This window comes from Peromyscus leucopus, chromosome 15, assembly GCF_004664715.2.
Source record: "Peromyscus leucopus breed LL Stock chromosome 15, UCI_PerLeu_2.1, whole genome shotgun sequence".
Classification (NCBI taxonomy): Eukaryota; Metazoa; Chordata; class Mammalia; order Rodentia; family Cricetidae; genus Peromyscus; species Peromyscus leucopus.
Genome location: NC_051076.1, coordinates 74,303,870 through 74,375,958, shown reverse-complemented (window position 1 = coordinate 74,375,958; position 72,089 = coordinate 74,303,870).

The following is a 72,089-nucleotide window of genomic DNA, read 5'->3' as shown; positions in this document are numbered from 1 at the left end:
AGGACTTATATCATCTTCATATAGTTGTTTTTAAGATCTTTTTCTCGTGCTTCAGCTATGTTGGAATGTTCAGGAGATGCTGTGGCAGGATAGTTGGGCTCAAGTGGAGACATATTGCGTTGGCTGTTATTGATTGTATTTTCATATTGGCATCTAGGTATCTGGGTTTGGGATGATTATAGGTCTAAGTGCTGATTCCTGGATTTGTCTTTATTGAGTATGTGTTTTGTTCCTTAGTTTATGTTTCCTCTCTGGGTATTTATAGAGTGTGATGGCTCTATGTTGCCTATTTTCCAGGCCTGCTCAGCTAGTGTGTTCACAGGGAATGCCTGCTGGGTTGGAGGGTGGGATACCGGGATGAATTTGGAGAAGAAAGGTTGAAAGAGAAAATATTTGTGATCCCTTAAAAATGAGGTCAGAGAGATAAAGGAGTCCACACAGGTTAGCTATCACATAGTTGGGGATGAACCTGTGGGGTGGGGGGTAGATCTCAGGGTTACTAGTAGAGGTGTGGGTCTGCCTAAATTCCATTTGTTGCCTGATAGCAGAGTTCCTTTGGTTAGCAGGAGCTTCCTGCTGGGGTTGGCATCTGGAAGAATGTAGCAAGTGCAACTGGGAAGATTCAAAGTGGAAGAAGAACTGTCAGGTGGAAGTGGGGGCAGGGGCTGGAAAGATAGCCAAGTGTGTTCTGCTACAGAGCTGGGGTAAAACTGGGGGGTTGGAACTGAGGGAACAGAGAGAACAGGAGGTCTGCAGGCAGCCTATCTGGTTTCCTGGCAGACATGGCCTTTGGATAGCAGAGAGTTGGTTATTTTAAACCCACCTTCCTTGTGAGGTGTAGCAGAGAAAGGAAAAGAACTGGTCAGCCTGAGGTCACTGCAGATAGTTTTGTGAAGAAGGACAGGATCAAAACAAAATACTTCCCTGCAATGAAGATGGACCAGTATTTTTCTTTCTCTTCTGCATCTTACAACTACCCACCTTTGTCTTCCAAATTCAAAGAAAGAAATTCACAGACCACAGAGGGTCAGTTTTAGAGAGAAATTGATTACAGATTCAGAGGAGGGAACTTGGGAAAAAACAAAACTCATCAAACCTCTAGTGTTGACTTTGCAAAGGGCTATGGCAGAACTGGGGTAAGCCGTGGGAGGGGGATGAGCTCCTTAGTCAAATTGGCCAATTAGTGCAGGTGCTTCCTCTCACCATCAGTCACAGTCACCTGAACCTTCAGCAGAGGAGCTCCTTTAGGACACAACAAAAAACAAAGATCAGAACCCTCCCCTGGCCCTTCTGTCCTCCGGGGAGTCCCTGTCCTACTTGACTTGTCTCTATCTCCTGCTATTATCACAAAGGGATGCTTCCTTTCTTCTGTTTAGAAAACAAAATAGTATGTGTGTGTGATGTGTGTCCATGTGCACATGCATGTTCATATGTGTGTGTACATGTGTGCATCCACAACACACATGTAGAGGTGCCAGGAGAATCTTGGTGTTTGCACTTTCCTTCTACCTCCTTTGAGGTGGGTCTATAGTTTACTACTGTGTATAACAGGCTAGCAGGCTGCAGGCCTCTGGGGATTCTCCTGTCTATGTCTCTCCTCATAATGTAGAGCCACTGGATTATAGATGTTGGCTGCCATGCCTGGCTTTTTGTTTGCTTTTTAAAACAAATATTATTAATGATATTTCATGTGGGTAGGTGTTTTGCCTGCATGTATATACACCATGTCCATGCACTCAGTACTTGTGGAGACCAGGAGAGGGTGGGCATCAAATCTCTTAGAAATGGACTTAGTGATAGTTGAGAACTGCCATGTGGGTGCTAAGAATTCAACCTGAGTCCTCTGGAAGAGCAACCAGTGCTTTGAACCTCTGAGCCATCTCTCCAGTTCCTATACCATGAATTCTATGGATTCAAGTTCAGGTTCTCAGGCTTGCACAGCAAGCATTTTGCCCACTGAGCCATCTCCCCAACTCTTTCTTTCTCTTTTCATCTGCACTGTCCTCTGTCTATTCTCTGGCCCTGATGTACTTTTACTTGTTCATTTGTTTGTTTGTGGTGCATACCTGTCTTTATGTCAGGTGGGTCCTGGGAACTGACCTCAAGTTCTCAGGCTGAGTGGCAAGCTCTCTTACTTACTGAGCTGTCTAGGAGGCTCCAAGTGTTCTTTTATGTTAGGTCAAGATCATGCTTTGCCACTTTGGAAAACCATCAATGCAGAATCAATGAAAATTCCCCAGCCCCTCCACATGGCAGTTCCTATTTTTCATTGTACATTCATTGTGGTACTTACTAATCCAACAGAAACTCCTCTGGGATACCATTCTCAAGTCAACATTAAGAAACTTCTGAAACATCTCTAGCTCTACACTAGTAAATAGGACTAGTTTTCTTACTGTAATCATTAGAGAAATGAAAGACATCAGCTGTTTTGGTTATTTCTATGAAGGAAAATGTTTCTAGTTGCTAGCTATATATTCTCAGAGGTCATCAGTTTTTTTTTTCCTTTTGTCTAATTCATGGTCATGCCGTTCTCTTGCTCTGTTTACTAATGTTTGTCTTGCCCCTATCCCACCATTCTCTAGCAAACTACTATAAATCACAGCTTTAGTCAAAAGCCTGTTCAGGAGCTTAGAGAAATGGTTCAGTGTGTAAAGATGCTTGGTAGGCAAGAACAAGGTTCTAAATTTTTATCTCAACACCAATGGAAAAATCTGAATATAGGCCTTATGCAAAACTAGACCCTTGGGACATGGAGACTGGAGGATTGCTTGGATTTACTGTCCACCAGCCTAGCTTCAGGTACAGAGAAAGACCTTGTATCACATGAATAAAGCAAAGAGTGATAGAGCAAGACACTGGATATTCTCTGGTCTCTAAGCATGCAAAATATTACTATACCATACATGCATAAAGGACACACACACACACACACACACACACACACACACACGATTCTTACAAAAATAAGTAAGTAAATAAACAAATGAATAGATACCTAACCAGGTAAAGAACTAACTTTTTACATCAGAAAGAAAGAATGGTAAGGAGGCAAGAAAGAAACTCTGTTACTGGTTCTATCATTCTGAAGAATTCTTCAGTACATTATCAGTAGCATTTAATTGTCATTATCTGGAAGAATTCCTTCATTTAAATATCTCCCTTATTTAAAATAAACACATCAATGCTCACATTCCTGCCCAGGACATTTTTAGCAGAAACTGCTGGTTGTCAATGGCAACCATCATATTTAATTGTTCATTCTGACATGCTCCAGCACTCTATTAGACACAGATTACTCTAGATTGAATAAATGAATAGCAAAGAAGCCGGCCAGGAGTTGTGAACTCAGTGGTGGAAAATCATGCATGACACCATCCTCTTGGGAAAATGCAGGAAGGGGCATTGCAGGTCAAGAGCCCGTTACAGTGTCAGGTCATCTGTTCTTTCATAAACCTTCAAGAAGTAAGTGTAATTGTGGATTACAGCTGAGAGAAGAGAGGATAAAGGACAAATTTCTTGATTTGATGCTATTTGACTACTTTTCTGTATTTCAAAGCTGCAATTTAGGACAGGAATGAAATATGTCTTGTTCTTAGGTGAATTTTTAAAAGATACCCACCCATTTTATCTTATTCAGTGATTTTTTTTAAGCTCAATTACCCTTTCACTTCAGTGTTATTTGTGTCAGAGATGGTACTGAGTAACACCCTTTCATCAGTTACCAGAGCATGGCTGTGCTAGAAATAGAACTGAACCACCTTAAGAAGTACATAATGCCCTTTCCATTCATGTACAGTTTAATAAAGATATCTTTCCTGAAAATTCTAGACAGAACTAACTATTGTGATCAGTGTCAGTCATTGGTAGGTGGTAGTATGACTAGTTTTCTTTTAAGTGTTAAAGATGAAATTTTTGAATCATTTAATTAAAAATGTCACTTAGCTCGGGGTGTCCTTTGGAGTAAAAAGCAGTTTCTACTAATGTGGTACAGATATATGTTCTAGCATTAGGTTAAGCACTAATTGAAAAGTCATCATACAAAATTGTTACTAGTATTTTGCAACAAATGTCAACATTGGCAACACATTATTAATAGAAAATCCATTGTCTTCGGAACATGTCTTAAATATGTTCTCCTTAAATAATAAGCATTTAAAAACTGCCTTCATTTATTATAGGTCATAGTCAATGACACTCTCTTATCAGTTTTATGATATTATTTCATGTGCTATTGCCTTTTGTAGATGTGATGGTGAATTTTATTTGTCAACTTGACCAAATCTAGACTCAATGGTAAGTAAATCTTCATAAGGAATTGTCTAGACAAAATTAGTTTGTGGACATATCTATGTATAATATTACTGATTGCCTGATTTCCTATGGAAAGACCTACCTAAAAGTGAGTGGCATCATGTCCTGCTTTGATATTCTAGACTGTATAAGAGTAGAAAATGCAAGTTGAGCACCAGGCATGTGTACATCCACTTCTCTGTACTCTTGTCTATGAACGAGACATATAACCCATTATTTCAAACCCCTGCATCTGTGAACTGTGACCTGGAATTCTAAGCTAAAATAAAACCTTTCTCCTTATATTGCTTTTTGTCAGGATATTTGTTCACAGCAACAGAAGCAAAGCTAGAGAATAGATCTATTACATTGCAATGGTTTGATAAACATGACAGTGTCTCTAGGCATCAGGAAAACAGGAAATGGATGTCTTAAAACTTTGAGAGAGATTTCCAATGCCCTTCAGAAATGTTGTAACAATATATGTGATCTAGTTATAGACAAGGATATTTTCTTCTTATGAGGAACTTATGATATTTCTGCGACCTTTCTAAGGAATAGCAATATGATAGTTGTCCTCTGTTTCATATTGCCAACCTGTCCTGACCCTTCTCATCCTGTCCCTATTAAAGATGTCATTTTAATAAACATTAAACAGTTAGCTTTAAGTGATTCTTTCTAGTGCTCTATGTAGAACATAATAAAATGTACTTACCTAGTCCCCTGTTATTAGACATTTGAAAATATTTCTAAATTTATACATTATACCATGTTACCATAAACATCAATACCTTTTTTGGGGGGGTTTTCGAGACAGGGTTTTTCTGTGTAGCTTTGTGCCTTTCCTTGAACTCTCTCTGTAGACCAGGCTGACCTCAAACTCACAGAGATCTGCCTGCCTCTGCCTCCTGAGTGCTGGGATTAAAGGCATACACCACCACCGCCCAGTCAAACATCAATATGTTTATATATGTACAAAGTCATCCTTTAGAATTCATATCTAGAAGTGAAAATTTTGAGCTGCAGTGTATGTGAACATTACTACATCTCATTCTTGTTCTCTATCTTTAAATTTCTCATTACTGACCCTACATAAAACACTCACTTAAACATAATTGATTTTGTTGATGTGCTTTCTTGCCACCATTTGATTATTTGAAGTGTATAATCCTACAAACTGCATGGAATATAAGAACAGAACTATTTTAGAGATGAAGAAAACAAAGTTGGAGTAGACAAAAACACATTTCTTTAATCACAGCAAGCAATTTTAACATACCATATTGGAATTCAAAAGCCTAGATTACTTTCAAGTATATTTTTTCTTATTTTGACAATGCTAGGTCTCACCTCAGGAATTTATGCATATCAAGTAAGTGTCCTACTACTGAACTACACCCCCCAATAGCTTAACTGAACCCACAGCTGCAATAAAAAGGTGAATCTAGAAGCAAGCTGTTAGAGAATATGGCATGTGTCTGTCTATGTTTACTTTTGTGTAAATATCACAAGGATCTCAGTTTCCCTCCCCCTTCACTCCATGGTATCAGTGATATGCATCAAAGGAATTCAGATTAGACAAAATTTAGTGAACTGTTGGGTTCATCCTCAATAAATGGAGTAGCCAATAGTCAGAGAAACCATTTTGTGAATGACCCTCTCAAGGAAAGAGAAGAAAATGGCCAAAAAGACTGTTTTCATAAAAGACACTCTCACACAGTAATAATATACAAAATGGTGAGGGAAACAATTGTCTGGGAAGAGACCGAAAATGATAAGAGTGAATAAGGACTGAAGGAACCACATACTGATTGATCCTTTAAGAAGGATTTACGGTATAGTCCCTAGACCAAACAGCTTTTCTTGAGGCATGCTTTTATAAGTGATAGACAGGTCCATACAGATGGTCTCTACAAGAAGGGGCTATGTTTGCTCTTGCTCTTTACCATAATTTTCATACTTTTACTAGGTGAAAATCTTACAAAATTTAGATAACTATATATTACTTACACCTTCTGGGTAATTTTGGATATTATTTAGATCCCACTCCTTTGGCCAGTGATCAAATTACTGTCGCTTGAATTCTTCATTTTATAAGCTGCTGATTCTGAGGGGAATGGTCTATCCTCAGTGACCTGCAAGATTGCTAATATCTATTTACTTAATACTCTTCCTTTTATAGTTGAAACTCTAAAATCATTTAAGAGATGGTCATTTGATCAGTCTGAATATTTCCTGCTGAAGTAAGTTATAGAAGGGTGCAAGGAATTCAGTCTTGCTGACTTAGAACCGTCAAAGGATGATCAGGGGGACCCGAATATATGGAGTTAGATATCTTCAGGGGCCATCTGAAGATGGATTAACTATAAGTGGAGACAAAATTAATACAAAAGTTCAAGGGTTCAAGGTCCAAATGTTTCTGGCCATGGTGTTTTATCATAGCAATAGAGAAATAAATAATAGATAAGGATAGTAACTTAGACTCTGATCTCTTCACCCTTAAGTCTTTAGGACAGTAAGCTGTCTAGGGCTTTGGCTTGCCAAAAGGAGAACAAAGATTCTAAGGAGAATTCCCAATATTTGGGCAATTTATCTTTCAGTGTCCTGTCTGCTGACAGACAGCATTTACTTATCAGTTCATTTCCTCTAGGAGAAGATTCAATGGGAGAGATTTTAAACTACCCCCTAAGGCTGATTAGTTCTCTCCATCTCCTCTTCCTTTGCCTCCTTTTCTTCCTCCTCCTCTTCCTTTTGCTTGTCTTTCTCCTCTTTCTTACCCTCCCAGTAGTGTCTCTTCTCTAGATCCCATTTACTAAAAAATGGAGCTTGCTCTATTTAGCGTCTCATCAATAGGCATCTTGTGTCCCAATGGGAAACTTTGTAATCCTTTTTGATATCAAGAGCAGATTGAACAAGAAATTTATTCCACAGTAGAATTTCACATTCAAAGGAAGAGGGATTAGCTAGAGTATATTTTTGCATAGACTCTTTAAACCTCTTTAGAAAGGCAGTGTCTAGTGCCATATCTCAGCTAGTAAGGCATTTGTTTTGAATGTCAATTTGATACCTAAAACCCATATAAAAGTATAAAGAGAGAGAAGGAACTACATAAAGTTGTCCTCTGGCTTACATATGTGTGCCATGGCATGTGCAAACCCACACAAACACACCACCCCAACACTAATAATTACAATGGTAAAATAAGTTTTCATTTATAAAAAACATTAGGATTTTTATTCGGTTTCTTGTTAATAGCTGTTGGTCATATCTTCCCCAAAAAACTTACTTAAGTTTTCTGAGAATAGTGTTTACATAAATATAGTTCTCTCACTTTACAATTTGTGAAAAAAGATAAATAAAGTCAGCCTCTCAAGCTGTTAACCTCTTTCTTTTTAAGAGTTGGGGGATCAAGAATTTGTCTCTCTTTTAAAAGATACATTTAAGAAATAAATCAATAAGAATTGAAGGAGAGTTATACTTCTGAAGAGACAGACTACAAAGAGCACATGGAGAAGTCGTCTCTTCTACTTGAGCCTTAACAATAGCAACAGTGAACAATCAAAGTATTCCCCTTTTGCTAAGTACTCCAATAAAAGGGTACAGAATGCTTTTCCTGGCCTCACAGTGACCTTGTGATGTGTGAACATTTTCTGGGAGAGAAAGATACAAACAAATGTCTGCTCCATGAGATAGGGCACCAAGGATGACTAAAGCACAATTTCACCAAATTTCAACTGGGTGAGCCAGTGAGTTTTTCAATGGATAACACCCCACCACTGCACAGATAAAGTCCATCAGTTAAAGTGCCATACTTTATGTGCCTTACCACCTTCCAGGACCATAAGACCATATACCCATTGGGCATACACACATACACTCACCAGCTATATGACTGCTTCAAACCTCTCCTTCTATGAAAGAATGGGAATAGTCAATAATTTCAACACTGAAAATCTCTTGCAAATAGTCAGAGTTATTCTGATGAAGATGGCAGTGGTCACTATGCTCACAAGACAGCACCCCATAAAACACCTTGGCTAGAAAGAACCAGGTTCCACAAGAGAGTGGTCCTTGCTAGCATGGGTCACATCCTACAACTACAGCTTAGGAATCATGTAGCATGCCTATCCAATTCCAGAGTTATTGGCAAGTAAAGGCCAAGTTCCTAATTTACCTGAAAATCAGGTTTGGAATATGTTCATTCATATTTTTTGTTTCTTTGATTAAAACCATGGCCAAAAGCAACTTGTGAGGGAAAGATTATTTTTTGTCTATTTGTTTAGCTTATATATCCAGGTCATAGGTAATCACTGAAGAAAATCAGAATAGGAGCTCAAGCTGGAACTTATGCAGAGACCACAGGAGAATGCTTGTTACTGACTTGTTCCCTCTGACTTAGTCAACTAGCTTTCACATAGAGCCCAGAACCACATGCTGAAGAATAGTTTCTCTCATATTAGGTTAGATTCTCCCACATCAATCATCAATCAAGACAATTTCCCAAAGACTTGTCTTCAGGCTAATCTGATGGAACAAATTCTTGAATTTAGATTCCCTCTTCCCAGATGACTCTAGTTTATTTCAAGTTGACAATAAAAAAAAAAAAAGAGGTAACCAGCCCAACAGCCATATTTGATTCCACACTTGCTTTGCCTGGCAGGAGTCAACCTGTTTCTATCTTTGGCACATGGGAGAAGAATGATTACCCTTCTAAGATGCAGCATGTGTTTCCTCCCTGTAAGGATATAGAAAGACCTGGAAAGACTGAGCTATTTGTCTTAGTCACAATATATTAGAAGCTAACGGACACAGGGAAATCTCTTAAGTCACTTTAGGAAAAAGTACATTATGCAAAATAAGTTCCTGCCAAATAGAGATAACCATGATTCCAGGGCTGAAATTGCCTCCTTGATCTTATATTAGAATTGCAGTATATTATCACAAAGCAATAGGATATCCAGAATGCATTACCTGAGCAGCGACAACTATTTTAGATAAAGGTTCGTGAGTTATGTTAGCATGGTTGTAGAAAGAAACCGAAGTACATGTGCAGTGAATGTTGGTGACCTATGGTAAAATAGGAAAGAAGAACAGATCCCAAAGTCAGGTGTAGAAGTGCATACACCAAGGAAATTGCAAGTACAATGATCTGGATATTCAATGGTTACAGCCCAACAGATGAGAGTCCAATCCTTGCCACAACAAAGATGGAGAAAATCCAACCACAACTCTATAGGGACCAAAAACAATGTTAGTAAAATCTCCTTCTAGACTTCCATCAGCTTTCAAGTCCTGTGATATTCTTTCAAATAATTCAGATGAGACACAAAGTATAACATAGAAAAAATGGGTAGATTTCACTATGGAATAAAGTACAAGTCTCTCAAATTTAAGGGTGGACAATGGCCCAAAGACCATTGTATAGGAAACTTACGGGGTGAAACGGACAATGACCAAAGGGATCATTGTGTAGGGCATACTCCCAATGGTGAAAGCAGACAATGGTCAAAGACATGACTGTCCAAAGACACCCTGTCAAGGGTGAAAAATGGTTAGTGGCCAAAGGAACCATTCATTGTGTGTTGCAGAGTTCTGAGAGATGAAAGCAGACAGTGAACAAAGGTCCATTGTCACAAAACTTTCACTCCAGGGATGAGAGTGGAGAATTCCAAAGGCACAATCATGCAAAACAATATTTTAAATAGGTTTTACACTATTTTAAAAGCATCTAGAAGTCATTTCTTGGGAGATATTTTTTCTGTCCAGGTGATTGATGGGCCCATTTGGACTGACTCTCAGAGCAGAGGACAATGATACGTTTTTATTCATTACCAGAATCCTATAAAATCCATATATACAGTAACCTTCTAGGCACTTGAGAATGCCATGTCTCCATCCAGAGTAAGTGATAGGATGTAGTCTGTCCTTTTGTTTTTCTCCATAATCAAAGTCCTGTTGTTTCAGGTTTTAGTTTTGTGAGCTGTTTATTCTGTGGGAGGGGTCCATCTGCAGTGACCTCTAAGCCTGCTAATACTTGAGTAGACACCAAGCATAAATACTGTGTTGCCCAATACACAAGCAAGTCAGCTTTAGATGCACTACATATATATGTACATATATTTAAATACACACACACACACAAGGCTGGGCAGTGGTGGCACACGCCTATAATCCCAGCACTCGGGAGGCAGAGGCCGGCAGATCTCTGTGAGTTCGAGGTCAGCCTGGTCTACAAAGCAAGTTCCAGGAAAGGCACAAAGCTACACAGAGAAACCCTGTCTCAAAAACCAAAAATAAAATAAAATAAAATAAAATATAGCTAGAGTTTTCCTGCCTTGCCCACAGTCAGGACAAATCTTTGTCATCTGCCAGTCCCACAGCCGTTCAGACCCAAACAAGTAAACACAGAAATTTATATTGCTTACAAACTGTATGGCCGTGGCAGGCTTTTTGCTAACTTTTATAGCTTAAATTAATCCATTTCTACAAATCTATACCTTGCCACGTGGCTCGTGGCTTAACGGTACTTTACATCTTCCTTGTCCTGGCGGCGGCTCCAGGCAGTCTCCTGCCTTCCTGTTCTTTTATTTCTCCTCTCTGTTAGTCCTGCCTATACTTCCTGCCTAGCCATGGACCAATCAGTGTTTTAATTATTGACCAATCAGAGCAACTTGACATATAGACCATCCCCCAGCACACAAAATACCCCACACATAATAAAAATATTTACAAACTGTTTACCAGGTGCATCTACCTTTGACATTGTAACATAACATGATCAGTTTCAAAGTTCATTCTCCAGAATCCTGAAATCAAAATTTTTTAAATGCAAAAATATTTCATCACATTTTAAGTAAGTTAATGTTCTATGTTTTATAGCTATCCCTGGCCATGGGATGGACATTGCAGTGAGGTTATTGTAAGTATTGTATTTAATAGCACACTCCTGGAGGCTTAAATTTGAAGAAAGTCTCCAGTCAGAAATAATTTGAAGGATGCAAATGCAAAATCTTTCTTTCAAAGTATTTCCTTTGCACACTTCCATAGTATCTGATGCTGGCACTGGTAGTCTCTGACATTCGTTTTCACATGTTGGACTCTCCAAAAAGCCTACCTTTAAAATATTATGGAAACAGTATATAGGATATTTAAAAGGCATCTATACCCACTTCTGAATAGGTGATGATGTGTATAACATGCCCTGAAGTTGAAACGTTTCAAGAGATAGTAAAGCAGTATAGGAAGCAGGGCATGAGGCACGGTCTAGAAGGGTACAGCAAGGGAATATGAGTCTATAGAGAGGGACAGTGCACCTGGAAATGAAGGCAGGAAAATGTCACTGGTCGTCTAGAATTTCTCTTCTTTTGGACCCAGTGTGGGGCACAAAGTTTGTCTACAGTCTGTGTTGTCCACTAGTAGTACACACAGGGATTTCCAAGACATTAGACAGATCCCTTCCCTAGGAGGTCATTGCTATGGAAACAAGATAAATGACTGATTATATTTCTAGTAGTTACCTTGAACTTGTTGCATCCTTTGAACTCATGTGGAAAATAAAAAAAGAACAGTGGCCTCTCTAACTGAGTTCAAGTGTGTTCTAGATCTCTGCAGTACTCAACAATGAGGGGATTTCCCAGCAGTACATCCAGAACATGCCATCCTTAGCAGTCATATACACTTACTGGATGTACACATTGGGTATTGTATTGTATTAGTTAGAGTTTCTATTGCTGTGAAGAGACAGCATGACCATGGCAACTCTTATAAGGAAACTTTCAATTGGGAAGGGGGTCTTCACTTACAGTTTCAGAGGTTCAGTCCATTATCATCATGGAAGGGAACATGGTGGCATGCAGGCAGATGTGGTTCTAGAGAAGTAGCTGCGTTCCTACACCAGGAAATAGTTTCAGACACTAGATGATATCTTGGGCATCAGAAACCCCAAAGTCCACCCCCACAGCGACACACTTTTTCCAACAAGGCCGTACCTTCTCCAACAAAGCCACACCTCCTAATAATACCATTCCCTTTGGGGGACATTGTTTTTTTGTTGTTGTTGTTGTTTTTTTTTTTCAAAGAGCCACAGGTATTATTAGTGCTTCCTCATCTGTGAAAATAACAACCAGAAGATGTCTCTTAAGATTGACAAGTGGTGCCTAGTGGACAGAATGAAGAATCTTATTCTCCTTGTTTCATTCTCTACATCAGAACCCTAGGAACTATGTTTGAAGATGTCAGAGATGAGATGGAAAAATTATGTAATTATGACTCGAAAGCTCAGAAGGGTTCTTATAAAGTATATGAGACCTGTCAACATACGTGGCATAGGATACTTAACTTGATTCTATTATTCTAGACACATATATCCAGGTATCATATTTCCCCTCATAAAATACAACCATCATCAATTGAATTTTTATTTCAAAAACATTCCACAAAGAGATGACTTTTAGCAATTTAGGGAAAGAAAGACTTTAAGAAGTTGCATGGAATAGTTTGATATCCCTGAGCTCTATATAAGTATTATTTCATGAAAAATTTGTATTATTTTAATTTTAAATTTATTTCATAAATTTCAAAAGTATAATTTTTTTATTTTTAATTTTTATTGCTCATTTCAATGATATTCAAGAATCTAAGATCCATTAAGTTTAGCATTTGAATTCTGCTCTTATCTTCTCATTCTCTGGAAGCCTTGGCTAGTATCAATACTGAATTTATGTCTTGATGTCTCCAATTAGCATCTTCAGCATGTTTCTGAGCTTCATTATAAACTTAATAGCTATTCCACATGTCCTCTTACATGTCTATCAGGCATCTCTCCACATCTATTAGCAAACTCTGAGAGCACTAACCCTGGCATGCATTCTACATATGTCTATTTAAACCCAGGTACACAATGGATGGCCACTCAGAGCTTCAGAGATCATTATATATGCCCCCACCACAAGAACTGGTTGCAACATGAGCTCTCATTTTTATAATCAGTCTTGTGTTCTACAGTTAAACATTAGTTACCAATGGTGCCCTATGGCTGGTTACTAAAAGAATTGATCTTTGAGGTATCTGGTACCTCAAAGCTGTTTACCACTGAATTGTGGCCACAGTGTTACTTCCAAAAAGTACTGAGCTTAACTTAACCTTGTAAAAACTCCAAATCCTTGTAGGCAGATGCCCATGGGCATGATATTATTGGAGACTACTTGCTCATAAAGATTTGCCAACTGGAATGATGTAGGAAATCTGGAGGAAAGAGGTGTCATAATATGAATGGCTCACATTCCTTCACAATTTTTCCTACTCTACATACACAAATGTAAAACTAATGACATGTCCACTTTGTCTTTGTGACATTACTTTTGGATAGTAGAGTAGAAAGGACTGGTATGTTTAAGGTCCCAGTCTAGCAAAAACTTCCAATGTTAGATGACTCAGCAGTTAAGAGCACATACTGTTCTTACGGAGGGCCAGAGTGAGGTCCTAGCACCCATAATGGTTGGCTCACAACAGCCTGTAATTCTACCTTCAGGGAATCCCAATGCACCATTCTTGTCTCTGTAGGTATTCATAAGCATGGATGTATACCAATGGACATGAATATAAATAAATAAATATTTTAGAAATTATAAATATGAAAAGTATATATCTCATTTTTTGGAAATTTATGTTTGAAATGAAAGCCATAGAAAAATTATTTAATGAAAAATAATAAACATCACACAAAGGAGTAAATTTTATAACAAAAGAGGGAGGTTTCAATAGGATATAGAATCATCACAAATCATCAAAATTTGACACGTCACCAGGTCTTAGAAAAGAACTTGAGTCTAGACCCCTAGATAACAATCCACTAAGATAGCATAATATTTACACATTTGACACATCCTCTACCCCCTGGTCTAGTCTTCAGAGTCTTGGTATACATCTCAGGGTTTCCTTGAACTTATAAGTGCCTTGCCTCAGACTCTCAAGTTCTAGAACCACAAGTCCACAGCACCATGCTGGACAGTCTTTTGACTTGATTCAGCTGTGATTTACATGTTGGCTTTGCTGTGCTCTCACCTTGTTTTAATTTCTTCTGGCTCAATGGGTTGAGATACAAAGCTTGCTGCAAATAATTCTTTCCAATAACAGATTGACTGGCATTTAGTCACCCTGCCTAATTCCTAGGAAGCTCAATGTGTTCCATTAAAATGCATATGTTATAACCATGCAATGTTCTCAGCCCAGTCCTAGTAAGGCAATGAGACTTGTTGCACAGATACCTTAAAAAGCATCTAAATGCTAAGTGAATTACAAGTGTACTGGAGTTGTTAGAACAAGAGTCTGGATCAAACCAGAATTAACCGCCTAGGCTCAGTCATCTGACTTCAACAAGCCAATTAAACAAACAAGTAATAACAAAAATAGAAAGCAAGGTGACTTATTTAATGTGACCATACTAGGAAAAGAAAAAATAGTGATGTTCAGTGAGCCCCTACTGGTCAGCATGGTCTGGTACTAAGAAGCTTAGATTTAAATAGAAGGCAAAGGCTATTCTTAGCTAAGCAGTCCTGACCAAGGTGTTGCCCTGCCCATTACCAACCTGTTATTATCCCAGCTCTGGTTTCTCTTTCAGGATTTGATAATGTATATGAAATCTCTTCTTGGGTGATGAGATCTTCCTCTGGCTGGCATCAGGTCTCACTGATTTTCTTGCAACATGATATTCCTGGGGGAGGGGGTTCCAGTTTCTTGGGGTCTGTTGTTTCTTTAATCTGATAGCCAAAAAGAGAATCTTAACAGTCTCTTTAGAACGCTTCCATCTCTGCCAGCAGGGTGATATTCCCCAGTATTCATTACACTTCAGTCTTGAAGAAGAATATGGGTGTGACTGAGACAAATATTTAAATAGATACAAGGAAGAGTCCAAGTTAGAATGGTTTCTCATGATGTTAAGTAGCCATGCATAAGAACCATTTCTCTATTACCTATTGGCTTCAGTTATTTCTCAATAGGCTGCCACAACTGACTCCATTTTTTACTGTTCACTTTGAAATGGAAGCCTCAACCTTACCTTGTAATCCTCCATCAGCTTCCCAACCCTGTCATTTCAGGAGGATACTATGCTCAGTGTGACTCAGTGTAACACACACACACACACACACACACACACACACACACTCATACACAAATGCACACACATGTGCACATACAAACATACAGCACAGACACTTACATACATGCCCACATACACATGCCCCCTCTTGTTTTGGGACATTATTCTCTGAGAACACCATTGATTAACAATCTAGTGATTTTTTTTTATTATCCCCTCATACTGGAATGATCTCTGTCTCAGATAATCTGATCTGATCCCACATTGAGGTGTGTATGTGACAAATGTCAAGCAGTTAGTGCCAATAACATCCCTCAAAGACAATCTAAAGCAACTGGGATATATAGAAAGTGTCTCTTACATCATCTTTATCCAGAGTCCATCTTGTAGTTTACTTCTGTTTGTCCTATGGATGGTGTCCTAAAAACTATTTTGGAATTCTGTTGTTAGGGCTTATAATTTTTTTCAGAATATTCACAAACAGCAGTTAGTTACAAAGTTTTACAAAATACAGCAACCAAGAGAAAATGCTTTTTATTGAATGTTAGCAATATTTAAACTCTACAAAAAATTACAAGCAACAGGGACAAACATTTACAGAAAAACTAGTTTGGAAATTAAGTCTTTGTTTACAGATGTGCATGGAGTACACTGTGTTAAGGCATATCAAATATCTTTTCTCAATGTAATAGTCATGATTCAGTTAGGAAAACACTTCTTTGCTTGTTTTCCTTGCTCAAACCTGGAAAAAGTTAGCAACCACAAACTTTTCTGGTTTGGAGGACACCAGTTTGGGAAAGTGTCTTCCTAAACCTTGCTTTCTTGAAAGCTTATACAATGCAAGAGGCTGAATGCATATTAAAGAGAGCAATAATTAGCATTGTTATCAATAAAACTATATAGAAGTCATTTATATATTAATTTTATTAATTATATTTATTAATATTCTAATTTTGAATAAAACCTTAAAGAATTAAGCTCAGTAAGATAATACACATAAAGCACTGGAAAAAACAAAGTTTTGGGCTTTTTGCAAATGTAGGGACTTGTGCTACTGCCCACAAGGCATCTTTTCACATATTCGTTGTCTATTTCCATATCTTCATTAGAGAAATGTCCTTTTAAGTCTTTGCATATGGTAAAATCCGGTTATTGTTCTTGTACAGTGTTGAATTGTGGGCTGGGGAGGTGGCTTAGTCAGAAAAGTGAGTGCTGCACAGCATGAGGATATGGGCCGAGCTCTTCAGCACCACTGAGAAGTCAGATGTCGGGGGGGGGGGGGGGGGGGGGGGGGGGGGGGGGGGGGGGGGGGGGGGGGGGGGGGGGGGGGGGGGGCAGGTGGCTGCGACTCCAGCATTAGCAGCAGAGGGCAGCAGAATGGCAGACCCAAGTGCTCGCTGATCCCCAGCTCCAAGTCTAGTGAGAGACTCTGTCTCAAAAAATAAGGTGGGAAGAGCCAGAGGAAGATACACATTGACTACTTTTCTTATCACACACACACACACATTCATACACAAATGCACACACATGTGCACATACAAACATACAGCACAGACACTTACATACATGCCCACATACACAATGATAAGTTGTAGGGACGCCATAATATTTTTGAGATTTGTTCCCTTAATTGTTTGCCTTTTCACTCTGCAGACTGCTTCCTCTGCTCTGGAGAGCTTAGCTGATGTTTAAGGCCGTTCCACTTGTTTGGTTGTGCCCTACACACTGTGTCTGAGGTGCTGCCCTCATCATTGTATCAGCCATGGTAATGGCCAAAACTCTTGCCATTTTCCTTCTTCATTATCCACTGGAGCCTTGCAGTTTCAAGTCTTATATTTATGTCTGTTTGATTTCTATGTACGATATGAGATGTGTTAACTATCCTTCTTTTACATGTAAATATAGTTTTCCTATCATTGCTTATTTATTTATATGATAACAACTACTTTTCTCTTTATTTAGGTATGGAGATAAAATGCAGAAACTAAAAGGCAAAGATTGAAAAAATAATTCATTAGACCATTCATTAAAAGTCAAATGCAGTTTAAGAGTTTTCATCTACAAAATAATTTTAATTTATGTGTCTAATGTAATAATAATATTTTACACATCAGGGCTGGCCAGATGGCTCAGTGGGTAAAGACACTTGCTGTCAAGCCCAGTGACCTGAGTTTGATGCCTAGACCCCACATGTTGTAAGAAGAGAACATACTCAAGCAAGTTGTCCTCTGATTCCACATTTGTGCCTTAGAAGACATGCATCCCCATACACAACACACAATAAAATAAATAAATGTAATAAAAATTATTTTACAAATCAGGCATTACAGTACGTGAGTATATGTATGTATTTTTGTATGCGTGTGTAGATATGCTTACCTTAGTGGGCCTATGTGCAGAAAAGAGGTCAAAGTTGGGTGTCTTCTTATATTGGTCTCAGTCTATATATTTTTTGAGACAGTTATCTCAGTGAATGTAGTGCTTACCAGTTTATTCTAGACAGGGGATCAGCAAGCACTGTGGATCTGCTTATCTTTATCTGCCTCAGCACTGGGGTTACAGGAATACACTGCATGCTGAACTTTCACATGATTGCTGGGGACCTAAACACAGGTCTTCATGTTTGCAAAGGAAGTGCTATGTCCACTGAGCCAACTGTAGCTCACAGACATTTGACATTGACAGCTATTTATAAAATCTTAAATGCATTATGGGCAAATAAATACCAGTGTCACTTCATTTCACTTATTCAAGGCTTTTATAAAAGTCCCATCAAGCACTGAAAATTACTTGCAGCTTTTTAAATTAATATATTTTAGTTGAAATAGAGTTACATCACTTCCCCCTGCTTTATTCCCTCCAGTCTCTCCCAAGTTTCTGCAATCTCAAGTTGATAGCCTCTTTTTAATATTATTATTATCCATAGCACTTCTAAACAAATGAAATAAAATTGAAATTGAAATGATACATCTTACAGAGCAATCTGAAAACAAAAAATAAGGAAAAGAGTTATATTAATAAAAATAAATTATAAGTATCAATTGTTACTTTTTATTGTAATCATTCCATTGAAAATTATGCATTTTAAAAGTAAAGATGAAAATCATTCAGTGCTACTGGAAACTCTTTATTATCATTGTGTGTGTATGTGTGGGGGGGTCATATCTGTGCACTCATGCAGAGACCAGGTGTCCTGCTTTATCACTTTCTCATTTAACATAGGATTTGTTACTGAACTTGAAACTGTACTGGCTGCCATCAGACACTAGGTTCCTCCTGTATTCTCCCTCCACAGCTCTGGGACTATATGATTATGTCTGAATTTTTTAGTGGGTGTTGGGGAGTTGAACTTAGGTCTGTTTGCTTGTGCAGCAAGCTATCTGAATCCATACATCCTTTACAATCTTTTTATTAGTACTCTTGAAAAGCAAAACATGACTTTTTACTGAAATGATTACAGCCATATGTTAAAGGTACAATCTTACCAAGTTTTTTTTTTAATCTGTCACCTTTATAAAAGTTAATCATGTGGATTTTTTTGTGTGTTCTTTACCTTAGTCTGCCATTCTAAGTGACTGCCATAGAGCTGGAGAGATGGAGGTTACCAGTACTGGCTGATTTTTCAGAGAACTTCGGTTCAGTTCCCAATACCTACTTAGTATCTTATAGCTCTCCATAATTGCAGTTGTAGGGGATCTGGCTCTCTGTTTTGACCTCCACATATACCAAGCAAGCACATGGTGTACTTGCGTACATAGAGGCACTCACACATACACATATATGTTTTTCATAAACGTCAATGACTGTCATTATACAATTTGACCACTTGCCTTTGTAGTATGTTTTGAATTTAGTGTGGGAGGCCTACCCATTTTTCTGTGGGAGGACTGCTCCCAGTTTTTCTCTATGGTACTCTTAAAGAGGGAGGAGGGAGAAATATTTAGATAGAAAGATAGGGGAGAGAAACAGATGGAAACACAGGTTAGTCTCTGGAGGGCCTGGATCAATATCTACTGGCCCCTCTGTCTCTTTAAAAGATCTTTTTATAGAAATTCCAATGGGAGGCGCAAAAGATCTCCCCCAGTACAGCCAAGTGTAGACCTTTCCAAACATCTGGTAACTACACATGTGGTCAAGCAATCCTCTAATGCAGCCCTGCTGGGTAAAGTAAGCTCAAATCTCATTAGGAAACCTCTGAGGGCCTCCACAATTCCCCTTCTTGATATAATAAAGGGTCCCACAGGCCCCTCTGAAATACTGTGCCTGTAATAGGTCATCCTTATTGATTAATTTTACATACAAACATTCAGAGAGCTGTCAAGAAGAAAGTTGTCCATCTTTGACTGTCAGCCTCTGGCAAGAGGGAGTACAGAGCTTAACTCAACTCTGACTCAGGTCCCTACTAAAAGTTTGCAAATAGTTGGAATATCAACAGCAATCTGTAAGCTGCCATACCTCCCAATAAAGGAGTAAAGGATAATAAAGATGGAATATTCTATTGAAATGGATCTAAGATGACTACAGCAATCTTAGCTACACCAAGCCCTTTTATAATCCAAAACTCCCTCCTAACAGATATTCCTCACAAAGGCAAGATTTTCTACATGATTATATTCATTAAGAAATTGAGTACAATAAAATCAGAATTAACCATCATTAGTTTAAGAATTAGAGCAATTAAGTTTTTCATTGTCAATACACAAAGAACCTAAGAGGATAATTATTAGTATCAATAAAATTTTCAAGAGACTGTTTTGATTCCCAGGAAAAAGCACTCATTTTAAAACACTTCAAAGTATCCACTCAAGTAAACAAACACCCATGCTAATTATAAAGACATTCATTTTTTGTTTAAGTAGCTCATATATATATATATATATATATATATGTGTGTGTGTGTGTGTGTGTGTGTGTGTGTGTGTGTGTGTGTGTGTGTGTTCCTACCAGAGCAGTAGAAATTCTGTGCAAACTAACTAATTGTGGGAGGCCTACCCATTTCTGAACAAAAACAGAGAAGGATAAAAACTTCTAGGAAGAAGACAGAAAAGCTCCCCTAATTATGATTTCTAGAGGCCAATGAGATGATAAAATTATATTTTGGGCTATCATAAAAAGTGTTCAAAAATATCTGAAGTTAAAGGGAACAAAAGCTTCAGATGTAATTGATTTGGTTTATAAATCATGTTCCTTTAAAATTTAATGTTACCTAATTTTTCCAGACTAGACAAATAATGATGGAGTAATAAAAACAATTCTAATATGAACATTAGTATGCATATTTACAACTAACATGAATATCACTATACATATTTACACTTTTTACAAACTTATACTCAAAAGGAAACTCTATACAACTATTTTACTAATTTTAGCAGTGCTCTAGAAAAGATTTCTTAACAGAACTATTATCATGATACATATTTACACTTTTTACAAACTTACATTTAAAAGCAAACTCTATAGGACTACTTTACAAACTTTAACAAACATCTAAAATAGACCTCTTAACTGAACTATTTACATTATCTTCCAACAAGACAGAGAGTTTGCAAATCATGAGTAATTACCATACTGAAATGCTGTAAAGCTCTCAGAAAAAAAATTTCCTGTGCAGCTATTAGGCCTCTGTTGGAGTGTCATTGGAGCTGACATTCCTCTGTTCCACACTTCTCACAGAATTCAGACAGTCAACAAGTTTCTGAGGGTACAATTTCTCCCTTCTTAATTTTTTAAAGCTGTGTCTTAAGATTGACATGAGCTCTTTTAACGATGACAATGTTTCTGTCTTGCATTTCAAGCCCAACCCAAGTTGTTTATTTGCCCATAAGTTTTTTCCATACCCAAAGCAATTTTCTGGTGTTTTTCACTGCTTTCTATAGGGTTTCAAAGTGGCTTGTTGACAGATGACTTAGCATTTTAATTGTCTCTTGACAAGTAGGTTTTGTTCACCTGTTTCTCATTCCCGGGAGGTAAGCTAAGCTTTCAAACAGCACTTGGGAAAAAACAGTGTTTTTAAGTGAAAAGGCAGAGTTTGGGGGCAGTGCAGTACCGATAATATTTCCATTGGACATCTTGCTAATATATCTGAGCTTCCCTCTGTGCCTGCTTATACCACCATGCTGTTAAGAACTACATTTCCCAAGCTGCCTTTTGGTTCCAGAAGAAAACTCAGCCACAACCTATGATGGCTGCACACTCCTGGTTCCATTTACATGGTCTGTGTTCATACTGAAATCAAAATCAAGCTTTTTGCCATGGGAGGTTTCTCTTCTCCCTGAACTGATATTGACATGTGTACTTTCTTCACCTGACATTGTCCTTGTAGCAGGCTGCACCTGACTGCATATGCTTATTGATTCGCACTTGGCTTACCCCTTACCAGATCAATGAAAGTACTTGAAATAAAAGCTTTTTTTTAGAAAGATTTCTTCCCTGATAGATCTCCTTTTTGCTTGTTTGTCATTTCCCCCAAAATGCAGAGTCCCTGATGCTGCTGCCGTGGCTGAGGACCTACACTAAGAGTGCAATGCTCTTCTTTTACATGTAGGCCCAACAAAGCATCCCACAACATCTGTGCCTCCTCTGCCCTTCTGTGAATGCTCTGCCCCTAGCTGCTTTTTTAATACTGGCTTGAAGAGGAGACAGGACTAGCAGAGAGAGTTTTCAATGTTCCAAGAGGTGGTTATTCTAGGGCAATTACAGGTGACTTCTCCATTCTGATAGATTTTCTTCCCAGGTGAATCCAATTTTGTCCTTGCAGAAAGAAAAGATCTGAGAAGGAAAGACCTGAAAAGCTTTCTGATTTTGAAAGAGAGATTACTAGGTTTTCCCCAAGACTTCTGTTCCCTAACCTTGGCTTTTGCCAAGAAGAAACTGACTCTGATGGTACGATGTTATCAGCAAGCATTTTATCCAGCAGCACTAGAGAGGAAAGTTTTGTTTCATCCTTGTCTACCTCAGGGAAAATTCTTTCTTGATACCCAGGGCTTAAATATAAGCTATCCAAAGGATAAAAGTTTCCACAGGAATCTTTTTCTGGTCATTTTCCTCATTGTGTTTTTTTTCATGACTCTGATTCTTTGCCAGGAGTCTGCATTCATAGTCCCAAGAACACAGCTCCTCTGTCTTGCTGTTTTTCTATCTTACCCTGAGTTTTTTCTTCACTATATTCCTATATTCTACCTTATCTTAATTTTTTTTCTTTACTATATTCCTATCTTACAGTTTTTCCTAGTTTTTACAGATAGAGATTAAGAGAAAGAGAAAAGAAAGAAACCAAGATAGGGAGACATATTTACTGCAGCCTCACTTTTCACTTTGGCATTCCTTTCAGCCACTTTACTTTCACTCCAGAACATAGAATACCACTGCCTTAATTTTACTACAAAACCAGACATGCCGAACTTCTACCTTGGGACTCCCAACCGCCCTTTAACCAAGCCCCTGTCCCTGTTAAGGTGCCATCTGTGGGAGGCCTACCCATTTCTCTGCCGAAGACCCACTCCCACTTTTTCCCCAGGGTACTCTTGAGGAGGGAGGAGTAGGAAATATTTAGATAGATAGAGGGGAGAAAAACAGAAATACAGGACATCCTCAGGAGGGCTTGGATCAGTATTCACTGGCCCCTCCTGTGTCTTCTACAGGAACACCAAGGGAGGAGCAAAAGACATAGCCCTAGCATAACTAAGTGCAGACTCTTCCAATCACCTGGTAACCACACATGTGGTCAAGTCATCTTCTAATGCAGCCCTGCTGGGTAAAGCAAGCTCAGATCTCACTAGGAAACCTCTGGGGGGCTCCACAATATATAAAGTAGGAGACATACAACTTGGATTGTGTTTCCTCAGATTAACTTGGCTATCTGTAGTTTTTGTTGTTGCATTTCATTTTAAAATTCATTTTTTTAAATTATAATCTGTAAAATTTACCAATGGTATATTAACAGAGTGACATGCAGTAAGGATAACACTCTTAGAGTACAGGCAAAGCTTAGCACTGGACCCTGTTAGTTAACATGATCATGTCTTTTCATTTGCATGTGTCTTGTTTTCTTCCTTTCATCAGTATTTTATTATAATTTTGTATTCACAACTTTCAGCCTTTTTTTTTTAAGACAGAGTCCTACTTTGTTCCTCAGGCTAGCATAAAACTCACTGTGTAGCCCAGGGTGGCTTTGAACTCACAGTCTTTCTCCTGTGTCAGCCTCCTAAGAGCTAGGATTCTACATGTACACTACCATTCCCAGCTTATTGTTTATTTGTTTCTTAAATAATAACTTGGCTTAATTCGGTTTATTTCATATGTGTGTGAATACAATAAAACATGATCATAGCTACCCTTATTTCTTCCTTCTCACAAGTCCTCTCAACATGGTCTTTTCCAAAATTCATGTGCTCTCTCTCTTTTTTTTCTTTTTTGATACACGGCCCAACTACTATAGCCTAAGTTCTTTTGTAGATAGTTCTACAGTATCTAGACTGCAGATATAACATTTGTTTTTATTGATTTTATATCTTGAAAAATCACCATATTATTTTATTTATTGGGTAGCACCTTTGAGCTCTTAGCATTTCCTGTCCATAAGATCCATGACATTTACAAACAAGGGGAGTTCTTCTCTTTCTACTTGGATACATTTTTTCTCTCCCTAATTGCTCTGGGTAGGACTTCTACTACTTGGTTGAATAGAAGTAGCAAGAATGGGTTTTAGAGGACAAGCTTCCTGCTTTCACCATTGAGTATGGTGTTACACTAGCCATGTCACTATGTTTTGCTTCCTTCCTTCTAGGTTCAGGCTGATGAAAATTATGCCAAGGAAGGATATTGCACAATGTCAAAAACTTTTAACTTAATTATTTACATTTTTCATTGTACCTATTGAGAGTACTGTGTAAACTGTATACATTGTACTAATGTGGTGTGTTATGTATTACATTAGTTAATTTCACAACTTGTGTATCATCCTTGTGTCCCAGTGATGAACACCCCAGTAGGATATATGCTGTTGTAGTTGTACTATTAGATTTGCTTGTTAGAATTTTGTTTAGTACATTTATATGTCCATTCATCAGACTCATTTTTAGTTGCCAAAACTTTTTTTAATTTGTAATTTTAACTAATAGTTTTTAGTCTTTACCTATATATAATGTTCCTTGATCATATCCACTGCCTACTTCTCCTAATTTCTATCTAGCCTCCCCTGTACATATCTACTTCCCATATGTGCATGGAAGTGGAACCATCCACTAGAGATATGTGCCACCTATTATGAGTCATATCCCCAAATAAAAGTGTCTCTCCCTCACAGAGCAGCCAACAACTTCCAATAGCCACTCAGCTAGTGATGGTCTAAGATGATTCTCTTCCATCCCTCCTCAAATTTTAAGTAGTTTGAATTGATATATTTCTCACTTTTTTTTAGCCTACCATGCTTCTGTTATGTTGAAACTGAGTTCAGGGCATTTGATTAAATGTGACGAGTCAATTTTCTCACACTCCTTTCATAATTGTGGTGGTTTGAATAGGAATGGCCCCCATAGGTTCATATATTTGAATGTTTGATTGTTAGGGAGTGACACTACTTTAAGAGTTCTAGATTTAGAGACATGGACATAGAAAGGGGTTATGGAATCTCTTCACAGCTAAGGAAAGTCATAGGACAGACTTGTATTAGGGTCTTATGCATGGTGGTTCAGAGAAACTTTCACATGAAGCTGTGAAGGTGAACCCTGGATTGTTTTGGAGACAGACCTCAAAATGTCAGATCCATGGGATACCTGACAAGGAAAGCTTCAGACTGAGTAGGGAACTAGCCCAAGAGAAAAGTATGTTGTAACCAACAAAGCTGAAAAGAGTTGGAGATATGAAGGGCTCTTTGACATCAGACATGGAGATAGAGTTTAGGGTTTGTCCAGCTCGTTTATGGTCTTACTTTGGTTCAGCATTTCCTTATTATGTTCCATTTCCTCCCTTTTAGAATGGTAATATATATCCTGTGCCTTTGTATGTTCAAAGTATGTGATTTGCTTTTGCTTTTGCATTATATAGGGGATTATATTTCAGAGGTTGCCATGAGTCTCCAAAGAGACTTTGAACTTGTAAGTAGTGTCGAGACTGTGATAGACTATGGGGACTTTTGAAGTTGGACTGAATGCATTTTGCATTATGATATGGCTTTAAGCCCATGGGGGTCATGAAGTAGAATGTGGTGGTTTGAATAGGAATGTCCCCTATAGGCTCATATATTTAAATGCTTGGTCATTTTGGAGTGGTGTTAACTGGAACGGGATTAGAAGGCATGGCCTTATTGGAAGAAGTGTGTCACTGGGGGTGGGGTTTGGGGATTCACATGCTCAAGCCAGTCCCAGTGCTCTCTCTTCCTGCTACCTGAGGATCTATGTGTAGAACTCTTAAGCTACTTCTCCAGCACCATGTCTGCCTGTGTGCCTTTATGCTTCCTGCTATGATGAAATAGACTAAACCTATGATCCCTTCCTATTAAATATTTTCTAAGAGTTGCTACTGTCATTGTGTCCCTCCACAGCAATAAGACATTGACTAAGATAAATAATTCTCTTTGTTTTTGACTTTTGACATTTGCATCACAATGTGGCTTAAGGTAGGTTTGTGAGCCTTCCTGTCATCTGTCATCATTTAGGGCCTCAACATACATCCATTTATTTATACCAGTTGGGCAAGTTTTAACCATTGTCTTATTCAGGGACCCTTCTGTTTCTCTCTCTTTATCCTGTTTTAAATGAATATTCGTTAGTCTGATGGTATACCCCAAATCCTTTAAACTTTATATCCTCTATTTTGTTGTTTTTAGATATATGCTCTCTGCATTATCTCTAGTGATATTACAGCAGAGTTGAAAGCCCATTAAGAAAAAGATATTGTCTCCTAGGCGAAAGAATAGGATCTGCCTCCAAGTGAGGACATACCAGTATATCGTCACTTAATTCATTCCATTGGGTTAGCCAGTCACCTGGCCAACAGACTACCCCTTAAGAAGGCAGATCCACTTGAACCATTCTAAAGAAATAGGAGGAATAGTTATCCCTTTCAGGAAATAATGTCCTTTTGCTTTCCAGAATTGGTGCCCCTAATGAAATTTCTCACAGGGCCTTAAACAAAAAGCTTTCTAATTTTCCCCATCTTTGAATTATCCAGAAAATGTAACCTATGCTTTTCTTCTATTTCTTTTCTAAGCACACTTTCCCTAACAACTGGAGCTTCTTTCATTGTAGCTGTTAGTTTTCTCTAGTACTGCCTGGGCCCGCAGGAAAACTTCCAACTCTATTTCATACTTTGGCCTTCACTCTCTCTTTAAGGCTATTCTACCTTCCATGTGGCTCCTTTTCTCCCAGGTGGCTGGTCTCCATGTCTCCATGCTCCCTTACTTCAGGCAGCATGGCTTTCCCCCTTCTCCATTTTCTTGCTTCAGCCAGCTGATGAGATTCATAGCTTTCCTTGTCTAGATGTTTTTTTCTAAATTTTAATCACATTGTTTTGGAGCTCCCATGTGAGTCTGTTCTGAAACTCTTAGATAACAATACTAAAGAAACCAACAGGGGAACTGATTCCCTGGTATCAAAGATCTGTCTTTGCATTGGCTTGTCACTTCTTTGTGATACAGTATGCCATGAAACGTGTGTGTGTGTGTGTGTGTGTGTGTGTGTGTGTGTTTTCAGCATATTTCTTTTAGCTTAATAACTTCTGTTTGGTGCTTTTAAATATTCTCTCTGCCTTTCTCCCCCTGTCTCCATCTCTCCCTCTTCCTCACCCTTTTTCTGCAACCCCCCATGTGTGTTTGACATGGTTTGTCTTCCTCAACTTCTATCTACCTCACTTTTTGAGATAGGTTCTTGACTGAACCTCAACTTCACTGTTTTGACTTGACTGGCTATCTGGAAAGCACCAAGAATCTGCCTATTTTGCCCTGCCATGCACTGGGATTATAGTCACATGCCAACATGGGCAGATATGTACATAGATGCTGAGAATCAAAACTCAGGTCTTGTGCAGCAAGGATTTTATTATCCCCATGGTCCTTATTATAAGTGCCAGTGCTTACTTACCAAACCAGGGTCTCCCAATATGATTGGTGGGAATTAAAACCAGGCCAAATTGGAGGTCTCAACAAGACTGAGGCTGAGACAAATTTATTGACATTGTTAGGTTTCAATGCAACTTTGTGTTTCTCCAAGGTAAACTAGAGTATGCGAGAACCTTCTGAGAAAAAATAAATAACTGTGCAGAAACTAGTTTTTATAGGGGATCTCTTTCAGAAATGTGGATTCCTGGAAATATGCTCCAGCCTCTTCTTGTTGATACTAAGTACTTCTCCCTAATCTTGTGCTACCACAGTAGAGCAAGAATCTCTTGTGAAAGTGTGCTCTTTACATCACTCTTGGCTTGGTGAGTATGGTACTATGTTTACCTATTGTCTTGGGGACTTTCAGTGATTTAATGATGCATCCAAAGTGAGTTCTTCTGTGAACTTTTGATGAAACAGTATGTGTGTGGGAAACATGGGGTCCAGAGCTTACAGGCTATGTAGCTGACAGGGTCTCATGGCAAGGTGGAAGGTAAAGAAGGAGAATCCCAAGAGCTCCCAGGCTGGATAGATTTATGTGTGCAGCACCATGAAATAGCAAATAACAGAGAAACCTTGCTTCAAACAATGTGGAAAAAGAGGACCAACACACACACACACACACACACACACACACACACACACACACGCACACACACACACACACACATCTTAATGATTTAACAACTTAATTAGAATTGGTAGCAAGCCAGCTTTGAGTATACTACAACCTATGTCATTATTAGTAATATTTAGCTCATCACATCCTTCACAAATAACATTTTCTTATTTTATTCAGTAATATATTTACATAGTTTTTGTTAGTTTTCATGATTTTAATGTTTTAAATTACCTGCCGAATTTTAAAGTGATTTGACATGCCATCATTATAATATTCAGGATTCTATATTTTTTTTAATTTAACATCGTCAAAGAACTTTCTACTTTGAATTGTTTTATCCTACTATCTACCATGGAGGATGCTCCCAGGCCGGCACTTCTCATAAAGCTTGTCTTGTGACTATGAACACATTTAGATTCCCTTTGCTTCTTTGTTTTTGGAAAGGTGATTTTTGCCAGTGAATTTGTTTGACAGTCTTTGCTCTATCACTTTGAGTACTGTTTGTATTTTATTCTAGCATTTTAATGTATCTGCTTAGAAAGTTACTGATAGCCAGGCGGTGGTGACGCACGCCTTTAATCCCAGCACTCAGGATGCAGAGCCAGGTGGATCTTTGTGAGTTCGAGGCCAGCCTGGGCTACCAAGTGAGTTCCAGGAAAGGCGCAAAGCTACACAGAGAAACCCTGTCTCGAAAAACCAAAAAAAAAAAAAAAAAAAAGTTACTGATTATGTGATTATGTTAAGCAAGTTCCCTCGCATTTACCAGTCACTTTTCTCATGTCTTTTGATAGTTTGATTACAGTGTCTTGGATTCATTCTAGTTGGTCTCTCAACTTTTTGAATTTAGGTATCTGTTTCCACTTCAGCTTCGGAAATATATTGGTTATTATTCCATACAATAATCTTTCCTCTATTTTCTCTCTGCCTATCTCCTTCTAGAACCACACTACAGTGAACATATTGACCTACTTGATGATGATTTATGGGACTTTTAGGTTTTCTTCAATTTTCTTTACTCTTTTTTTTTTCTGCTGTTAAAAACTAATAGTTTCAAATAACTTGTCTTCCCTGGTTCTCTCATTGGATAGATAAACACAGCTATTGAAACCCCTTGCAGTATTATCAAATAAGTCACAGTATTTTTAATCTCTGGAATGTTCCTTTACACCTATCATTCAGTCTCTGTCCCTTTGTTGATATCTTTATTCTATTCCAGTGGTTCTCAACCTCCCTAATGCTGTGACCCTTTAATAAATTTCCTCATGTTATGGTGACCCCAACCATAATACTATTTTGTTGCTACTTCATAACCATAATTTTGCTATTGTTATAATCATAATGTAAATATCTGATATGCAAGACATCTGATATGACCTACAGTGGGGTTGTGACCCACAGGTTGAGAACTATTGCTCTCTTCTGTTCCTTGTGTTAATTTTACTGTATTGTATGATTCATTATACCTCACTGGGCTTCCTTAAGTTGACAATTTCCATTTTTTATTGGGAGTTTTATAAGTATCAGTCTCTTTAAGGGTCAATTTATTGATACACATTTTATTCTTATGATTAGTACACATTTCCCTAGTTGGTCATATGCAATTTTTTGTTATATCTGTTCAAGTGAGAAAAACAAGCTGCCTCTCCAAGACTGTAAGGACATGCAGGCAAAGACTTCAATTATCTGTCCAAGCCAAGGACTCTGTGACTTCTCATGGTCTCTGTGGATATCCCTCTGTTGTAAGATTGTGTGCATGTGTGTATGTGTGTGTGGTATCCTAGTGACAAACATTTATGAGTGTCTTTTCCAGAGTTGCAATCTGCTACTCCTTCTGGTGTCCTTCTGGAAGAACTGTGGCTTCTCTCTTAGCACATCATGCCACAGAGCTGTCCCAAGTATGCTGATAGGGGATGTATGCTGAGTCCAGTGAGAAAGGAATGGCTCCCATGGGCAGCCTCTTGACTTCTAGCCCTCAGAAAACTGGTTGTGCATGTGCTCTTCACCAGCTTACCTGAGGCATAAACTTCTGGTTGGTGTTCCTCCTAGTTGCAGCAATGCACAGTGGCTTAAGAAGAAGGCTGTTCTGAGTAAACTTCTTCTTCTTCTTCTCCTTCTCCTTCTTCTTCTTCTTCTTCTTCTTCTTCTTCTTCTTCTTCTCCTCCTCCTCCTCCTCCTCCTCCTCCTCCTCCTCCTCTTCCTCTTCCTCCTCCTCCTCTTCCTCTTCCTCCTCCTTCTCCTTCTTCTACATTTTATTTTACATTTCATGTATATGTGTGAACACCTGCAGAGGCTAGAAGAATTTCAGTAAATTTCTCTTTTGATCCCTCTGCAGCTGGAGTTATAGGCAGTAGTGAGCTGCCTGATAAGGGAGCTAGGAACTGAATTCAGCTCCTCCACAAAAGCAGGAAATGCTGTTAACCACTAAGCCATCTTTCCAGTCCCACAGCAATGCTCCTTATTCACTTTCAATGTAGTCATTAGAGTCTTTGAGGTGCTCTGACTCTTAGATTCATTTCTGAAATTCACAAAGGACTTTTCCAGTTATAGAGAGTTGTGAAATTATTATGTATGAGAATGGATTCTATTTTGCTGATGTAATTTCTTTAAAACTTTAGACTTTTAACTATTTATTATTACAGAACATTACATTCTCATTTGTAATGCATAAGAAATGTGTGGAGAACAACTTGTAATTACTCTTTGTTTTAGTATTTTTCCCTTCATTTTTTTTCTATGAATCTTAAACCTTGCTATCTTCCTATGTAAATAAGTTTTACTTAACATCATATCCAATGCATTCTCCATAAAACAATAAACTATTCATAGAATCACTTGAACTTTTGTGATACTCAGTTCTATGAATATTTCATAGTTTATTTGAGCATTTCTTATTCTTGAACCATTTTAATATTTTCCTTTTCTGCAAGTGTCACTGAAAACAGTGAACAGCATTGATTATGTATCATCACCTGAACTTGGACATGATCTAGCAAAGTGGCTAAAGGCACAGAGTTTAAGTAAAATTGTTTTGATGTCAGGTACATGACTTTGGACAATTTTCTTCATGTCCTATCTCTGCTTCCTTACCTGTCAAATATAGTTATATTATGATTATAAAATTCATAGTATATGAGCTTTGTTTTAGGCTAGTAAAATCTGTTTGCTGTGACTTCTCTAGAGGTAGGAATTTGAAATGTTTTCAGGCTATAAATTTAATTACCACTTCTCTGTAAAATTGAGGCTGGGTGTGTTCATTCCAGTGAAGACTATCATAGTATTGTCAAGAGTAATGCACAAGAAACAGGTTTGAGCCAAAGTAACTCTGTAGATAATGGTAAATAATTGATCCTTTCTAGAAGTAAGACTTCACAGAAGTACAAACTACAAGTGAAAAAGGGGAGGTCTGGATCTGAAGAAGGCATTGGGCCTGGGGAGGTGGATCAGTAAGAAAGGTCATTTACTACTCAAACATGGACATGACCTAAGCACCCACATAAAATCCCAGCAACCTTTAACTCCATCATTGTGGGGGCTGAGACAGGAAGATCATTGGTCTTGTTGACCACTAGCTTAGTTTCATGTTCACTGAGAGAACTTGCCTCAAAATATTAAGGTTAAAAGTAAGAAAACAGAAAACATGACATCCTCCTCTAGCCTGTGAATGCCCACAAGTGAATAGATATCTGCACACACATGTGCTCATACACTCACACACTCACATATACACATTATCAAATAAATTATTAAAAATTTAGAAAAAAGAATTAAAAAATTAAATCTACCAATAACCCCATTATATAATTTGGAGGCTAAAATTATCTTGGATGTTAGGTATATGCAGGTAACAGAATAAGATCACATAAGAAAGCCAGTTTCTTTTCTTTCCTTTCCTTTCTTTTTTTATGATCTAGGGAAAGTTGTCACTGTGCATTTTTTCATCTGTAAGTCCTTTGGGAAGTGTCTGCTAATGGGGTTTGTGGTACTAGGCAGTAGGCTTACCAATCTAGAGAAAAGTGAAGAATATTGCTGGTGGAGAGGGAAGACATGATAGAAATAACTTGTGACTTTATATATAATTAAAGTGACACTTGCATCCTTCTTCTGTATCTTCTGTAGTTTTCCAGTTCTGCCAATTGTAATTCAGAATTTCAAGGACAACATTTTCTGCATTGATAAATAGAATAACAAGACTGATGGAATGAACTGATCATCCATTGAGGTAGGTTAATTGTGGTACAATCAGGAAAACCAATGTAGATTCTGTACGATGGGAAGATGATCTTAAAACTTGGCTGTGCCACAATCTAGGTGAGACAAAAAATATTTGGTCATTGTAGTGAATGCATCTTTTCACATAATCTTCAAAACAAAACCTGGTATTTATATATGTTTTGTTGCTAAAGTTTTCCTAGTCCTTCCTGGCCCATGGTCAGGACAAATCTCTCTCAACCTCCAGTCCAGCAGCCACTCAAACCCAACCAGTAAACACACAGAAACTTATATTATTTTTAAACTGTATGGCCATGGCAGACTTCTTGCTGTCTGTTCTAATATCTTAAATTAACCCATTTCTTTAAATCTATAACTTGTCATGTGACTTGTAGCTTACTGGTACTCATCCTGCTCCTCATCACAGTGGCTGGCATCATCTCTCTGCCTCAGCCTTCCACTTCCCAGAATTCTCCTTTCTCCTTGTCCCATCTATACTTCCTGCCTGGCTACTGGCCAATCAGCACTTTATTTATCAATCAATCATCCACAGCAATGCTTTCTTTATTACTTCATATCTTACTTGTAGATAAAATTCAAGCTAAATTTATCCCACTTAATAATTCAGAATTAGAGCCAGTCGGTGGTGGCACATGCCTTTAATCCCAGCACTCAGGAGGCAAAGGCAGGCAGATCTCTGTGAGTTCGAGGCCAGCCTGGTCTACAAAGTGAGTTCCAGCAAAGGCACAAAACTATACAGAGAAACCCTGTCTCGAAAAACAAACAAACAAAAAAAAATTCAGAATTAATTTATCATGTACAATCAGGTGGGCCAGCCTGTGTCTTATGTGCCTAGCATCTCTCTTTGCTGCCAAGCACTAAGTGGGCTCAACCCTGTTCAGTTTCTAAGATGACAGAGACTGGGCTCATTCAGTGTGGTATGGCTGCAGACCCTGGCATCACTCCTGAACTTTTTTCTCATCATGGCTTCTGATTTGGGTTTACTTTCAACTCTCTTGTCTTCTCACATCACGTATGAAAATATCAGAAAGAAATAAAGTAGTTTCAAAAATAATTTTAAAATACTGCCATTTGTTAAGTTTTAGTGAGAAATATTAGAATACTCCTTAAAATATTATAGTTGATTGAGAATTGAATCCAATTAACTTTTCAAAGATTGCTGAGAAAATCTGTAAAACTAACAATTTCCCTATGAAAGTTTGCTTTCCTACTAGAATGTTCATGTTAATTCTCAATGATCAAAATTTACCCAAAAGAGAAAGCAAATGTTGCAAAAAAAAACCCCAAGAAAACAGCAAGTCCACTAATGATAGATGAATATGAGCTAAATTATGTATTTTCAGCCTTCAAATGTGCAACACAGATGTGACCTTTTTTTTTCAGTTACTATTAATGAAATGAGAAATCATTTTGTTCAACATGACTGATTAACTAGCACACAAATTAATTACTTATTACACAATAAATACCTGAAGATACATAGAAAAGCAGGCAGGGAAGGCAGGAAGGGAGCAAAGGATGGGAGGAGGAAAGAGGGAAGGAAGGGAGAGAGGGAGGGAGAGGGAGAGGGAGGGAGAGAGGGAGGGAGGAAATGAGGAGGTGGGATGATGGTATGAGAAGATTCTTAAGGGAATTTTAACCTGGTAAGGACTTTGACATCAAGCACACAATCATATCTCACTGTGTCCCATAAATTGAAAACCTAAAACTGATTAGTTCTATAGAATCACAAAGCACTGCCTTACCTATGAAACCAAGTTCAAGAGGAAGCATTTCCTGGCTGCACTAGAGGATCCTGCTAATATTTCCAATTTCCAGGGAACATGACTAGGAAATGTACCTCACACAAAAGACCTCAAACCCACTCTCACTTCTTCCTATGCTTACAAAGTTTAGTTTTCTCTACCAACATGATACAGGAATATCAAGAGAGTCAATGTCCACATTTAATTGTTAACCATGCTGAAATCTTACTCCATTTTAATAAAAGTAACCATGTGAAACCAGAATGGTGAACAGTCTGGAAACCAGATGCAAACATCTGGTACAGTGGCATCTTCACAGAGCAAGGGATGTAAGGAAATGGAATACCTGAGTGTGTAGTTACAAATCAAGCACTCTACAGGAGCTTTTTCAAAAGATGGAAAAAAACAGAACCACACCTTACTACTACAAATAGAAGAAGTATCTTAGGTAAAGCTGGGGGGATATCATCAGTGGTAAAGCACTGACTTTCCCAAGCATGAGGACCTGACCTCAATCCATATAATCCACATAAAAAAGCAGGCATTGTGGCACAATTGTAATGCCAGCTCTGGGGAGGTGAAACAAGCTGGTTCCTGGGGCTTTCTGGTCAGACAGCATAGTCTAATCAGTAAGTTCCAAGCCAGAGAAAGGATCTGTCTCAAAGTATGGAATAGTGGCCCTGAAGATGACACCTGAAGTTGAATTCTTGTTTCCAGATGAATGCATACATGTGCACATACACACATACACATACATACACATAGCCACACATGCACAGACATACATTCACACACAGATATACTACAATAACTATTTTACAATAAAGACATTTAAAGTGCTCTATGATAGAGTGGAAGGATCAGAAATTATAAAACAATTAAAAAATTGTGAAAGAGTACTCAGGCAGAAACAAATGCAATTGATTTGGAAATTTAAAATGTAACTGTTCAAATTTTAAAACTCTTTCATAGATGAATTAAACACTAGAGAGCAATAATAGATTTTAATAGAAGTTTGAAGGAATTTCTCAGAATCAAACCTAACCCTGCATTTTTTTCTTCCCAATAAATCTTTGAGTGAGGTTTGTTGTGCTGTGTGACATGTTCCTCACAGTGGAGTACAGCTGTAACAACTTCCACCAGAGCTGGAGTGGAGCAGAACCGTAACACTTTCCCTGGGGAACCTTCCCCTAGCATAGCAGAGTTGTTACACTTCAGGGGACCTTGGCAGTGTTGTAACCCTTCTTCTGAGCAGAGCAGAGCTGTAACACTTCTCTGGAGCAGAGCAGAGTGGAGCAGAGCTGTAGCGACTGGAGAAACCCTTCCCAGTCAGAGCAGAATTGTTACACTTGCATGGGGAAAACCTTACCCTGGAGCAGAGCTGTAAGCGTCTACACTTATAGTGACATTGTGGTATTCTTTGGCTCTGGGTTGACAGGATGCCTTTCCATCTGAGCTGCAATGCTTACATATACAGTTCCTAGTAACTGGTTCTTCACATTTTGTGATTATGTGATTATGGATTTTACTCTTTAAGTAACAAAATTAACTTGCTGAGTGGCATTGCATTGAGGATTTTTTTCATTAGTACTCCCTGGCATGTGGATCTACATAATTCTTTCTATGTAGCATCTCTGATGTCACTGTGGTACTATAGCACCACAGAATGAATTTGAGTGTGTTCATGGCTCTTTGAATTTTTGAAGAGTTCAAAAAGGATTATTATAATTTTTTTAGAAGATAGATGTTATGTTTGTATGTTTCCATGTGAGTTTATGAATGTGTGTGTAGTACTTATGAAGTACAGAGGAGGGAGCTAGTGCACAGAGCTAGAGTTTCAGGAGGTTGTGAACCATATGACCTATATGCTGAGAAATGAACTCAGGCCCTCCACAAGAGCTACATGCACTCTTAGCTGTTGACAATACAATAAAACTCAGTGTTACACCTTGGCAAGAATGATTCATGGAGTGTATTTGAGGCCATAAACACAGAATGCTGAAAGAAGAGAGCTCCAGTGGAAACAGGAAATTAGCAAGAGACATTTAGGGGAACAAATGTGGGAATTAATATTTATGAAAAACAAATGAAACTCTTTAAGTCTATTTTATACATACAACAAAACTTGGAGGAAATCACAAGGAATGGTTGGAGCTAATATTTACAAGTTCTATATAACTATTAAGCCATTATTGCTATTTCAAGATGTTTGGGGAACTCTTTCTGGCATTCTATTTAAGCTTTCAATACATACAGACAAGTGTACAAAGAGTCAGAATAGAGATCACATTTTAACCTTATAATATAAACTTTCTAGGCACAAAGGGAAAATAAATAGAGGGAAGTATGTTCACTGAGAAGAATGCCCTTCACAGTTGTATCCAAGCATGAGTGGGCCATTTAGAAAGGAAAATTCTGTAGGGGACCAGAAATCTAGAGAAAATTTTAAGTTTGCTTTTTGGCCCCTCAGTGAGCACTCAGCACTGATTCATTTGCAGCATTTGCCTGTAGAAGCTCGTATATAGCTAAGCTTTTCCTAAAGAAAGGAGCATAAAGTCTGATCAGGGCTTAGCATTGAGGGTACCAGGGTGATCTAAGAGGGGCAGTTTCTTCTGTCTTTATTCATCATCTCCTCTCACCACATGCAGGGGTAAGAACAATCAGCAGAGGGACTCTTAGAAGTGGATAGACCCTCTGGTATACACAGAAAATTTAGAGTAGGTGTTGCAAAATCTGACAGCATTGTTAGGTATTCTTGTATCCTTGGTAGCAGCTTTCTCCACTGACACAATAAGCCAGATAAAGTTGATTTTTAAAAAGTAAAAGACCAAGTTTAATCTGAGCAAAGCACTCTTGGGTGAGTCTCAAGTCCCCAAGAAGTGAGACAGGGGAGGGAGGAGGAAAAAATCACATGGAGGATCTAGGAACCAGAGTTTAAATACCCTATAGACATGGTCTTGAGCAGCTTTGGGGGAGGGGCTGCCACTTGGATGGCTTTCTGAGAGGGGTAGGGTTTGGAATGGGGGTTGGTGGGTCTGAAGCAGAACTTCCAATTGAACATACCAACTTCCTTGGATATGTGGGTGCCAGTTCAAGTCTGGGTACTTCCTGTTGGCATGGGAAAATGTGGGGAGGGGGAGTTGGGAATCAGTGGGCTCATGCTCAGTGAAAGGTGTGAGTGAAGAAGGAGTGAAGAAGCATGTGGTTAACTGTTGTGACCTCAGAAATTTGCTTTTTGAGGAGCTGAGCTGAGAAGATGAGTTTCTAGGAGAAAAAATAGATCATTAATATCAGCCCTATGAATGGGGCTAGCTATGGGAAGAGTGAAGACTGCCAGAAAGAATGGAATGGAGATGTGTCCTGGTTGTACAGAAGAGGCAAGGGTGAATGAGCCAGACATAAGAGCAGATATAACCTTCATTAGAACATTTTGAAAGATGGGAGGGAAGAAGGTCCCAATTGCTGGACAGACCAATTATCCTGGATAGGTGCCCACTTGAGCCTGGACAGATGGTACCAGCACTGATGTCCCAGGGGCTTTGGGGAATGACACATCAAATCACGAAATAGTGTATTTCAATAGATCCAGAGCCATCACATCTGCTGTTTCCCTGGAGGTTGGGAGTGCCTCCATTTATCCTGTAAAGGTGTTCACTAAAGTTAAGTGATAATGGACCTTTTTGTGAATGGGAATGTGGGTGAAGTCAGCATTCCAGTATATGCCCAGTTGGTGTCCTCAGAGTTGGTGCAGGGGCTGGTGTATCTGGAGGACCCTCTGCGGGTTGGTCTTGGCATGTATCTGGCCAGAGAAGTGGAACTGTAAATATCGGCTCAAAGATAGGTGGTGTCAAAGAGGGGCTCTAGAGACTGATGTTAGTTTCTACCAGGCCAGATTCCTCGATACAGTAGTAGAACTCTTTACCCAGGAACATGCAGGTGCCTGTAAAACAGCTGGAACAGATTTATACCCTGGTGTCATAGCCAAGGCTAAGTCTTTGGGTTAAAACGTTTTTCCTAGGGCCTGGTTTTAGCCCAGTGAAACATATCGTTATGTCTATACTTAGAAGACAACCAGAGGAAATTTACTGAACAAAAGAGGTTGAGGGGGCAAAGGAGGAGGAGGAAAGGAGGCTGAGGGGCAGGAGAGGAGGAACAGAGTTGAACACACCTGCAGGCTTCCATCTCCTCTTTAATGTTAACCTGTGTCAGATGGGGAGGAGTTGGCAATTCAGCAGAATTTTGTCATATGTGGCTGGAGACAATGCAACAATGCCGAAAAAGCCTCTATGCAGTCCTAAAAGCTGGGTCCAGAAAAACCCACAGAAATTAAAGAACTTCTGAAAACTGTTTGTTGTCAGTGCCCTATCAGTTTATCACACTGCATTTATCGGTGCTAAAACTCTGAACCTCCAAAATTCCAGTGTAATAATACCATAGAAAGGGGACAGAAGTCTGAAACATCTTTACACACTTTAAGACAGAAGTTACATCTGAAACCTGTATATACTTTACTGTGAAGCTTGTGAACAAGGCAAACCTGTCTGTATTTTTAACAGGAATATTAAATAATTTACTAATGAGATACCAAGGTGGTTGTAGCCTTTGGGGGACAAAAGGGAGAAGCTGTTAACCTGGTAAATCTATCAGTACCCTAGTCATCAAACACCATCAGATCTGAGAAAGGTAAGTTTCATCTGAGTGAGCAGAAGTGAGATAGCTTTCTGGCTACCTGGGCAGCTATTCCAGGTTTCTCCATGGTTTGGTCACTGGGGTCAGAGTTGCCAAGGCAGTGTCAGTCTTCAGCTACCAAGCCCAGAAGATCTGACCGACTTTCCTGTGGAGTACGGAACTGGGGGAGACAGGTCAACCTTGTCTTGGCAAATCAGGGCAATCAATTCCCCAGTGTTCTGCTTGGACACAGCCTGGACAGGGTCTTAGCATCAGTTAAGGTTTTCCACTCCATGGCTGGCTTTGCTACATTTAAACCAAGCTGCAGATGGAAGTTCTTCTGTGGCCATCCATCTTCCTATTAGGAGAAGCTTTTTATTAAATGCCATATTCTCAGATCTCTGAAACATTTGAAGATAAAGGAATCATTACCTGTTAGGTATAAGCAGTTTAGTATCTCTAGAAGGCAAAATCCAGCTTTCACAGTGTAAACAATTTAGTGTTTGTAAAATCAATATCATGGAGATTACTCTTACATTACAAAATCTGGCTGCCAGCAAGATACATCCCTGTATACAAATGCATGGAGGTGCAACTTTGATACTTTAGTAAACCGGCATTATTTTAAATACTATCTTTCATAAACCTTGTTTTTAGGACAGGATAGGAATTATCATACAGAAATCTATTCTAATCCAAAATATCTTGGAGACATGTTATTTCTTGGTTGACCTATTCCATGTGGTCACCTTTATTCAAGATGGCAGTGAAGTCATATGACCTCCATTTTTTTCATCCTTAGTCAAAATGGTGGCTGCCCACATGGCTGTACTTAATTAAGGTAGTAGACCACATGTTGTTTTCTAGAGCAGTTCCAATGTGGAGTTACCAGTTTTAAGTTAACTTTTTGTTACAGATTTTTAACCATACCCAATTTTTTTAAGTGTGTGTGTGTGTGTGTGTGTGTGTGTGTGTGTGTGTGTGTGTGTGTGTAATAAGGTAGAACTGCATAAAATAACTTTTCCTGTCATTATATCAGATTCAGGGCCAGAAAAGGCCAAAACCAAATTCTGAGCCCAGGCAGCTAGTTGTAATAGTAATGGCTGACACACAGAACATGTAAACTGAGGCATGTAAGACCAATCAGAAACAAGCTTGCAGTAGCCACATACATTCACACATCCAACTGAGCCTGAAGTAAACATACAAGCAAAGATCCGTACATACACACAAAACAGGTTTTTTTGTTTTTTTTTGTTTTTTTTGAGACAAGGTTTCTCTGTGTACCTTTGTGCCTTTCCTGGAACTTATTCTGTAGCCCAGGATGGCCCCAAACTCACAGAAATCCACCTGGCTCTACCTCCTGAGTGCTGGGATTAAAGGAATGTGCCACCACTGCCCTCCTAGACAGGACTTTTTAAACAGGACAAACAAAACTTTCCACAGAAAACCATGTCAGATGAGCAGCTTAAAAGGCCTGAAATAAGAGTTTACAGTATAGAGCAGCATGTATGAAACCATAGGAATAAAAGATGCTTCCTGGCCATAACATGGCTCCTATTGGGCCAGACCACTGTGGGTGGCTGAGTGCTGTCACTCATGGTGCCAGGCTCTCAAGCAGCAGTATTTGAGGTGGGCAGGGCATCACAGGCTAGCAAGTGGCAGTCCCTCGTACACCTGAGCCTAGAGCAGAAGGCGCTGGGGAGGAAAGAAAAACAGAGTGGCAGTGCAGGAAGAAACAAGAACAGATTTGTTTTGGGTGGAGCGAGTAGGTAGAATTCCAACATGGTACAGGGGTGGGTGGTGGTTGGTAGAGCAGGCAGTAGCAGAGAATGGGGGAGGGGCAGAGATGCAGACAAACAGAGAACAGGGGAGGGGAAGGGGTGTGAGTGCAGAGCCCAAAAGTCGTGGGTGAGGGAGCTCAAACCATCTGTTAAATGGCGTGAGACAGCCCCAATTTGGATACATTTTGCAGCAGCCACCCCAGGGGTGATTGAGGATCGGGTTTAGACTCAGCATTGCCCGTTTGTAAGCTTATGCCAGAGACCAAAGACTAGGGCAAAGCATCCCCCTTTATAGCCTGAGGTTGGGTAGTGGAGGTAGCCTTTAGGAAGGATGTCTCCTCACACAGAGATCCCCAAAGCAAAGATTACCTTTGCTCTGGAAATGGATAAGGCTAGCCCTGGTATGGCTAAAGCTTGGCAAGGGATCCTGGGGGTTGGAAGAGGTCCTGGACCTCTTAAACGCTTTTGGTTTGGAAATGGGTGACTTACTGAGTCAAGAGTCAGTCCAGTCCAGTGGAGGCAGGGAGGAGGTCAAAGAGAGAGTGGCTTCTCTGGAGATCGTGGGAAAGACTCAACTCTACCTAAGTTTGGCATTTATTGGTGGAAATATTTAGGCAACTTCACATAGTAAAAAGGGAAGTTTATTTTGTGGAGTAACTTACAAGTAAAGAGATAGGTTATAGGGTCCGGGAGAGGTGAAGTGCAGTCCAGCGGTGTTCTCTGGAGAACTCTGCTTGGTCTACCTCCAGCATCCAGGATCCAGGAACCAAGAGAGCCAGCACATCCAGATCTCTGGGCTTAAGTGTTCCTGTCTCGGCCCTGCCTCATAGGTGTGACAGTTCCCAGAAGCCACGATGGGAATAGTACTTCCAGGTCAAAGCTGGAAGAACTACCAACTACAGGAATCGAGTTGATAGGTATTTTTGTATCCTGGGTAGTGAATTTCTCTGATGATGCAATAAGCCAGATCAAGCCAAATTAAAAAGTAAAGGACCAGGTTTAATCTGAGCAAAGCACTCTCGGGTGACTCTAAAGCCCGCCAGAGGTGAGGTAGTAGAGGGAAGAGGAGAAATCATATGGCAGGTCTAGGAACCAAAGGTGGAGCTTAAATACGTTGGAAGTGTGGTAAAGTAGCTCTGGGGGAGAAGCTACTGCTTGGCAGGCTTCTGAGAGGGGCAGGATTTGGAATGGCGGGTGAGTCCGAAGCGGGAGTTCCAACTGAACAAACATAATGATGTAATAGTGATGAAGTTAAGTGTCTTTGCAGACATGGTAGGGTATTTCCCATATCAAGTATGAACATGCAATTATTAGAAACAATCATTGGTCAGACCGGGTATACTCATAAATTATCATCTAATGATGCTGGTAGAACAACTCCTAATTTTATTGATCTCAATAACTTTTATATTTCTGACCTCTGTATCTGTGTCTTGGCTAGAATCAGCTCCATGGGTGTCTTCAGGATGCTTTATAAATTTCTCATTCTCTTCAAAGCTACAGTTTCCATGACAGCTCCAAGAAGCAAGTCCTGACATGTACATCCATAGAAAGCTTTGGTTGTATCATGGCCAGTAACGATCTGTGATGACTAATCTTGACAGTTGACTTGTTGGATCTGGACTCAGCTAACCAATTTTCTTTGTTGAAGTCTGTGACAGCATTTCCAGGAAGATGTAATTGAGTAGGAAATCATCTCTCCCAGAGTGGGCAGTACTTTCTTGCAGTGACTCACATACAGCGAGGCCCGAGCAAGAACAGTGCTGCTTGCCTGCCTTTATTTACTATTGGTGAGTGAGTCTACACTATTGTTGCTGCTCCATCCTTTGCTAGCATCAGATGCTGAGGCATCCAGTTCTGTAGACTTTCCAGCTACCAAATTCTCAACCTCTCCAGCATGCAGATAGCCGTTGTTGGAGTATTCACTCCCTATCATGAAAGGCAATTTAATGAATCCCCATTTATCATATATTTGTATATATATATATGTATATATAATACATATTATATATACACTATGTGCATACTTTAAATTTAAAATGTCAAAATCTGTAAAATAGGACTTCTGTGCAGTGAGGAAAACTATATAAGTAGAGGAATCATTTTAAACACACAACCACTGATAATTTCAGAACTACATAATTCCATGTAGACAGCTCATTTGATGAGGATTAGAGAAAGCTACTCAGTTAGGTAGGAACTAATATTTAGCTCTTTTTTGAAAAGTTTCCATGTAGCTATGTGTGGCTTTGGAATCAAGGATGACCTTGAGATTCTGATCCACCTATCTCCACCTCCTGATGGCTGGAATGACTGGCCTGCTCCATCAGGCCTGGTTTATGCAATGCTGAGGATCAAGCACAGGGCTTCATGCATGCAAGGCAAACACTACCACCTGAGCTACATACTCAGCCTGTATATTTAAATTTCCATAGACCAATTCTAGTGTCCCATGGATGGAATTGAGATGTCTCCATGGAATGTTATTTGGCTGAACTGAACTTTAGGGTACCAGAAACACTGGAAAGACATTTTCAAAGGATTGGAAAAAGACTTTTGTCTTCAATTTCACATCATAATGAATTATTGTTTAAAATGAAAAGAACTTATGTTATATTTCAAGAAGGTTTGTCAGTTTTATTGCTTAATATTTTGCACTTTAACTGTTCTAGCAAAGGGATTGGTCTAAGATAAGAGAAAAATAATGTAAGATAAAACACAATTGAGGTAATAAATACATCTGTGAAACTCCTTGTATATACATGTTTTTTAATTAAAATGATTTCAACATAAGTGCTTATGTGTGCATTAAAATATCTAAAATATCAGCTTGAAGCCAGGCAGTGGTGGCACACGCCTTTAATCCCAGCACTCGGGAGGCAGAGCCAGGCGGATCTCTGTGAGTTCGAGGCTAGCGTGGTCTACAACGTGAGTTCCAGGAAAGGCGCAAAGCTGCACAGAGAAACCCTGTCTCAAAAAAACAAAAAGAAAAAAAATCAGCTTGAAGCATTTAAATATATACAATATAGTACTTATAGTTTTAGAAATATTATGAGTCTGGGGTCATTTAGAGATTCACCAACCTGACTCAAATTTTGATTTTAGTAAAAATAGAGGCTTTTTAAAAAATAACTGGACAGGACCAAACCAGAGCATTATCTAGGTAAGGCCTTGGCTATAGTGAGTCCAAGGATTTCAAAGGGAAAACCCACAAAGTTATAACTTGGGAGAGTCAAATTAACTTGTTTCCTGTCTTAATAATAGCAAAACTTGATTTTGTAAGATACATCCAGCAGGTGCCTCAGCCATCCAAGCAAGCAAGCATTTCATACAAAAGTGAAACTTAGATGTTAGCCTGTTTAATCTTGTGACCCATTACCTTGCAGGAATATCTGAGGCAGTTAAATATTTTAGAACAACCAGCAGTTTTAAGAATAGACCACGGCCCGTGGAGGTAGACGGGCCAAGCAGCAGCCCGCTGAGGTAAACGGGCCCGGCGGCAGCGGCCGACAGAGACATTCAGGCCCGGCGGCAGCCGGCAGAGACATTCAGGCCCAGCGGCAGCCCACAGAGGTAGACAGGCCCGGTGGCAGAGACAAGCAGACGCAGGTAGGCCTGCGGCGGGGGCCCGTGGAGGTAGACGGGCCCAGCGGTGGCAGCCGACAGGGATACTCAGACCCGGCGACAGCCGGCAGAGACATTCAGGCCCAGCGGCAGCCCACAGAGGTAGACAGGCCCGGCGGTAGAGACAAGCAGACGCAGGTAGGCCTGCGGCGGGGGCCCGTGGAGGTAGACGGGCCCAGCGGTGGCAGCCGACAGGGATACTCAGACCCGGCGACAGCCGGCAGAGACATTCAGGCCCAGCGGCAGCCCACAGAGGTAGACGGGCCCAGCGGCGGCCTGCTGAGGTAAACGGACCCGGCGGCAGCGGCCGACAGGGACATTCAGGCCCAGCGGCGGCCCACAGGGGTAGACAGGCCCAGCGGTAGAGACAAGCAGACGCAGGTAGGCCTGTGGCGGCGGCCTGTGGAGGAAGACGGGCCCAGCAGCGGCCCGCTGAGGTAAACGGGCCCGGCGGCAGCGGCCGACAGGGACATTCAGTCCCGGCTGCAGCCTGCAGAGACATTCAGGCCCGGTGGCGGCCTCCAGAGGCAGACAGGCCCAGCAGCAGCTGACAGGGACATACAGGCCCGGTGGCGGACTGCAGAGGTAAACAGGCCCAGGGACGGAGACAAGCAGACGCAGCTTGGAACAGGGACGCCCCTAACCCCAACATCTGGGGAAGAAGCTATCTCGGTGGGTCAGAACCAGAACGAATCTGAACACTCCGTCTGAGAACAACCCAGGGCCCAGCTGCTGATCCTGTGAAACCCAACAATTTGGAGGTGTTGGTGAGACTACCCTGCTCAGCTGAAACCCATCTGGGAGAGGATTCAGATGCCTACAGTTTAAAGTCTGAGGAATCAAGATCAGCTGAGGAGTTGACAAATGAACAAAACGTGACCTGGGAACACAGAAGGAGGAGCTACCCAGACACCAAACCAGATCACCAGAATCATAAGTATATAATTCACCGATCGAAATCAGCTGCCCCTGAAGAAATAGCCCAATAGCACCAATTTAACCAAGAACCACTACTAAACCAAGACTAAAAATTAGAACAAGAGAGGCACTCTCAGACACAGACACCACCTGCACCTCACAGAGGAAGAGATGAGTAGACGCCAGTGCAAAAATACAAGCAACAACATAAAGACCTATATGGCAACATCAGAACCTAGTGATTCTACACCTGCAAGACCTAAACATACCATGACAGAAGAAACAGAAGAAATAAACCCTAAAAATGACATTAAGAAGATGATAGAGGCCCTTAAAGAAGAAATAAAACATTCCCTCAATGAGGAAATAAAAACTTTCCTTAAAGAGGAATTGAAAAACTACCTTAAAGAGGAAATAAAAACTTTCCTTAAAGAGGAAATAAAAAACTCCCTTAAAGAGGAAATAAAAAACTCCCTTAAAGAGGAAATAAAAACTTCCCTTAAAGAGGAAATGAAAAACTCCATTAAAGAGGAAATAAAAAACTCCCTTAAAGAAATGGAAGAAAAAACGAACAAAAAATGGGAAGAAATCAAATCAAGCCAAGAAAAAGCAATTAAACAGATGAAAGAAACATTCCAAGATCTGAAAAATGAATTTGAGACAATAAAGAAAACACATGCTGAGGGAATGCTGGAAATAGAAACCCTGACAAAACGAACAGGAACTACAGAAACAAGCATAACCAACCGATTGCAAGAAATGGAACAGAGAATCTCTGACGCTGAAGACATGATAGAGAAAATAGATTCGTCAGTCAAAGAAAACAATAAAGACAAAAAAGTCCTAACACAAAACGTCCAGGAAATTTGGGACACCATGAAAAGACCAAACCTAAGAATAATAGGGATAGAAGAAGGAGAAGAATACCAACTCAAAGGCACAGAAAATATATTCAACAAAATCATAGAAGAAAACTTTCCTAACCTAAAGAAAGAAATACCTATGAAGATACAAGAAGCTTACAGAACACCGAATAGGCTGGATCCAAAAAAAAAGTCCCCTCGCCACATAATAATCAAAACACTAAACACACAGAATAAAGAAAAAATATTAAGAGCTGCAAAGGAAAAGGACCAAGTAACATATAAAGGCAAACCCATCAGAATAACACCAGACTACTCAATAGAGACTATGAAAGCTAGAAGATCATGGACAAACCTCATGCAGACACTAAGAGACCACGGATGCCAACCCAGACTATTATACCCAGCAAAACTCTCAATCACCATAGGCGGAGTAAACAAAATATTCCAGGATAAAACCAGATTTAATCAATACCTGTCCACAAGCCCAGCCCTACAGAAAGCACTAGAAGGGAAAATTCAACCCAAAGAAGCTAAACACATCCATGAAAAATCAAGCAATAGATAATCCTACACCAACATACACCACAGAAGGACAACACAACACAACCAAAAAAATAACAGGAATTAACAATCACTGGTCATTAATATCCATCAATATCAATGGTCTCAACTCACCTATAAAAAGACACAGGCTAACAGAATGGATAAGAAAACAGGACCCATCCATATGCTGCATACAAGAAACACACCTTAACTCCAAAGACAGACACTACCTCCGAGTAAAGGGCTGGGAAAAGGTTTTCCAAGCAAATGGACCTAAGAAACAAGCTGGTGTAGCTATCCTAATATCTAATAAAATAGACTTCAAACTAAAATCAATCAAAAGAGACCAGGATGGACATTACATATTCATCACGGGAAAAATCCACCAAGATGAAGTCTCGATTCTAAACATTTATGCTCCAAATACAAAAGCACCCACATTCATAAAAGAAACACTACTAAAGTTTAAAACGCACATCAAACCCCACACATTAGTAGTGGGAGATTTTAACACACCACTCTCACCAAAAGATAGATCTACCAGACTGAAACTTAACAAAGAAATAAAGGACCTAACAGATGTTATGACTCAAATGGACCTAATAGATATCTACAGAATATTCCATCCTAACACAAAAGAATATACCTTCTTCTCAGCACCCCATGGAACCTTCTCAAAAATTGACCACATGCTTGGACACAAAACAAATCTCAACAGATACAAAAAAATTGGAATAACCTCCTGTATCTTATCAGACCACCATGCCTTAAAATTAGAACTCAATAACAACAAAAATTATAGAAAACCCACAAACTCATGGAAACTGAATAATGCCCACCTGAAACATCAATGGGTCAAGGAAGAAATAAAGACAGAAATTAAAGAGTTCCTAGAATTCAATGAAAATGAAAGTACAACATACCCAAACTTATGGGACACTATGAAAGCAGTTCTAAGAGGAAAATTCATAGCTCTAAATGCACACATAAAGAAGATGGAGCAATCCCATACCAAGGAATTAACAGCACAACTGAAAGCTCTAGAACAAAAAGAAACAAACTCACCCAGGAGAAATAGACGCCAGGAAATAATCAAATTGAGGGCTGAAATCAACGAAATAGAAAACAAGAGAACAATACAAAAAATCAATGAAACAACAGTTGGTTCTTTGAAAAAATCAACAAGATAGACAAACCACTAGCCAAATTAACCAAAAGGCAAAGAGAGAGCACCCAAATTCACAAAATCAGAAATGAAAAGGGAGACATAACAACAGACAATGAGGAAATCCAGAGAATCATCAGATCATACTTCAAAAACCTGTACTCCACAAAAATGGAAAACCAGGAAGAAATGGACAATTTTCTGGATAAATACCAAATACCAAAATTAAATCAAGACCAGATAAACCATTTAAATAGACCAATAACCCCTAAAGAAATAGAAACAGTCATCAAAAGTCTTCCAACTAAAAAAAGCCCAGGACCAGATGGTTTCAGTGCAGAATTCTACCAGACTTTCAAAGTAGAACTAATACCAATCCTCTTCAAAGTGTTCCACACAATAGAAACAGAAGGAACACTACCAAACTCTTTTTATGAGGCTACAATTACCCTGATACCCAAACCACACAAAGATGCAACAAAGAAAGAGAACTACAGACCAATCTCCCTCATGAACATTGATGCAAAAATACTCAACAAAATATTGGCAAACCGAATCCAAGAATACATCAAAACAATCATCCATCACGACCAAGTAGGATTCATCCCAGGGATGCAAGGATGGTTCAACATACGGAAATCAGTCAATGTAATACACCATATAAACAAACTGAAAGAAAAAAACCACATGATCATCTCCCTAGATGCTGAAAAAGCCTTCGACAAAATCCAACACCCCTTCATGATAAAGGTCTTAGAAAGAATAGGAATACAAGGAACATTTCTAAACATAATAAAAGCAATTTATAGCAAGCCAACAGCAAACATCAAATTAAATGGAGAGAAACTCAAAGCGATACCACTAAATTCAGGAACAAGACAAGGCTGTCCACTCTCCCCATATTTATTCAATATAGTACTAGAAGTTCTAGCTAGAGCAATAAGACAACAAAAGGAGATCAAAGGGATACAAATTGGCAAGGAAGAAGTCAAACTTTCACTATTTGCAGATGATATGATAGTATACATAAGTGACCCCAAAAACTCTACCAGGGAACTTCTACAGCTGATAAACTCCTTCAGTAAAGTGGCAGGATACAAGATCAACTCAAAAAAATCAGTAGCCCTCCTATACACAAATGATAAAAGGGCTGAGAAAGAAGTCAGAGAAACATCACCCTTTACAATAGCCACAAATAATATAAAATACCTTGGGATAACACTAACTAAACAAGTGAAAGACCTTTTTGATAAGAACTTTAAATCTCTAAAGAAAGAAATTGAAGAAGATATCAGAAAATGGAAGGATCTCCCATGCTCATGGGTAGGTAGGATTAACATAGTAAAAATGGCAATCTTACCAAAAGCAATCTACAGATTCAATGCAATCCCCATCAAAATCCCAACACAATTCTTCACAGACTTGGAAAGAAAAATACTCAACTTTATATGGAAAAACAAAAGACCCAGGATAGCTAAAAGAATCCTATATGATAAAGCAACCCTTGGAGGCATCACCATCCCGGACCTCAAACTCTACTATAGAGCCATAGTAATAAAAACAGCTTGGTACTGGTATAAAAACAGACATACGGACCAATGGAATCGAATTGAAGACCCTGACATTAACCCATGCACATATGAACACCTGGTTTTTGACAAAGGAGCCAAAACTATACAATGGAACAAAGAAAGTATCTTCAACAAATGGTGCTGGCATAACTGGATGTCAATATGTAAAAGATTACAAATAGATCCATATCTGTCACCATGCACAAAACTCAAGTCCAAGTGGATCAAAGACCTAAACATAAATCCAGATACACTAAACTTAATAGAAAAGAAAATAGGAAGCACTCTTGAACGCATTGGCACTGGAGACCATTTCCTAAATAAAACACCGACAGCACAGACCCTGAGCACAACCATTAATAAATGGGACCTCTCAAAACTGAGAAGCTTTTGCAGGGCAAAAGACACAGTCAATAAGACAAAAAGACAGCCAACAGATTGGGAAAAGATCTTCACCAATCCCACATCTGACAGAGGATTGATCTCCACAATATATAAAGAACTCAAGAAACTAGACATCAGAGCACTGAACAGTCCAATTAAAAAATGGGCTAAAGAGCTAAACAGAGAATTCACAAAACAAGAACTACAAATGGCTGAAAGACATTTAAAGAAATGCTCAACATCCTTAATCATCAGAGAAATGCAAATCAAAACGACTCTGAGATACCACCTTACACCTGTTAGAATGGCTAAGATCAAAAACACCAATGACAACCAATGTTGGAGAGGATGTGGAGCAAAGGGAACACTCCTCCACTGTTGGTGGGAATGTAAACTTGTACAACCACTGTGGAAATCAGTATGGCGGTTTCTCAGAAAATTAGGAATCGAACTACCTCAAGACCCAGCCATACCACTCTTGGGCATATACCCAAAGAATGCTGATACATACCATAAAGATACATGCTCATCTATGTTCATAGCAGCACTATTTGTAATAGCCAGAACCTGGAAACAGCCTAGATGCCCATCAACGGAAGAATGGATGAAAAAAATGTGGTACATATACACAATGGAGTACTACTCAGCAGAGAAAAACAATGAAAGCATGAAATTTGCAGGCAAATGGATGGAACTAGAAAAAATCATCCTGAGTGAGGTAACCCAAACCCAGAAAGACAGTTATGGTATGTACTCACTCATTGGTGGATTCTAGATATAAAATGAACAATCAGACCACAACCCATAGAACCATAAAGGCTATATATATATATATATATATAGCATGGAGGTCCCTAGGACGACTGTGGCTTATAATAAATTTCAGTTTTACTCAATTATTGAAAAAAAATAGCCAAATGAATAGAAACACATGAACTATGAACCAAAGGCTGAGGGGCTCCCAGCTGGATCAGGCCCTCTGAATAGGTGAGACAGTTGATTGGCTTGATCAGTTTGGGAGGCATCTAGGCAGTGGGACCAAGTCCTGTGCTCAATGCATGAATTGGCTGTTTGAAACCAGGAACTTATGCAGGGACACTTGGCTTAGTCTGGGCGGAAGGGACTGGACCTCCCTGGACTGAGTCTACCAAGTTGATCACAGTCCTCGGGGGAGGACTTGTCCTGGAGGAGGTGGGAATGGAGGGTGGGCTGGGGGTAAGGGGAGGGCGTGGGAGGGGGGAGAATAGGGGAACCCATGGCTGATATGTAGAATTGAATGGTATTGTAAAATAAAAAATATATATCACAAATAAAATAAAAAAAAAAAAGAAAAAAAAAATAAATAAAAAAAAAGAAGTCAAATAAAAAAAAAAAAAAAAGAATAGACCAGCACTGGAGAGGCAGAGGAAGGCAGATCTCTGTGAGTTTGAGACTAATCTAGTCTACAGAGCAAGTTCCCAGATGCCAAAGCCACAACAAGAAACATTGTCTCAAAAAAAAAAAAAACACAAAAGCATACAAACAAACAAACAAACAATTAAACAAAGAATAGCCCTACAGCACCAGGCTTGGGCTATTCTTGGACTAGTTGTCAGAGTACTTTCAAGGTAGGAATAACTTCCTCAGAGCTTATAAGCTAAAATCAATTGTGTTTTTACAATCCTAGCACAATAAATTATCTTCTAAACAAAATGCTCACCAACCATCACAAGGTTTAGTCCATTATTATCATGGCAAGAAGACACGGTGCTGGAGAAGTAGCTAAGAGCTACATCCTGATCTCCAAAAAGAGAGACTGGGCATGGCATGGGCTTTGAAGCCTCAAACCCCACCTCTAGTGACACACCTCCTCCAACAAGGTCAGGTCAGGCATCCTAGTCCTTCCAATCCTATTGAACAGTTTCACTGCCTGGTAAGTAAATATTCAAATACATGAGCCTATGGGGACCTTGCTTTTTTGTTTTTTGTTTTTTGTTGTTTATCATGACAGGTTTTCTCTATATAACAGCCCTGGCTGTCCTGGAACTGGCTCCATAAACCAGGCTAGCCTCAAATTCACAGAGATCCACCTTAAAGGTATGCACCACCATACCCAGCATCAAGACCATTCTTAATCAAACCACCACCACACCCATGTTCCAACAACCATTAACTACCAAGGCCAAAAGTTCCTCAGGGAGGGATGGAGCCTTCCTTGTCCATGATAAAAAGTCAGGGGTCTGTATTCTGCAGATATTTACAGCTGCAGTGAGTTCACAAGTGCAGTGGCTAGGTTACATTGAGAATATGCCTTTTTGCTTCACGTGTCTGTACCCTCTGTCTCTTGCATTCTCTCTACGCCTTTGTGGAGCTATTCCCTAAGTCTTAAAGGGCATATGATAGCTGCCTCATTTGGGGTTGGGCCTCCACCATCCCTTATTCTCAGCTCTTGATCCAGTTATGGTTTTTGTATTAACCAATGATTTTGCAGAAAGGGGCTGCTCTGAGCTAGACTGGGTGCAGCATTAATGTTGCTCAGTACAGTGGGGGATGGGCCTCTCCCGATGCTCACTGACTACCTGCATTGCTTTTCTTGGCATAGCCCTGTGGTAGCATTGTCCATCTTATTTATTCGTCAGATGATGCATGCTGTTCTTCCCCATCTCTAAGAGCTTCTCATAGATTGAATCTAAAGACCCTTCATTTTGTCAATATTTGCTGTGAATATTGATTTTTACTTTTTAATGTGTCCTTTAATTTATTTTACTATTCCTACAGAAAAAATTCTCTCCAAATGTTTACACAGTCAAATCTGTTCATCTTTTCCTTTGTAATTGCCACTATTAAATGTATTGCTTCAATGTGACTTTTGGATGGCCCTTTTTGTTATTTAGAAGCCAAAGTTTTTTTAGACTGATAGCAGTTTAATTTTAATATCTCTGATATATTATCTCAAAATTTCTGATCCCCAAAGCATCTTTGCTTTTCATCATACCACACTATGTGAAAACTGAGCTTGCAGTTTTACATGAGGCCTGTGATTTTAAATTTTTAAATAGGTCCTTTATACCCTGCTAGAGGTAGCTAGAATTTTGTCAATAAATAGAATAAATAGACTGCAGTATAAAATAAATTGCAGTGTCTTTAGGTTGTGAGGCTTGGGGCAAGAAGCTATTTAGTCTCAGTTAGTGTTCTCCAAAAGTTGGGAGGGTACCCAGGCCAGGGAAGGGGAAGTGCATCTTCAGACACCAAAGAGGTTATCCAATTTCAGGTTCTCAGATAAAGAGGTAAGAAAACATAGCACATTATTTAATCTATTTGAATTATTTTTAATTATGTGTGTATGTCCATGTATGTGCACATGAGTGCAGATACCTATAGAGGCCAGAGTGTCAAATCTCTCTGAAACTGGAGTTACAGGTGGTTATAATTTGCCAGCTATAGGTGCTGGTAATTTAATTTGCATGCTCTTAAAGAACAGTATGTCCTCTTTAATTACAAAGCCATCCCTGCAGGCCCCAGAAAAACAATATGTAATGTCAGAATAGCTAGAGATATCAAAATTGATAAATGTATATATGCAAATGTATATAATCATGCAAAATTCCTATATAAGGCTTTATAAGGACATCAATTATACTATGAATCATTTAATTAATTTTTCTGATATGACAAATATCAAATACAGTTACTAAGTACATTGATAATTTTCTTGGAAAATAGGGCTAACCTACTGCTGAATTTTTTCCCCTTGCTATGATAAGATATATTTTATTTCATATAATGCAGTTACATTTTCTGTACTAAAGCAAAATTTCTAAAGAACTAGCTTTCAAACTTCAGTTCCTGACACATTCCTCAGAATCTTTTCACAACCCCTCTTCCTGTTTTTGGATTCTGTATCTACTCTCAGAAAATGGAAAGAAGGAGGAGGAAGAAGAAAAGAAGAAACATTATTTGTTGGCATAGGGGTTAGGAAGGTAGCTAAGTAATTAAAGTGTTTGTCTAGCAAACATGAGTACTTGACTTTAATTCTCACTCCAGGCCCCCTACACAGAGCCAGAAATAGTGAAGAGTACTTGTAATCTCAGAACTAGTGAAGTAGAAACAAGCAGATATGTGCCTCCAGCTCCATCTGATTGACGAGCCAGCCTAGCCAGTTTGATACATTCTAGGATATTGAGAGACTCTGCCTTACAAAACAGTGAAGAGGGTTCATGAGGAATGACACCAAAAATTCTCCTCAGGCATCTGTATGCATACACACATACATGTGCATATACCTGCATGTGCATGTGCATGTGGTGTGAGTACATGTGTGCACACAAAAAATGAACACCATGTTATCTATCAACATAAAGAACTGGAAGATATTCTGTTAGCACAGAAGTGCTTGGATGCTAAAGAATCTGCATAATGTGAGATGTAAGACTCATAGCTGTTCCTCAAACATTGCAAACGATTCCTGGAATCCACTTACCCAAGCACAGCCCAAGTTGTGACAGTTATTTTCAGCAGCTACATCATTGTCACCATTAACTTTGAAATTTTCCTATCACAGATTGATCTTGATCAGTCTCCTTTTGGGTAATGGTAGCCCAGAATAACAAATATGTTGATACATCTCTTAAGAGTAAAGCATACCCATCTCTTTTCTGATATTCTCATTTCCATGCAATAATAATGGAGAAAGAGGGAAAGGAGATACACGGGAGTCATAAACATGATTCCAGCTCATCACAAAGTCTGTCTCTGGCCCTGTAGATGTCATAGTACAGGACTTGGAGACATTCAAGCCCAATTCAATGTCACTGTGGCATTTTTAGTCCTCTGGGTTTCTGCTTTTTCTTCATCAGATGCACAAAGGTTTTTGTAAACTCAATCTATGAACTCAGTTAAAATGGTTTATACACTGTTCATGGATTAACACCTTTCCTATACTCTCTGCTCATTAGAAAGGCAATAATAAGATGCAGACCACACCAGCCAAAAGAACAGGTGAGTGACCTACCTACCAGCTGAACTTCCCTACTCCCTAGATTCAAATACCAAAGACCCATGCCACTGATCCCCAACCTCACCCCACAGTCAGCCCCAAACCCAATACCAGACAAAAACTAAAAAGAAATAATGGAACTAACAGAAGTTATGAATTAAATGGACCTAACAGATATCTACAGAACATTTCATCCAAACACAAAAGAATATACCATCTTCTCATTACCTCAGAACATTCTCAAAAATTGACCACATACTTAGTCACAAAGCAAGTCTCAACAGATGCAATAAAATTGAAATAACCCCCTGTATCCTCTCAGACCACTACAGACGAAAGCTGGGTATCAACAACAAAAACAACAGAATGCTGTGGATATCGCTCTGTATGCTGTGAATGTGTTGCTCTGATTGGTTAAAAAATAAAGTGCTGATTGGCCAGTAGCCAGGCAGGAAGTATAGGCAAGACAAAGAGAGAGGAGAATTCTGGGAACAGGAAGGTGGAGTCAGGAGTTGCCAGCCAGACACAGAGGAAGCAAAATGTAAAGGTACCAGTAAGCCACAAGACATATGGCAACTTATAGATTAATAGAAAAGGGTTAATTTAAGATATAAGAACTAGATAGAAAGAAGCCTGCCATGGCCATACAGTTTATAAGTAACCTAAGTCTCTCTGTGTGTTTTTTGGGTCTGAGTGGCTGCAGGAGCCAGGTGGACACAGGAAAACTCCAGCATACAAAATGGAAACTGAACAGCTCCCTACTGAGTAACCATTGTGTCAAGGCATAGATAAAAAAGAAATTAAAGACTTCTAGAACTCAGTGAAAATGCAGGCCCAACCTTCCCAAACTTATAGGACACAATGAAAGCAGTGCTAAGAAGAATGTTCATAGAACTAAGTGCCTTCATAATGAAATTCAAGGGATCTCATACTAGCAACTTAACAGCACACCTGAAAGCTCTAGAAAAAAAAAAAGCAAACATACCAAGAGGAGTAGATGGCAGGAAATAATCAAACTGAGGACTGAAATCAGTAAAAGAATAACACAGAATCAATGAAGCAGAGTTGGTTCTTTGAGAGAGTCAACAAGATAAACAAGACTTATCCAAAATAATTAAAAGACAGAGTTAAAAGACAGAGAGAATATCCAAATTAACAAAATCAGAAGTGAAAAGGGAGATGTAACAACAGATACTAAGGAAATACAAAGAATCATTAGTTCATACTTCAAAAGCCTGTACTCCACAAAATTGGAAACCTTAAAGAAATGGACAATTTCCTTGATAGATAACACTTCCCAAAGTCAAATCAAGATCAAATAAACAATGTAATAGACATATAAACCCTACGGAAAGAGAAGTAGTCATTAAAAGTCTCCCAACCAAAAAAAGGCCAGGACCAAACAGTTTTATTATAAAATTCTAGCTGACTTTTAATGAAAATCTAATACCAATACTATTGGTATTGCTATTTGCAGATGATATGATATGCAGATGATACATAAGTAACCCCAAATATTCTACCAGAGAAATCCTACAGCTACTAAACACCTTCAGCAAAGAGGCTAGGTACAATATTAACTGAAAAAAAAGTGAGGAGCCTTCCATAAACATACGACAAACAAGTTGAGAAAGAAATTAAGGAAACAATACCCTTCACAACAGCCACAAATAGTATAAAATATCTTATGGTAACTCTAACCAAGCAACTGAAAGACATGTGTGATAAAATGAAGTGTGAGCGTCATTAGTTTTAACAATAAAAAACAAGAGTCATATATTGGGGTATTAACTAAAAGATCAGAGAAGCAAAGGAGCAGCCACTAGTGACTTCTTACCTCTTCAGATCCTCAGATAGAAAGGGCAACTGAGATCCTGTTTCCACCCACCTTATATTCCTGTATCCACTTCCTGATTGTCCTGGGATTAAAGGCATGAGCCTTCCAAGTGCTAGGATTAAAGGCACAAGACATTATTGCCTAGCCTCTATGGCTAACTAGTGGCTAGCTCCACCCTAAGGTCTCTAGGCAAGCTTTATTTTTTAGAACACAAACAGAGCATCACACAAAAATAAAACTTCAAGTCTTTGAAGAAAGAAGTTAAAGAAAATATCATAAAATGGAAAGATCTCCCATCCTCATGGATCAGAAGTATTAACATAGCAAAATGGCCATCCTACCCAAAGCAGTCTACAGATTCAAGGCAATAGCCATCAAAATTGCAGCACAACTCTTTACAGACCTTGAAAGAACAATAATTAACTTTATGTGGAAAAATTAAAAAAAAAAACATGATAACTAAAACAATTCTGTACAATAAAAGAATGACTGGCAGTATCACTATCCCTGATTTCAAGCTGTACTACAGTGTTGTAGTAATAAAAACTGCATAGTATTGGCATAAAAACAGAAAGGTTGACTAATGGAATTGAATCTATGACCCAGATTTAAACCCACACACCTATGGACACCTGATTTTTGATAAGGAAGCCAGAAATATACAATGGAAAAAGAAAACATCTTTACAAAATGGTGCTGGTCTAACTGGATTTTGGCATGTAGAAGAATGCAAATAGATCCATATCTATTACCCTGTGCAATACTCAAGTCAAAGTGGATCAAAGACCTCAATAAAATCCCAGATATACAAAACCTGATGGAAGAGAAAGTGGTGAATATCCTTGAAAGCATTGGCACAGAAGACAATGTCCTGAACAGCACACCAATTTTTTAGGCACCAAAATTAATAAATGGGAACTCATGAAGCTGAAAGGTTTCTGTAAGATAAAGGACATTAGGACATTGTCAATGGGACAAAACATCACCCTACAAAATGGGAAAAGATTTTCACCAACTCCACATCTAACAGGGGGCTAATATTCAAAATACACAAATAACTCAAGAAACCAGACATCAATAAACTAGCATGTTGTTCAAGTGTCTGTGCTTTCCTAAAGAAATGTTCAGGTTTCCTCAGCACTCATTTGTCTGAAGCCTCACCTTTAGAGAAACATACATCTCCTCATTGGCTTCCTTCATCAAATTTGCACATGACTAACCTCTCCACCAAGAGGGATGTTGGGGTACAAAGATCCTGTGGTGCTTTCTGCTGGTTTTGGGCTTCTGAGATAAAGAGGCTCACTTTTCACATTGATGAGTGCTTCTCTCAGAACCTCCAGGATGCTGATAAGTACACATTCGGAAGGAGCACAGTTATCTCTGCCTTTTGCACTCTTGGCCACAGACACCATGCTCACTGAGAACTCCAGGCTGGCAGTTCCCTGGGGAGGAATGAAAGATAACATGGAGGATGGGAGGATGCCTCTGTCTCTGACCATCAAGAGATCATGAAATAAGTCAAATACTTGCTCTTTTCTTGCAAGTGGATCTCACCTATAGAGGTTGGAGGAAAGCTCTCCTGCATACCATTCCTTGGCATTGGGGTAATATGGTGGTGATGGAGGGATCACAGGGTAAGGTGTAAGTAAATTTTTCTTGTACCATTATCATAGTTGTGAGGACCAAAGCCTGAGCATTGGCAGACCTAATAAACCAGGCTCTGTGACCAAGCCCCCACAGGTCAATTCAACAAACAATAGTGAAGGACAGAGAAAGGAGATTTACTTAATATCATCACATTGGGAAGACAAAGAGGTCTGCTAAACTCCTAAGTTCATCTTTAGTGCCCTGGCATGAGGTTTGGGTTGAAGAAGAAGGCAAGCATTATGAATAACTAAGCAGTCCAGGTCAGTCCAGGTCAAGGTGTGGTCCCTCCCTGTATCACTGTCTCAGCTCCAGTTTCTCTTGCAAAGCCACTTATAAAATGTCAGAACCTTGTGAAATTTCTTTCTAAGAGCCAAACTCCCCACCCTGGTTAGCAGCAGGCCTCATACTTAACCTTCTCTTCATGTGAAAGTGTGGGGAAATTTCAGTTCTCAGAGCCTGTTGTCTCGGTAGTCTGACAGCTAAAGAGAAGGGCACAAGGGTCTCTTTCCAATAACTTCAACTGGATAGGTGGCTCAGGGGTTAACACATTTGCATTGGTTTGGCTCTCCAGAACACTCATATGAGCCAGACACCGCTGCACACACATCTAGGGTCCCAGTGTTCCTATGGGAAAATGGGAGGCAGAGAAAAGAGAATGCCCAGAAGCTCACAGGCCAAAGAGCTTCAAAGCATACAACGAAGAACAAAAGACTCCACTTCAACCAACTGACATCCAAGGCTGTCCTCTAACTTCCATGCCTCCGCTATGACATGTGCTTATCTCTACTCACACAGGAACATGCATACACACATCACACACACACACACACACACACACACACACACACACACACACACAATTAAAAACACATAGAACATCTATATTCCTTCCAGGATGGTTTGAGTATTGTGCTTATATTCTCCCCAGAACACCAAAGACACTGAAAAAAAATTATCCTTTCTTTTTCTTTTTGCCCATCTTTCCTCAGCCATCCATTATATATCCTGGATTGACAAGTTCTTCAGCAGTAAGAGATCATTCAGAAGTATTTCTGTCCATTTCTGTAAGCCTTTGGGGGCCTACATATTACCCCATTTGTTGATGGATGCCTTTTGAATGTAGGCCTTAATTGCCAATGACAGCACAAATGGAAAAATTTCTTTCCATATATTATTACAGTAACTGTGATTACTACCAGCAGGAAAGGTAACTCCTTTGTTCACTTCAGACCAGCAGCCGTCTGTTTTCCTCCTTCACAGCCATCATATAATGTGTACTTTCTGATGACCACATATTGAGGGATAAATACTGCAACTTCCTCCTACATAGACATCCAATAGAGCCTCCTTCAATCATTTTATACTTTTAAAAAGTCCCATCCTTTCTTCAAGCTCTTGTTTTCTGTTTCAGAAAGAGTTATTGGTCTTCTTCATGGGGAGAAAAATAACATCCAAAGTACAGAAAAAAGCTTGCTTCCCAGTATTGAGAGAGGCCAAGGGAGGCATTGAAGTGGGATGCATAACTTTGCTGTGCCTTGTGAACAGTTCTGGTTAGAGTTCATTTCTCATTTTTTTTCTTTATACTTCCCCTTGTAAATAAGTATCTTATGGAAGAATGCAAGAACAATGAAATCCAAGGAATAACTCCATTTTCAAAAAGAATATTATTTTTGTGTTTCTGTGTTCATGTACATGTGAGTGTGGGTAGCTGTGGAGGCCAGAAGAAAACCTTGTAGAGGACTTGAGTTTGGGTCTCAGCACCCTTATCAGACAGCTTACAGCTACCTATAACTTCAACTCCTGTTGCTCTGATACTCTCTCCTGGCCTCTGTGAGCACTTGTACTTAAGTGTACACCATACCAATAAAGAATCTATAAAAGAGACACTGTGTTTCTCCCTTCAGCTATAAGACGGTTGAGAAAATGTACCCCAAGGAATTGAGGTTCCTCTAGGAGTCTCATGAGTTGGTACCAGCAAGAACTTGTCTCTGGAAACTTGCAGGGGAGATAGGAGCCCTGATGATGATGGGAGGGACCACACCGTGACCAGGACTGCTTAGCTATCCATACCTTTTGCCTTCCTTTTCAACTGGAACAGCATGCCATTGCTCTGAAGATGGGGTTGGATTGGTTTGTATCTGTTCTCAATGTGCTAATGTTGAATGAATTGTTCTTCACTATTCAGGCTCCAGTTGAGAACAGGTGGCTAAGCCTCGCTTGTCAAGGCTGCCAGATACAGACCATGATCCTCAACACTTCCAGCAACACTTGTAGTTTTTCAGAATCCCACATCAAAAACTACACCAAAACAAAATCATAGGAACACTGTGCCCATCTAAAGGTCCTGAAGGTGAGGGAGAGGAGATAAGTTTGTTTGATGGGACTTGGGTCTTTGAATTATCCACCCGACAGGTCTTCTTGGCATTCCAGCCACACAGCCTCTGTGTTAAATCTTTGCTCTTCATTTCAGGTCTTGTGCCTCTGGAATGGGTGCAGGGTCATGCACTCCACATGAGAAACCTACCAGGGGATACCCCCAAAAGAAGGCTCTTCCTCCCTGAGCAGCAATCAACTGTCTGCAGTTCTTCAGCAAGTTTGAGACCTCTGTAGTCTTTTCCTCATCTGTGCTGGAATTTTTAACTAGCTCAATCTTGTGCAGGTAACTATAGCTGCTATGAGATGATGTGTGTAACAACTATGCCCTGTCCAGAAGACAGCATTTTATGACTCCTCCCCATCCTCCACCTCACATTCTTTCTGACCCTCTTCGGCAATGTTCTCTGAGCCTTGGGGAGCAGGTGTGGGTGGGTGTGGATGTGACAGCTATGGTTGAGCACTCACCATCACTTGTTCTTAGCATTGTGAACAACCGAGTCTGTACTTTTTGATAACTTCTCTTTCTCTTCTTTCCACAAGTGTCTCAGTTTGTCTCCGAGAGCAAATTCACTTTATTTCAGTTTACCTTCTGCGTTAAATTTCTTAAAATCATTTTCAGGTGTAGCAAATGCTTTTGATTTTTCTGGATAAGGCTTTTTTGTTTGTGCTCACTAAAAGAAAGATGATCTGGTTGCTAAGATTCTCCTTCTGTTGAAGGCTGTGGACTGTAACAAATGACAAATAATCCCTTCCTGTCCCACTCTAATATTTAGAATAAGGATCTGCTCAATGGTACACACAGAAATTGTATAATTTGCCTTTTTTTTCAGTTGTGTGCAGAAACCCATGTTAACTGGCATGGTTTTTCTAATTTGTCCCACATGTTTTAGCGGCTTTGTGGCCTGATGCCTTAAGCATCTGCCCACATGAGAAGTCCACTACTCTGTTCGAGCCTCTCTGACCTTTTGCTGTAGCAAAAGATGACCACATCTGTTCATGTACACACAGTGCTTAAGGAGCCAAAATGAGATTGAATCACTGCAGATATTTTAGACCAACTAAGAGGCACAGTCTTGCCTTGAGCCTTGCTGCAGTACACAAAGGCATAACTTCTGGTTTTGTTTCCTAGTGTTGATTTTATGTGACTTTGGTCTGGAGGTGATTCATTGGATTTCATCAGAGTTTGGCTGCCTGGTTTGGAGTCCCAGAACTTCCTAAGTCATCATTATGGAAAAATGCTCAAGGTTATGAGTGCAGAGATGCGTGGTTAGAATCATACCATTTGGGGAATCATGCATATGTCTTGGAATAGAAACTGAGCATACTGAAGTCCCCGTCTTCCTTTCAGTGAAATGGGTTAGGTCTTTTGCATGAGTATTTAACTAGAGAACAAATTAAATTGTTTTGCAGAGTGCAAGATATGGGGCATCCTTCAGTATGTTTTATGTAATTATATTCTTATCAGTTTTATTGTTGTATGTATAGCATCTCAGAATTGTCCTTCTTAGAAATCATCAAAATTTCTCCTCTTTGGAACTTCACCTAGAAATTGGCCCCCTTGAGATCCCTTAGGACTCAACCTGGTTTATAGATGTATCTTGTCAATTTCTATCTTCATGTTTATATGACATTCTCTGTTAGGGTCATGTTTAAGTTTCCTTCATATAAAGGTGTAAGTCACTTTGGAATAGGGTGACTCTTTACTCCAGTCTTAAATATGACATCTGCAACACCTGTATGATTGAGACAGAGACATTTGACCTCATATAGGTATTCTCCATTCATTTTGCACGCACAAAATATATCATATATAAATGTATATAAACATGTTTTACCTTATACAAACTACATACATTATGTATATTTCCATGTAATATATAATGTATGTGCATACATGCTTATCCTTGCTAACACTTGGTTTACTAGTCTAATTTCCTTAAGAGGGATAATTCCATCTTATTTATAATATTCCTACTTTTGTGGTTTGCAGTAGTAGGTCTTGCACACACTACCAACAAGGTCAGTTTTATGATGTATACACAAAATTCCATACAAGCTAAGAGGGAAGATAATACATGTGGATAGGTATGAGCTGCTATAAAGATAGTGGAGAAAGTGGTAGATATCGAACAACTGTGTAGTTTAGGCAATTAAATCTACAGATACCAAGGTTGCTCTGGTATCTGTGGCTGACATCATGGGTGCCAGTCCAGGCAGTATCCACAAGGTATCAGAGAGGGTGACAGGCTTCAAATTCCCTATGCCTTCTGCTGAACACTAAGCCCATGCCAGCACAGACTTCCTAGTTTGGATAAGACATGAGGTTGATTCTAACTGCAGTGAGTGAGGCCATTTGGAAACAACCCCTGGGTAGTATACAATTGATGGCATGCTTGGAGAAAACTGGATGTGACTCACCTAACAGTTATCTGTAGACTATGCTGCCCTCTGACAAGGTAAATGGAAGTGTCAACTTACTGTGTTTATTCAACCTCATTCAAGATTCAGGAAATATGTTGGAGGAATTACTAAATCTCTATTTTCAGAGTATTTATGCTACAGGTGTTTCCTACTTGCAATTCTGTAGTCAACCTATTTGTTCAAGTGCTATGAAGTTTCACTCATGTTTTCTTATTTATCCATCAAAAGAGCCATGCAGGGAAGTGCTGTCTGCTCCCAGCTTACAGAGCAGGAAAGTAAATGTCAGCCAAATCAAAGCACCATATGAATATAGGGGAATATAGTCATATGAGTGTGGGGAAAAGAAGATAAATTCATAACTAAAGGAGAGGGAGATGGCTCAGTTGGTAAAGTGTTAACATCACAGGTATGAGGACTTGTGCTCTCTAGGATGCACATAAAAGCCAGGCACAGTGACATATGTTTGCTATCCTAGTGCAGAAGAGGCAGAGCCAGGAGTCTTGCTGGCCAGCTCATCTAGACTAATTGGTTAGTTCCAGGTTCAATGAAAGAGCCTGTCTCATAAAAAATAAGGTGCAGTATGCTTAAGAAACCACACAGTGTCAATTTCTGACTTCTGTGCTCAGTCTCTTTCTGTTTCTTTCTCTTCATGCTTCTGTCTGTCTCTTCCTCTCTCTCTCTCTCTCTCTCTCTCTCTCTCACACACACACACACACACACACACACACACACACACACACACACACACACGGACCGGTTAATTTATAAATGTGCCTACACACGAACACACTTATAAAATTACTTGAGAATTTTTTAAAAAAATCTTAGCTTGATGCTACTTATTTTCTATTAAATATACTCCAATAATCTTCCTTCTGTAAAATTCCATTTGTTCCCTTATGCAGAAGAAGTACAGGCCAAATCCCTGCTCGACTTAGAAACATTGTGGTAATAGACACAAGTCTCAATCTTCGTGGCACTGGCATAGATTTAGCATCAAACAGGACTAAATGAAGTAACTATACTATTGAAAAAAATCTACTGATTAATGTGGATGATGAATAAAGTTCATATAGCTAAATCTAAAGAGTTTCTGGATTCTCATTGATCATTTCATTTGTCCTCAGCAGCAAGAAGAGAACTGCTGTGTTTGGTCCCAGGACTTTGTAAGTCACTGTAGATATCATGAGGTCATTTGAGAGGGGGAGAGGTGGCTCAACAGTCATGAGTGTGTACTGTTCTTGTGGAGGATGTCAGTGGTCCCAGCACCGACATGAGTAGCTCACAACTGCATGTAACTCCAGCTCAAGAAGATCCCAAGGTTTCTTCCAGCCTCTATGAGTACCTGCGCACACACACACACACACACACACACACACACACACACACACACACATCTACACACAGAAATACACATTTACACATAAGTAAAAGTAAAGTTTTGAAAACAGATAATTTTAACTTCAGAGTTTAATGGTAAATAGGACATTGCTAAGAATTCAGGTTGGATGGTTGTGTAGGCCTGCGCTTGGGAGGCAGAGACAGGTGAATCTCTGATTTTGAAGCCAGTCTGATCTACAGAGTGGGTTTCAGGACAGTCAGGGCTACACAGAGAAACCCTGTCTCAAAAAAAAATCCAAACAAGCAAACAAAAATAATTCAGAAAACAACATCTTAGTGCATATAAATATAGGTTAAGATATGATGCTCTAGTTTTGACTTTTTCTGGGACTGAGGCGAAGCCTGTACATCTGAAGTTTGTTGAGAAAGTTAGAGATGAACAGGAATTGACCTGGAGTGTTGGGAGAAGAGTTAGGCATTGCCAGTGACTGGGGATTTATTCCTGGGATAATGATGAATGGCTGGGCAGTAATCAACAGTATAGATTATTTGAGAGTTTCCCAACAAACTGGAGATGTGAAGATGAAAAGACTAGTTAGATTGTTCTTATGTGCCTGGAGGGGATAGTGGTGGTTGCATATGTAAGTGTATGAACTTGTGAAGGCCAGGCGCTGACATCAGATATCTCCTCAGTATTTTCTTCCTTATTTTTTTGAGACAGAATCTCTCCCTAAACCTGGAGCTCATTGATTTGACTAGGCTAGCTAATTAGTAGGTCTGACTACCTTTTTCTGCCTTCCCCACACCAAGAATACAAGAGCACCCCAATTTGCCCAGCAACTTTTTTTTTAACATAGTCATGGAGGATCTGATATCTGGTCCTCATTCCTGCAGTGCAAGACCTTTGTCAACTGAGTCATTGGCTCCAGGGCTTTGGGTTCAGTTGATGGCTGCTACGGTGAAGACTCAATAGGACTTTCCTTTTCACAGACAGCTGTAGAAAGTAATTATGAGCTCATTCCCTTCCAGGTTTTAAATGTTTGACAGTTTCTATAAATCCTCTGACAAATATTTTGTCTAATTTTTCATGTAAATGGTGTCATGTACCTGAAATAGGTAAAAGAAAATATTTCATAGTCCCAGAATTCCTGGCTCCAGCCATCACATCATGATTATGAATCTTCCATTCTCAGATCTTGTAGGATGGAGTACTTTTGGCTACTGCTAAGTTTGAATATGAGTAGCAATCCCCAGGGACATGCTAAAGACTCTGTCCTTCAAGAGATGATGCTGGGGGTGCTTTTCATCCTTAGAAGGTGTGATCTCACAGAAAGTTCTTAGCTGAGTGAAGGTGTGCCCTTGTGAGTTCCATATGTATTCTCCCTCTATTTCCCGTGGTGAGTGGTTTGTTCTGAAAGCACAAGAAACCCTGAGTGCCATTCCTTCCTGCACCAGAGGACACAAGCAATGGGGCCACCTAATTTTAAACTAAAATCTCTAGAGCCATAAGCTAAATAAAACTTTTTACTTCATTAATTGTCTAGGGTATTTCATTATAGTGTCATGAAGCCTTGTAATGTAACCAACTAGGGAAAGTAAAGTATGTGGGGAGATTAGAATAAATTCTGAAGCATAAAAAATGGAGCTATTCTGCAAAAAGAAAATGAGAGTGAGGGGATTGAGAGATGGTGAGATAGGCACAAACATCCACACGTGTGTGAAGGCAGACAAGGAAAGAATAACCTGATTAGGAAGTGTGTTAGTGGTGTTGAGTTCTATAATACAGCAATGAAGAGCAGGAGAATGAATCTTAAGCCCTTGCATTCTTGAGACCTTGGTGTAAAAAGAAAGTATGGGTTAGGATATTACAACTCATTTTCCCAGCCTTCAAGTTAAGTCATCATTCCTGGATTGTACCATGTGTCCACAATTACAGATGAAATTTCTGAGCACTGATGTCCTTTCATACTAAAAAGGTCCATATTTTAGATCAGTTGTCTTCAACCTTCCTAAGACTATGACCCTTTAATACAGTTCTTCATATTGTGGTGACTTCTAACCATAAAATTATTTCATTGCTACTTCATAATTGCAATTTTGCTACAGTTGTGAACAACAATGTAAATATCAAATATGTGACCTTTGTGGGGGTCACTACCCACAGGTTGAGAACCAGTGTTTTAGATAGTTGAAAGGACAGCTAATGAAATCCTGTTGTAACAGCACCATTGTAATAATTGAGGCTGGGAAGATTTACCATTACTCGGATGAAGGAAATATATCTTAATGAAAATAATGTGGTATGGGTTTTAATTGATAGACATATTTTCCCCATTCTCTGCATCTGTGCAAGCTGAAGAGTTCATACTGAGCTTTGCCCACAGTGAGGCAGGATGCATCCTTTGTTCTGGAAGACCAGGATATGGAGCTTCCAACAGATTGGCATGAACATGGGAGCTCAGAGGTGTGAACTGATATGCCCAGTACCTTTATTTTCCTATGGATTTGATTCTTTCCAGGACTGCCAACAATGAACAGAATAAACTTGGTTGGCTTGAGGCCAAAAGATTGTGTATCCGTAGTTTTTGAGGCTACATGTCTAAAATAGAGGAGTTTGCGGGGCCACACTTCTGAGTCCTCCAGGGGTGAGGCCCTCCTGCTTTGCCATCCATAGGTGGCTCCTGACCATGAGGGGCTTGTGGCAGTATGATCATAAGCTCGGACTCCATTCTCATGAGCTTCATTTCTGTGTTTGCCCTCATTTCTCTTTGTATAGCACAGCATTTCCTGAAAAGCACTGTGAATGGATGGATGTAAGTTATGCATATGAGAAATGTTCACATGTATAAGAAGAAAGACAAATAGGAAGATTAATTTTATTTCCCCCAAATCCAGAATGACTTCAACTTAAGATATTTAACTACCCAGTTTGCAATTGCTAAAACATATTTTGTTTGAAATATTCCAATGTTGTCTACCACAATGCATGCTAATTTTGAAATTAAAATAAATAATAATAAATGGATAAACCAATAAAACAAAACTAAAAACTTTGTTTATGAAATTAAGATTTCAACTGGTCTCAAATTTATTTTTAAATGTAATTCAAACAAAAAAAAGAAAAAATTGCATTCATGGTCTAGAGAAATGTCTCAGCAGTTAAGAGCTCTGGATACTTTTTCAGAGGACCCACATTCAATTCCCAGCACCCACATGGCAGATCTTCCAATTCAGGGGATCTTGTGCCATCTTCCTGGCCTCTGTGGCCACTAACAATACACATGGTGTACATACATACATATACGCAGGATAAAACATTCAAATGTATAAAATGATAAATGAGACTTTAAAAATTGTTAAATTTTAAAGAAATTATTTACATTTGCAAAGATTTTATTTCTAAATAAAGTTACATCCTATGCCCTCTCTTTACATGCATCCACATTCACTGTATCCATAAAATTAGATGAAAATTCTTAATCAGTAAATCCATCACAACTGAATAACTGCCATGTAGAAGACTTGGTACTTCATAGTTGACCAGGATATGCTTTTTATAATATCAGTATAATTTTCCTCACCATGTAGTTATCTTAATACTACTGCTACTACCAATAATAATATAAAATTATCTTTATCAGTAATGAGGTAAACATACATTTTCTTAACATATGTAAACCCCTCATTTTGTTGTGAACATTGTTCATGCAAATAAGTTGCAATATGTACACAGCAATAATTGTTATCTTTTCTAGAAGGCTGTGTGTGATAAATGATACCTAGAGGCATAAGAATTGTGCAATAAGTCCTGTGGAGGAAGGGGGAGTTAGTTCTGGAAGGATTTGACTGGCAGCTCTCCAGGAGTCTATGTGAAGGTTCCTGAGCTGGACTAAACTAACAACAAAGTAAGAGAAGATGCAGCACTGGGATGGAACTAATTGGCTCCACAGTTCGGGCTCTTTGCTACCATGCTGTTCTGCCCCTCAAATTAAAACTTGTCCTGGGAAACAAGTTTAGCCTGTGTAGAGAACACAGGTTCAATAAGATGACAGCTTTGTGAGATTAGTCATATCACAAATAAGAGAATTCTACCTTCCTAGACCAAGTAGCCACTTCCAGGAAGCATGACTGACAATCTGCACTCAAGAGACACAGCTTGTTTGTTGACCCGCTAATTCCTTATTTGAGAACTGAACTGTGGAAATCATATTTGATTTTTCAAAGAGTTTTATTAAAGGCATTTCATCTATTCTGAAACTGTTTTTATCATTGAAATTGGAAAACAATATAATGCTTAATACCAACATGTGCAAAGTATGCTTTGATGTCTCCTTCAATCAGACACTATGCAGTCATAATTTATGCCTTATAATAATGTAATAAATGGAAATAAATTATTTTAATCACTAGTAACATACATCTTAGGTTGGATTTCACCAGAAGTAGACTATGAAGAAGAATTTGTATCATTTGTTACATAAATGTGATCATGAGGCTGGGGAGATATCTCAGTGGATAAGCATACTCACTTCACTGTGCAATGAAGACAGAGTCTTCACAGTCTACAGAGTATGGGGAGAAAGCATTGGGATCAGAAACTAATAATACACTTTTATAAGGCTTTAACAGGAGCATGACCTTCCTTGTTTCAGGACCTTTAAATATTCCAGCATTTATAGAAACATATTTTGTAAATAATCGTTGTAATAACAATTGCTGCTATGAGCAAGGTAAATTATGCAACAAGCATTCCCAGGGAACTATGATTGCCTCTGTTTGCCTACTGTTGTACTGCTTGGAGTTAGTGGATCCACAAACATAGTCAGGTAACCTGGTTTCAGAAAAGGAGCTTTTAACCACTAAGTTGAGCTATATAATCCCATTTTAAAGTGAAAAACGAGAAATTTTCAAATTGCAGAAATAAAGAGAAGCCATGAGGGGCTATAAGGTTAATAAATGGCATGTATAAAGTCAAACAGCAAAAGAAATGGAGTATGCTACAAATACATGCTGGTGTTACTGAGTTATACTGATTTGTTTCTTCTTTTTCCATTTTATGGATAAATGTAAATATTATGTATTTGTATGAAAATATAATTTTGAATACTTTTGTCAAAATATATATTCTTGAACGTGAATATACATATGTGGGTATGTGTCTATGTTTGTATGTATGCATGTAGATGGGGCTGGCAAGATGGCTTAGAGGTTAAGGGACCTCATTATTCTTACAGAGAATCAGAGTTGAGTTCCCAACAACCATATCAGGTGACTAACAATTTCCTGTAATTCTAGCTGTTAGTTATTTAGCTGTGTTGTGTTCTTACCCTGCAAGGAAACGTCACGAAACACGACAGAATCCGCTTATAAGAGTTTATTAGAAATACAGGGATAGAGAGTGCGCAGGCCTGTGGGAGAGACACGTGCGTGGAGAAGAGGGACTGGGAAACATGGTGCTCCACTTTTAAAACCGGCTGGGGGCATGGCCAGGTCACGTCACTACTCCACGCGTGTGCGTAGATCACATGGTCACGTTGCGTGCTTACGTGACCATGTAACGTCACGAACCCTGATCACTCGAGACCCCTTGGCCCGGAACTTGGTAGGCGGAGATATCCGGGTCCGCCGGGTATCCTAGCTACGAGACGCCTTGATCAGGAAATGGCTAGGCGGAAGTGTCCGCCTGGTAAATGCGACCGTGTTGTAAACCCTTCACTAGCGCCAGAGGATCTGATGCCTTCTCTGGATTCCAGGGGTACCTGAACATGTGTGTGCATTCACACAGTTACACAAATAAAGAGAAATAATTTTTAGAAGAATATGTACAGGGAACATTTTAATGAGATATTGACAAATTGTATATATGTGAGATATACAAATTGTATATATATGAGATGCTAGGATACAGAAATATAAGTATATATAATATGTACATGCATAGAGAATATGATTAATGTAAATTAAAGTACTTATCATCTCTGTTACATTAAGTATTATTGATGAAGGATAGACATGAAAATAACTCCCCAAAACCTACAAACTAAGGCTAGGAAGTTGGCTTACTAAAGCAAGCATGTCTTCTTTTGTTCCACAGTAATCACATTCTTTAAAAAGCTTGGCGTGGCCATGGGACTGGAAGAATGGAAACAAGTTGCAGGCAAGTGACAGATCCTGTCTCAAAAACAAGGTAAACAGATAGCATCTAAACAATGACAGCTGAGGCTGACCTCTGGCATCTACAAACATGTGTATACACACCCGCACTTGTATGTGTATCTGCACAGACATGAACATACACACATGCATGACTATAGATCTGAGAACTTGAAAGCAGATCCTGTGTTTTCAGTTGGGAAACTTCTGTTGATGAGACTTGTCAATTACTGCAAAGAGAGAAGAGAAGAGACCTCTGAACTCTACACATGCTGTGTTCTCCTCTGAGGACAACTGTGTTTTCAGGAGAGACTGATTGTGGTTCACCAGGGGTCGTTAACACCCTGTCTAACATCACAAAGCACTTCCTCCCACTCTGCCTGCAGCATCCATCGATCCCGAACAACCATGGGTGGTCTTGGTCTGCTCCTGGCCCTGCTCAGCCTCTGAGGCCCACCAAGCCTCACTTTGTCTCCATTGGACCCATTGAAGGAACTCCTCTAGGCAGAACTTTTTCAAAGAGATGAAACCAGGATCAAAGTTCTGGAGCCAGTAAAGGCGAGAGACCCCCCAGCTACATGTTTTTCCCTTTATTCACTGAGCTCATGCAGCTTATATTTTCCCAATTTTCTTTTTGTGAAACTCTCTGTTTCACCAATGTTTCAAAAATTAACTTTGACCTTCTGGCAAGATTTTAATTTCACATGCCCCAGTAGATTTTCTTTGTCCAACAACTTATTCTATACATTTATTACTCCTGTTAGAAAACGGCATTATCTTGCCAACGTCAGTATTTACTCCATGCTTAATTACACTGGCATTGGTCACCGAGGTGAGAGTCTGGACAGGAATTACAGCAGTCCCTGTAGAGCTGTGGCTTTAGACAGACCCTGTTATTATTACTGGGCCGCTGCAGATGGACACTTACACAGTATGCAGTTTTGCCTTCTTTGTATACTTGGTGTATCATAGATGCCATCTGAGTATGTGTGCATACAATGAGGTAACAGAAACTTTGAAAGTATTGTAAAAATGGAGGGTAATTTTGCTAGGGTCAATGCAAGGTGTTGACTAGAATAAATGTAGTAGATAGTTCCTATTAGTAATCATGAGACTATCTCCTTAAATTGTGTAGAAATACAACAATTAATACATGTTCATAAACATGCATGATCTATTCAATAAGAAAGTTCCAGAAAGAAGCCAGGTATGGTAACACACATCTATGATTCAAGTACTGAGGAGGTTGGGGCTGGAAGATTACTAGGAGGTTGAGGCTGCCTTAGGGTACATAGAAAAACAGTGGGAAACGGCTTCTCCAGAGGACTAACTTTGGTTCCTTGAATGCCTAACATATGGTTTACAAAAACCTGTAACACCATCCAGATAGATGATCTGATGGCCTCTTCTGGCCTCCACAGATACCCAAAACCACAAGCATGCATCATGCATACACACACACATACACACACACACACACACACACACACACACACACACACACATGGGGGGGGCAAATACAACTACCTGTGTCTGCAGGCACAGGTGAATAAGCTTTTTAATAAAAGGGGGAAAAAAAGAAAAAGGAAAAGAAAGAAAGATAGTGAGTGCCAGACCATGATCATGCAGGCCTACATAATGAGACACAATTCTTCCCCCAACAAAGAAAAAATTAAAGAAAAGGTGGTTTATACCCTTGGATTGGTGCTGTCTTCAGCCTTGACCACAGAA